Source organism: Phascolarctos cinereus, unplaced genomic scaffold (genome assembly GCF_003287225.1).
Source record: "Phascolarctos cinereus isolate Bilbo 61053 unplaced genomic scaffold, phaCin_HiC Scaffold_4;HRSCAF=312, whole genome shotgun sequence".
Taxonomy (NCBI): domain Eukaryota; kingdom Metazoa; phylum Chordata; class Mammalia; order Diprotodontia; family Phascolarctidae; genus Phascolarctos; species Phascolarctos cinereus.
The window spans coordinates 526267362-526339450 of NW_027555847.1; the positions used below are offsets into that span (position 1 = coordinate 526267362).

The 72089-nt window shown below is 34.9% G+C and overlaps 1 pseudogene; it reads right to left on the minus strand.

Annotated features, from left to right (window-relative positions):
- Nucleotides 1-7716: 7716 nt before the first annotated feature.
- On the minus strand, nucleotides 7717-19791 carry LOC144456571 (beta-1,4-galactosyltransferase 2 pseudogene; annotated as a pseudogene).
- Between the last annotated feature and the right edge of the window lie 52298 nt (nucleotides 19792-72089).

Genomic DNA, 72089 nt, shown 5'->3' on the forward strand with positions numbered 1-72089 from the left:
TTTAATATAGATAATTTGCTATGGAGCTTAAAGTGCTTTAGAGAACTTATATGTTGATTTTCACAAGTATTTTTAACCATAAAAATATATTTCCATAATAAAAATATTTACCATTTTCTCATTATCAAATAAAATCTGCATATTTCTCAGAGATTTGCATTTTGATTCTTTATAAACTCAATAGGCTGATCTAATTTTTCAATGACACAGAGGCAGCTAGCAGAGATTGCTAATGCATTGGGTGACAAAACTGAGATTCAAAAAAATTTCCAAGGGTTGGAACAATGGGGCTTAATCTGATAATATGAATCAAAATAGTATTAAAAAATATACTGAACAAATATGGGAAAAGGGATGTATGACCATATAGCAGTTCGTTTGTGTTTATGGGGAAGACCACAGGGGTTTAGTGGGCTGAAAGCTTAACAATGCAATGTTTGGAGGGAAAAAGGGACAAACTTAAAATGCATCGGTAGAGGTATAGCTTCCAAAGAGAGCATGATTTAGAAGGCAGAACATTGCTTTTGGTATAAGGAGACCTTACTTTCATAGCAATATAACATTCTGAATTTCTCTTTTCTATAAAACAGGAATACTCATAATATTTGTCTCAAACAGGCATGACAAAAAATTTTTATAACCTCAAAGTACAATGTGATAGTAAGTTATTATGAGGGAGATTTTTATCATCAATCAGTAATAGCCTAGAGTAAAATATTCAACTCTGGATGTCACATTTTAAGGACACTGATATGATGAAATGCATCAAAGATGATGAAGAGTCTTGAGATGATGGCATATGAAGATCAGGTGAAGAAACTAGAGATATTTGGCCTAAAGAATAGAAGATTTGGTATTCAAATACCTGAAGACTGTCACGGAGAAGAGTGGTGAAAATTGCTGTTCTTCAGAGAAGAAAACTAGGGTGACAGTATTTCAGTACAAAGAAACATTTTCTAATTAATCAGCCAATCATTCAATAAACATTTAAGAAATTGTTATATACCACATACTAGAAGGCTAGATGACCACTTACTTGTCAAGAAGGTTGTGGTGCAGATTCTTATTCACAGAGAGTTAGACTAGATGACTTCATTTATTCAATAAATGTTTATTAACCACCCACTGTGTACTGACTGCTGGTCTAGGTATTTGGCAGAAGTACAATATTTAGATAAGCCATGGCCTTCTTACAGTAAGACATAATGAAGTGAATTGAATGCAGCAAGCACAATGAACTTAAATTATGAGTAAATTAGGGAGTTATGAAACAAAGAGCTGTGTGAGAATAAAAGACAAAGGTCATTACCAAGTATGTCAGCAATGGCTTTATAAAGGAGGTCACATTTGAATTGTGCTTTAAAAGATAACACAGTTGGGGGCAGCTAGGTGGCACAGTGGGTAGAGCACTGGCCCTGAAGTCAGGAGTACCTGAGTTCAAACCTGGCCTCAGACCAAAACAATTGACACTTACTAGCTGTGTGACCCTGGGCAAGTCGCTTAACCCCAATTGCCTAAAAAAAAAAAAAAAGATAACAGTCACCAGTACTAGTAGTAGTAAGCACATACTTTTAGAGTGTTTAGAATTTTTACACATTTTATCTCATTAGGATTGCAAGGGGGGCAGTGTTGGAGCACTAACAACTAGGGAAGATGATGCTTGAACTCAATGTCGAAGGTACTTGGCCATTCCAAGAGGCAGAGAGAACATTCATTTGTGTTCTGTGATATTAGAGTTACAAGGTACACTAGAGGTCATCTAGTTTAACTCCATTGTTTTTATAAAGGTGAGAAAATTGAAGCCCAGAGATATTATGTTTTGTTCAGTGTCACATAGCCAGCTAGTGTCAGTTAGAGTCAGGACTGGCAGTCAGGTTCCCTGACTGCAAACATCTTACTTTTAACAATCCTATCAACAACAGTCTTTATTATAGGACATCAAAAACAAAAAGAGGCTTGACAGTCATAGAGAAAAATATCAATTTACCTGCTGTGATAGCAAAAAGCAAACTATTGTAGATCCTTAGAAATCATTCAGTCCTAATATTTTTCCACTCCTACTATCTACTACTCTCTCTTTCACTCAGTAGAGTAAATCAACAGTATCTTCATAAAATAAATAATTGCATTAAAGACAAAGATTTATTTAAAAAGTGAAATACAAAATAGTAAAAAGGGAAAAAGAGAATATAAACATTTATAAAGTACCATGTGCCAGCCACTGTGCTAAGTGCTTTTACAAATATTATCTCATTTGATCTTCACAAAATTCCAGTGAAGTATATTCTGTTATTATCCCTATTTTACAGTTGAGAAAATTGAGGCAAACAGAGGTGGAGTGACTTGTCCAGGAACACATAACTATTTAGTGTCTAAGGTGACGTTAGAACTCAAGTCTTCCTGGCTCCAGGCTTAGCACCCTACCCACTTTTACACAAGATACTTCTATCAGGATTAAAAGTAAATAATACTGTCTCTGAATTCATTGAGGCATTGATGATCTCAGCCAAATCTGGGTTTCTTTTACTCTTTGAATAGATATGAAGAACAGATTATCATTGTTGCTATAGCAGAAGGTCTCTTTCCATTTTTAATTATATCTTCATAGATACAACATCTCTTGGTTATTGAACTTGATCCAGCTGCCTAGTTTACCACTTAAAATACTAAATGCAACCAGCTAGAAATTAATAGCCACTAGGACACAAATGGATTCTGGGGTATTTTTCTTTTTAGATGTACCTCTTCAATAATATGTCCATTTATAGTTTCTGGGCTCATAGGACTGTGAATCTTTCATTGTGTTATAACGGAAAGAATATTATTCTTTAATTGAGGAAATTATTGCTTCTTACACTAGCTCCATGACCTTGGGCAAATCAATTAACTTCTCTGATTTTCACTTTCTACATTTTTAAAATAAGGATAATTACATTGTACTTGCTACCTTATGAAATCATTGGGATTCCTTACCTTAAAGGCTATATGAATTTGAGTTATGAGTCATTCTTTCATGAAGCATTTAGAACTTGCGAAGGTACAAACAATAAGAACGCTACATTTTAGGATATTATATTTTAATCTATAACGTGACAGAAGTTTGCTACTAAGATATCAATTTTTTTTAAGTATATACACATTGTATTCCCAAAAGTACTCAGGATTTACTTTCCTAGTTAGCAAGTGAGTGGCATATTTTTATGTACATGCAATAGGAAATATCATCATACTTTCAGATACCTTAAAGTTTTTGAAATCGAGAGGATTATTTTTCTTCTATTCTAATGACTCTATCTACTTCTTTTGGTAGAGCAGAAGAAGCAGGATATCTGGATTTCAAAACACCTGAGAGGCAATTCTGACTTTAATGCTAGCTACCTCTACTACCTTGGGTAAGTCTACCTTGGTTCCTCAGTTTCTGCAACTGTAAAATGAGGGGGTTGGATTACATGGCCTCTGAGGTTGATTCTGGTTCCAAATCTATGATTCTATGTGGTTTACTGAAAAAAAAATATATTTTTTGGAAGGCAGCATAGATGAGTGGAAAATGCACTGTACTTGGAAATGGGAATAGTTGATTGCAAAAACTGCTCTGCAATATTTACTAGCTCTTTTACCCTGAGTAGATCATTTAATATCTCTCTAAAGCTAAGATTTCTCATCTGCAAAATGCAGAACTCAATGACCTCTAAAGTCTCATCCCAGCTCTAAGTCTATGATGCCATGTTCCATTCACATGTCTGCCACTACTGCTTAAGTACTAAATAACTTACTTAAGATTATTATAAAATCTTTTTACTTGGGGTTTGTTTCTTGTATCTCCCTTCTGTACTCCACCTTTTAAACAATTGCTAAAATGAAATTCTTGGGACATGGATGTGAAAAGAAAAAAATCCCTTACCCAGGATTTAAGGTGCTTTGTAATCAGGCTCCAGCCTACTTTTCCAGTTTTGTTTACATTATTCCTTCCCATTGACTCTAGGTTCTATTCAAACCAGATTTTTAGTTGTTCGCCTCTTCCTTGCCTCTGTGCATATGTATAAGCTATACTTTATGCCGAATATATATTCTCTTTCCATTTTTCTCCCTCTAAATCTTCCCTGGGTGCCACCTCCTCTGAGAAGCTTTTCCTGACATCCTTTACCAGATGTCAATACTCTTTGTCTCCTTGAATTTCCCCAGAACACTTTGATCTTCTCTATGTCCTGGTTACTACAATCAGTCAATAAAAATTTATTAGGTGCCAAGTGCTGGGGATACAAAGAAATGTGAAAGACTTCCTGCTTGGATTTTACCCATTTGTGACTGTTTTGTATTCCCCCCAAACACATAAGCTCTTTGAAGGCAGTGACTGAAACCTAAATCACAGGAGAAAAGAAGACCCAAAAAAGAATCTTGGTGAATGTCTTCACGGGGCTCAGTGGCTGGGGTGTCCTCATAGGACATGGAGAAGAATAGCTAGAGAAGTAAGAGGAAAAATGTTTTGGTCTTAGTAAGTGAAATAATAACAACTCATATAGGAATGAGCACTGGATTTGGCATAAACAATATGAGTTTCAAATATTGGCTGGCTATATATATTACTTTAAGTCATTTTACCTGTCTGAGTCTTAGTTACTTAATTTGTAAAAGAGACTTTAAATCCTGTGGTCTTCTATAGTACTTTATGGTTTATAAAGAGGCAGAAAGATATACAACACAAACATATACAACCTATGAAGAAGATAGATAAAAATTATTATTATTTCAGAGCGGAGAAAAAAATGAAATTTAGAGAGGTGACTTACTATGGGAAAATGCAATCCTGATAGAGAAACAGACAAGCACCACTATTTTTACCTTAACTCCCCTCAGGTCTTAGTAGAGGTAGCCCAAGATCCTAATCCTTGGAACCTTGGAAGGGGCAATATTCCTATTCTCCACCTCAACACTGGCCCTGCTTCCAGCCCATTCCCCCAGATATTGTTGAATGGAGTTATCACTATAGAAAGCCTACTTTCCTCATCAGCATGAGCACCAGATAGTGATGGGCTGATGGGCTAATGGGCATAGGAGATCTAGGGATATCCACGTCCCACTAGACCATTGGTTCTAGCCATATAGACATTATTAGGGAGGCAACTCTTGTGGAGAAGGGCCGGCCATCCTAACCAATAACAGACCAAGTACCGCCTATGGAAAACATAGCTGGGCTAAGGCAGATCAGACCACCCCATTACCTCAACCACCCCATCTCCTTGGACTCAAGCGGAGGGGGAAAGGGAATATGCATTTATATAGCACCTACTATGTTCCAAGTACTATGTTACGTGAGAAGTCTTCCTGACTCCAGGTCTAGCACTTTACCCACTGTGCCACTAACATCTTTTGTGCTACCAGCTACTTCTCAATACAGTTTAGGAACCAGACTGCAAAGTGGCAATTCCTCCTCCTCTCAAATCACTAATCCTATTTTTAGCCCAGACCTTCCAGCACCAAGAAGCAAAACAATCATTGTGGACAGGGAATACCACTTACTTTGCCACCACCAAAATCAGCTGCCACAGAGAGAAAAATGGGCCAAGGAGTAGATATACTCTTCCAGCTATAGCTTCCACCATTCAAGGATGAAATCTCTTAGACACGTGGTCTGACAACTGCTTCTTTTGTTGTGACATCCCCAGCTACTGAATACCAAAAGAGAAAATTCTTAACACCAAAGTCCTTGACATTGTCAAAAATTCAACATTAGGAACAATATAATTTTATCAATGAAGATACCAGTAAAGAAGAAACATTCCCATGTGCTTAGCTGTAGCACCGTAAGGACCAGAGGATCATTCCATCTGACTTGCAACTGAAATCTCCAAATGCTATCTCCCCCATTAGAATGTAATCTAGAGATTTAGGAGTATCTCACTTCTCTATTTTTATCACTAGTTCTTAATATAGTGCTTTGTACATAGTAATAGTTTAATCAATGATTTTTCATTCATTCATTTGTTCATTCATTCACTGTCACTCGTGTATTAAAGAGGATCCAACCTCAAGTGTTCTGACAGTCCTTTCTCTGTTATACCAAACTCTGTAAAGAAACACAAACAAGCAAGCAAATAAAAATAATGAAAAACAATACTTTCATGTAAGCAGAAGTATGTTATAGTTATTAATAGTATGACTTTTTAAAATAGTAGCTGACATAAATATTGATAATTCCAGGTTCTTATTTATTTAGCAATAATCATAATTCACACTTCTAAAGTACTTTAATGTTTACAAAACAATTTCCTCACAACAACCCAGTGAAAGAAATACTTTGAATATTTGTACCTAGTACTGTGCAGCACAAAGAGTGCTGGAGTTGAAGTCAGAGGACCTAGATTTGAGTCCTGGTTCTCACAATGGCTAGCTTTTTGACCATGAAACAGCTGGTTCTCTCGGTCTTAACCTCCTCATTTACAGAGCATACAAAATATTACTTATGTTACCCACCTCAACCATCATGAGAAAATCATTTTGTATAACTAAAGATGCTAATTATCTATGCATCAAGGGTTATGTCAGAATATTTTTTTTTATTTTTGTTTCTGGAATTATTAGGTACAAGGTGACAGTAAATTTTGAGAGTCCTCCAGTTTTTCTTCAGCTATGTGAAGAATCTTCAGCTAGATGAATTTTAAGAACCAATTAACACACAAATTCAATTCAACATTAGGCACTAGGTTCTTCGATCAAGACTCTTTAGATAAGTAAGAGATATTCTCTGTCTTCCAAGAACTTAAAAAATATAATTGGAGGAATAAGAGAAGAAACAAATATAGTATATAACTGGAGAACATATGTGCAACAAATTATGTACAAAGTGCTATGAAAATTCAGAAGAAAGATCACTTCTGGTTGGAGTTATCAAGAAAGGTTTTGTGGCTGAGGGGACATTTGGGCTAGCCTTGAAGGATAGGCAAGGAATCAAAAAGCAGAGGAACATACATGTCTGGGTATGTGGGTATGAGTTTGCATGTGTGTGTGTGTGTGTGTGTGTGTGTGCCTGTGTATACATGCACATGCATACTAGAATATGAACTAAGGAATGCAGCTGCATTAAAATAAATAAATAAAAATCACTTAAAAGTATCTCCAACTTTAGTATCCATTACTGCTTGAAACCATACTTCTTTTTTTTAAATCATTTTCCATTGCAACCATTTCCTGGTCGCTGGGCCCCTCCAAAACACCAAATCATGATATGACACATACGTGTATATTTGATTTATTCCAGCTTATTTGAGATTTAAAGGACAGAATCATATCTCTCACTTAGGATATTCCTATAATCCATGAATCAAATTATGTTCAGTCTTATAAGTAAACATCCTTTAAATACCCAAGAGTTAGGAGTCAGAAAAATGGATGAGTCAAAAACAAAGACAAAACCCATTAATACCTTCCCACAGGGTAACAAGAAGCTAGAGAATCCCAGGAAACTGAAATTGTTGGGACAAGATACAGATAGCAACCCACAAGATGGTGCTGAGTGAGCTTGGACTCCTCTGGTCTTAATAATCTTAGAAAACTCCAGATCCCACCTTGGTAGGACCTGAGGCGCCGGAGGGAAGGCAGGGACAGCGGAAACAGGCAGTTCTTATGTAGTCAGGCAGTCACCATCACCCCTCCCTCCCCAGTCCGGTCCTCCAGGCCAATGTCCACAGCAATGTTGGTGAAGGGTGGCTGCTTGGATACCTAGAGCACATCGCTATGCACCAAGACAAGGTCATCCCACATCAGAGGCATTTTCGTGTTGATGAACCTCCACAAGTTAGGCTGGTTGTGCTCTTCCAGATCTTGCTTCATCATTAGATATCGGCCAGCGCAGATGTCTGGGCGTGAGACCTGCGTCCCTGAGAGGGAAATGGGTCTCTTCACCTTCAGCGCTAGTACTCACTGGGGAAACCATTGATATTCCGGAACTGGACCTTGCTCAGACCTGACCTTTCCCTCCTCCCTCTCCAAGCAACAGACATAAGGCAGTCGGAAATGAAACTTGTCAACTTAGGGATGGCCAAGTGGAGAGGCTGCTCCCCGCAAATGGTAGACAATCTGGTCGTCCGTGGGCACCAGGCCCAAGACGCTTAACAGGGAGCAGTCCTAAACAGGGTCTTCTTTCAGCGCTTGTAAGAGTGTCGGCACTGAGGAACTTGTTCCCCCCATGCTGGCTGACGTCAAAGATGCTGTAGCATAGCCCCTGCAGCCGCAGGATAGGGTGCATGCAGTGCAGCCAATAGCTAAGGGGGTGCTTTCGCGTACTGCAGAAAATGAAGATGACCACGGTTTGCCGCAGGATGCAGTCAGAGGGGATGCGGCACTCTCCCTCCTCCCCTGCAAGTCTGGGTTCTCCTGCTGGACCCGATGTATTGGCATGGGTGAACTAAAGTCAATTAGCAGCTAGCCCACTAACCCTGGCTGCATGTCAGCACAAGGTGTCAGGGGCAGGAGAGTCAGTGTGGACGTGTCCAGAGCCTCCATGCTAGGGGCTGGACAGTCTGAGCGGGAGCAGTTGGTGCCGCTTCCGGTGGTGGCAGCCAGGGATGGCAAGGGTGCAGTTGGAGTCCAGCAGCCTTGGGCACTGAAACAACCGAAGAAGTGAAGGTGGTGGGGGTAGACGTCGAAGTAGGGGATGACTGCCGTGAGGAAGTGCAGCAGACAGAGGAGCAGCACAGCTTTGCAGATCTTCAGGACTGCCTCCTCAGCAGCCCTCTCATCTTCTGACTGCTCTGCTCCATGTGCACATTGGTCCAGCTTGCCCCGCCGAGCTCGCTCAGGGCCCCGCGGGGCTAGTCTCTGGCTTGGGCCGCTGCCCCTCTGGTCCCTAAGGCAGCTCCCGATTCCACCGCCGGCGTTGGCAGAGAAGCCGTCAGTAGGCTTTCTATGAATGTCTGCCTCCCTCTTATTTTAGGAAAAATCATTTAACCTCCGTAAATTTTTGTTTTCTCATCTGCAAAATATGCATAATTAGATGAGATGATATCCTGTGTTCCATGGTTTGGAATTTTATCTTTTTATTTTATTTTATTTGGCTAGGCAATGGGGTTAAGTGACTTGCCCAGGGTCACACAGCTAGTAAGTGTTATGTGTCTGAGGACAGATTTGAACTCTTGTACTCCTGAATTCAGGGCCAGTGTTGTATCCACTGTGCCACCCAGCTGCCCCCTTGATCTTTTTATTAATATGATAACTTTCCACAAAAACAAAACAAAACAAGCAAAAAAAAAACCCCTGAATAATTGATTATTTATCGTCCTCTAGAAGACTTCTAGGAAAGGTAGTTTTGGAAGGAGCCTATTCCACTTGGGATTAAGAAACTGTTTTCTTAAATTAATCTGAACTATTCAGCTCAGCAGTTTCCAGCCATTGAAAGAAATAGTGTAGTAAAGTTGAGAGTGTAAGACTCAGTCAGGATGAGGAAAGATTGGACTTTCAAAGCTGGCTCTGACATTTAAGTGTGGGACCCTGGTCAAGTCATGTGATCAAGTATGTTATCTATCGTTAATGTGGATTTAGAAAGAACCTCGGAGGACATCTAGTCCAGGGCTTCTTAAACTTTTTCCACTCTGGACCCCTTTTCAGTGAGAAATTTTTATAAGACCCTGGGATATAGGTATATAAAAGAGGTATACAATTCAAACATTTGCTGATAATAAATCATAAAGAAGATTATTTTAAAAACAATTCTTTGGTATACATATAATCTCACCTTTTATTAAAGATGAAAGCAAATTTGCATACTAATGAGATGGATGTACTTGTTTATTTTTACATAAAGAATTAAATATTGGCAGAATATTTGATACTACAGGATGTAGAGCATCCTCAATGTTTTTCAGAGTTGATCGATATTTTGATTTATAATCATCAATGCTGAGATCACTGCTTAGCATAAATACATAGTACAAAATGGCAGCAGTATGTTTAGGGCCATTTCAGAAATTTTTGGAAATTCTGCCCTAATCCTAAGCCAAAATTCACTGAACAATTGTTTTAGGAAACACAAGTTTTAAACCTCTGTCACTTGATAACCAGGCAAATTCTTCTTGAACTTTTAATGGCAAATGACTAACTTTTTTTTTTAAATTTCAATTGACTATGGTTTATGAATCCAACTTAGATTTTTAGAATCAAAATTTTAAGGGAAGTATTTCTGAAACTGTCTCCAGGAGCTTCAGATGATCAGTTACAACTCTTACAATTAAAACTTTGGGAAGATTATTTTCAGTTATAAAATCATCTAGAGCTGTAAATATTTTTAAAGAACTATTTTCTACCCTATTCTTCCATATGTTAACTTTTTAAGTAAAACTTTCAATTTTACTTTTTAACATAAATGTTACATTTCTTCCTTTAAGTGGCATGTTTCAATCACTGAGTTTTTTGAAAATATCTGACAAATAACACAGTTTTGAAAATCGTATTTCATTATGAAAAAAAATAAAATGGGATTTCTGCTCAGTCAAAAATGCAACATCTTCATCTTTCAGTTTCAGTAATGTGTTCAAACTTTGCCCTCTTAACAGCCACCTGACCTTTGCAAGCAGTAATAACCTTTTGTAATCAGAGTCCATGTCTTTCCAAAGGTTTGAAAACAAATGACTGCTGAGGGCTCTGATTTTAATGAAGTCAATGATTTTGATAGTATGACATAGCAGAACATCTAACTCTGGTGATATATTTTATGGCTACCAGTGCCTCCTGATGGATCCAGCAGTGAGTAAAAATGTTCATTGCTACTAGCTTTAACTTTTGCTACAAATCCAACCTTTTTGCTCATCATTTTTCTAGCACTATCTGTACAAACTCCAACACAATTTCCCATTGTAAATCTTCATTTGTGAAAAATTCATCAACTTTAAGATATATATGTTTCCCTCTTGTCGGCCCTTCCAAAGTATGACAGAACAATAATTCCTCATGTATGCTTCCTTCATAAACATATCTTATATAAAGTAACAAATGTGCCATGAAATAGCAGTTGTTTCATCTAATTGAATTGCAAACTTTGGGCTGTCCTTAACCTTGGTAATAAGCTCCTGGAATTGGTCTTTACTAATTTCAGAAGTTCTTTTGGAAACAGTATCATTTGATAAAGGAATTTTATGAATTTCATCCCCATACACTTTCCCATGAACTATTTCTGACATTTTAATAGCAGCAGGTAGCATGAGATCTTCTATCATGTAGGGCTTTTTAGTTTTTGCAATTAAATGAGAAGTTTTGTAAGATGGAAGTAAATACTTTTCACTGACAGTAACAAATTTCTTAAAATATTGTCTTTCTTTATTTTAAAAGTCATTCAAATTTATCCTTTGGTTTATTGCAGTACACTGCATGCTTGGTGTTAAGATGTCATTTTAGTTTGGCTGATTTCATGCTCTCCACAGCCAAAACTTCATTACAAATTAGTCAAAAAGGTTTTCCTACACCATTATCATCATCATTAGAAGTAAATGCATATTATAAAACTGATTCAACATATTTTCCTTTTTTTGTCAATTTAGGTGTACTACCATGTGGTAGCAAAGACGCTACTTCACTGTCATCAGTGTTTTTACCTCTTCTGTCTAAATTTAGCCACTTATCCATAACAGAAAAATATTTTTTGTTGTAAGTATAAATAAATATTGCTAATAATTTCCCAAATAAACACTAGCTTTAGTTTATGAAATTGCATTTGTTTGTGCTTAATTTTAAAAAAAATTAATGTTCACACTTACATACACATACAGTAGTAATGATAGAGAAATATTATTAAAAGGCTTTTCTCTTCCCTAATTAAACACTTATGTTTCTGTAAAAGAAAGAGATGATAGCAATTTTTAAAATCAAACATTCTAGCACAATACAATCCAAAGTTATACTAATTTGATACTCACATGTTGAGGCATGATGGCAAGAAAATATTACAAGTCTTTATTTTCCATGCAGAATATTTTGTATGTACAGTAAAAACACTGAAATTCATAACATACAATAATCTTAAATCTTAGCCAAGGTGTTTCTAGCAGTGTTTGCTGGCAATGTGTGGCATGACACTGTGTGCAGTGCAAAGTGTGCATGTTACATGTTCAGAACCAAGGCTGCAGTGAAGTCATGCAATGTAACATAGGCAAAGCTCTTAGAAACACCTTGGATTCATTACTCTTAATTTTGAATTAGTTTTTGGTTGTTGCACTTTCAGAAACCTTTTACTGTCATCAAATTTTTTCATGATTCCACATTCAGTTATGTCACCTGATATGGGGTCACAATCCACAGTTTAAGAAACACTGATCTAGTTTCACCATTCACTTCACAACTAAGGAAACTAGAGTTCAAAAGGTTTAAGGGACTTGCCCATAGTCATGCAGAAGCAATCTGTAGACCTGAGAGTCAGACCCATGTCCTTCTGAGCCTAAATCTATATTCTTTCCATATGGCCTCACCTCATTTTTCTCTAGTTTCCTCACCTGTAAAATGGTAATAATACTTTTACTACATGCTGCACACAGATCTGTCTCTCTGTAAACTTAGAGAACTAAAAATGTTAGATTTTAATAGCATTTCTCCCTTTCAGCCCAAGAAAAATAAATCCAATTCCTTTTCCATAAGGCAGTAGTACTACAGTTACTTCATCATACGTCTTGTGCAACAAACACCAATTTCAATCAGCTAAATGTCCTAACATTTTAAAAATGTTATTTGTTTTCCAAATTGCTCAACATTAATAAACTTTAGATTCCAGAAGGATTTGTCACCCACCACCCAACTGCTTAGTAAAACATATCTTTGGATCTGTGGGTCTTTGTGTATGTGTGTGAACATGGACCTACATTCAGAGGGAGAGTTTATCTGGCTTATTTTGGAAGAGATATTTAAATTTAATTTCTCTAGTGAATCACTACAATGTTTTAACCACAGGAATCTTTGAATGTCTGAAATTTTTAGAAATAAGGATTTTGTGATATATTTGGTGGCTTATGAATTTAAATATAGCTGACATTTAATTAACTGCAATCTGCAGCTACAGGTCAGGGGTTGCTTTGAGGAATGGAGGGAGGAGAATGCTTGCATTATTTAATTTTTTTAAAAATTATGTCTTCCCTTGAAGGTAGACTTTACTCTTATATCAAATTTCCCCTAGGAAAGTCAGTCTGGGGGTGTATCTCATCAGGATAACATACGACATGGTGTGGTTTATAATAGACATAAAATTAATATACAGTACAAATCACTATCCTCTAGAGATTCTGAGGCTACAGTTCAAATACAGTTAATAAAGTATTGAGGGATTATTCAAACCAACTCTGGAGAGTTCTAAGTTTTACACAGCAAGAAACTGATATGATACTATTTTCAGATATATTTTTGATCTTATGTAGTTCAAGATTAGAAACAATATACTTCCGCAAGTGTTGAAAAATGGTACTCTCTCAATAACACTGAAAAAATTATCTTGCGAAGTTTTGGTTTTAAAAGTGTCATTATTTTATTTATAACAGAAATATTCAAAAATATTTTTTAATGTTGAACATAATTGAGGATTTAATTATTTTAACATCTAAACTACCACCAGCCTCTGTGGTATAATTCAAGGACAGAAAGCATACTTTTTACCTCATACCTAAAAATTTCTTTCAGGTGACGTACTGAAATTCAGTTTGGTCTATTTAGTATTACAATTGGTAGAAACATAATCAAGGACAGAGTTTCTACTTAATAATAGATACAATGCATCATCTTCAATTCGCTTTCTTTTAAATGTTTGACCCTTCCAAAAGTTGGAAGTGGATTTTTGTTAAGCTTTGAACAGAGTTTAAGAAGGAGAGTCGATCTTTATTGATTCATCCTGATCTCCTGGGCCATCCTCTTACTTACCTAACAGTTTCTGTTAAATTGGTAAAGGTTGGATTTAAACATTTTGTGAACCAGCTTTCTTTTTGAGGAATATTTAGAAAGGAAGCAAGCAAGAAAGAAACAAACACTCCATCTCATGCACAGGTGAAAAATAATTTCCTCCAATTATGGTTTAAATTTTTTACACTAATTGGATGCAATTAAAACTGTGTATGTCTCAGTCTCAGGCTGCAGTCCAGAGAAATATAGCCACACTAATTTTAGATCTGAGTAGCTCCTTCAGAGTGAGCTTTACATGGTAGAAAACAATGGCAACAGCAATAGTAACAACAAAAGTCTAGTGAAAACCTATTTATTTTGTTGTCATTTTTTAAAAAAGTGTTCTAGAATAGAGATGTGTCCCCACCACCCTCTATGAGTCAAGGGAAATTTTAGTATAAAATCTTTCATTTAATATCTTGTTTGTTCCTGAAGTGTGCAACTGATTCAAAATGCTTTAAGAAAACCAAAATCTTCCCAGTACAATGTATTAAATTGAAAATGCAGTGGAAAACCCGTCAGGATCCCTATGACAAGACCACTCCTCTCTTTTCACTCCTCTCTTTTTACTATTAGAAGATACCCTGTTTTCCAGAACTAAGGCCCAGCAAGTAAACTGTGCCTTGAGTTTGGCATAACAACAATGCTTTGTACTCACCCTCTGGATGAACTCCACTGTAGCAAAATCCTAGAATTGTTTCACACTAGCTCCAGGTAGTCCCTGAGCTAGGACAAGTACCTGCAGGAACCATGTTCCAGTGATGAAGCCCTTCTATGAATCAAACTTGCTTCATTGTTGCTATTACCCCTTCATTGCCACAGCTACAACTCACCACATATTTCTTTGTCTAGCCACCATTACATGTATCAAGGCTCAGCCACTCTGAAGTGGGCCTTCTCCCAGAGAAGACCCCAGCACGCATGTCTGGTTTCCTTCTTCCAATGGAATGCTTTTTGCTTATAACCACTGTTAGCTCTTTTGCTTCGTTTTGTTTTTTTTTCACAATTAAGTAAGGATATCATCTCTGTGAGCTCTTTGGAATTTTTCAGTTAACAGAGGTTGCATAACTTCTGCGACTCTTTGATCATATATTTTCAGGGTTTGACAAATTGCATAGAGGATATTGGGTCAACAGATCTCATTTCCAAAGTAGCTAAAAGATACTACCTTGAAGTCCTCTATATGATCAGTCACTCTTTTTTAGGGGGAGGGTGTGAGTAGGGGTAGTAGTAGTAGGAAAGTGAAGAATCATTGAATCCATTTCATTTAATCTGGGAATCTTTGGTTTGCAATTCAGTAACAGAATGGTTGTGGAAGCCTGAAAGCTGTCCTATATCTCTACACTGAACATGAGTAGAGTTCCTTGTCTGCCAATAGTTATACCACTGAAATTTGTGTTTTAAAGACTTAGTACTCCATCATACATGTAGTTCAGTTATGGGGATGCCTGAAAATTCTAAGTTGTTCCTGGGTATTTTTTTCAATTCTTCAGTTTGTAATTCCTAAAACTGACTCTCAAGAGCCAATTTACCTATAGAGAATAACATAGTGTGAGACATCTGGGGGAAGCCCTGGGACTTCTGGACCTCTCCATATTTTTTGACTCAATATGACACTGTGAGTAAATATCCCTGAGAGTGCTGAGTACAGTTTCTTACACATGATCATTTAAATGTGATGTTGGTATTAATCCTGGGCTTTCCTCAGTGTATTTGGAGAACCTGAAAGCACTAAAACTATTCGTGCTTCAGGATATGAAGCAGGGAACCCTGTCATCCAGAAACCAAAGGTAGCAAAAATGTTCAATACTGAAATACCTTCATGGATCAGTCTTTCCTTTCATAGGACCATAGTTTTAGAACTGGGAGAGAATACAAAAAATAACCATTCCAGTCTTCCAATACAGGCCCTTATCACCTCACCTGGATTATTGCAATAACCTGCTGGTGGATCAGTGGATCTGCCTGTCTCAAACTCTTCCCACTCTAATCTATCCTCCATTCAGCCACTAATTCATGCCCACCCCCAACCCTGCCCTAATAAACTCCATAGGCTTCCCATTTCCTTGAGGAACAAATACAAAATGCTCTGTTTGGCATTCAAAGGCTTTCATAACTTAGTCCCATCCTACCTTTCCAGTCATCTTCTCTCCTACACATACAGTTTGATGTGGTGAGACTGGCCTCCTGGCTGTAAACAAAACACTCCATTTCTAGGCTCTGGGTATTTTTTCTGGTTGTCTCCCATGCCTGGAATACTCTCCCTTATCCATTATGACTAATAATCTACCTGGCTTCCTTTCTCAACTAAAATTCCACCTTCTACAGGGAACCTTCCCTAACATCTCTTAATTCCAGTGATTTATCTCTGTTAAATATTTCCTATTTGTTCTGTATATAGCTTATTTTGTTTATATTTGTTTACATACTGTCTCCCCCATTGGGTGATTAGTTCCTTCTGTGCAGCAACTGTCTTTTATCTCTTTTTGTATCCCCAGAATTTAGTAGAGTGCTTGGCATATAGTATAAGTAAATTGAGGCACAGAAATGCTAAATGACTCATCCAAGGTCACACATCTAATACATTTCTGAGGTGAGACTTAAATCTATGTCTTCTTGACTCCAAGTCCAGTGCCCTATTATACCTCCTCCCAATATAAATTATCTTATTTTTAAGGATCGTACAACTTGCATTTTAAATCAACAAAATACAAAATTATCATTATTGAAATAGCTTCAAGATATTTTGAGATATTTAATTATCTTGTTAATATTTGCACAAAAGAAATTATTAAATAAAATATACATTCTAAATGTTTTCTATCTCAGTAAAATATCTCAGACTGAAATAGTTCATGGCAGAGTTCAAAAAATATTATTAGAAATTCATATATCATGTATTCTTGAGTTTCAGAGTCATTATGGAAAGACAACGGAGTGGTTACCTACCTTGTACTTTCTACAAATACTGAAAAAATCTGGTTGTGAACTTTTTCTTTCTGATTGGAAAGAGGGAAAAAAATTTTTTTTAAATCCTTAAATTACAATTGATGGTAAGTCAAAGAGCTAGGATATCATTAAGTAAATCTGGATTCTAAATCAGTACATCAGCTAGGCTACATCTGGCCCATGTTCTATGTATAGCATACTTCAATTATTCTAAAAGTACTTTATGTGGGCTGGGAAAAGGGAATTCCTTAGCAACACAGGTGATCAGTTTCTTTCTCAAAGCACTAAACTTGTTTAATTTCATATCATTTTCATTAGAGCTTTATATGTAAGAATGCTGTTAATGAACATAAAAATTGCCCTGGCTTAAATAATCTAATTGTAGGGCTGTAGTCATTGTAATATTTTACTTTATATAAGGCATGGTAAGAGAATTAAAGAGAGAGAGAGAAAGAGGTAGAGAGAGAGAGGAAAGGAGAAGGAGGTAGAGGGAGGGAGAAAGAGAGAGACAGATACAGATACAGAGAGAGATAGGGAGAAAGAGATACAGAGAGAAGTAAAGGAAGAAAGGAGGGAGGAAGGAAAGGGAAAAAAGAATAAAAGTACTTGTCTTTTCTAGTCATGAAATATAGTTACTTCACAATGTTCTGTCAAATAGGTTTGCAAAAGACTGCCCTTGCCTCTAAATTTGAGTGACAAAGTTAACTTGTTTCTTTTAATGATAATAATGAATTAATTTTAGAAAAGACTGAACATTAAAAATATGGACTTACATAAATATTAGGATTATTCACAGTAACACTTGAAAATTTACTCAACTTTTTTGAATGTTCCAAAGTATAATGTATATCCTGAATAAATATAGAATATTTTAAAATTTAAATAATTGATCCATTTATGGTTAAGCACTACTTTAATATTATTAACTTTAGGGATATGAATAGCATAAAGAACTTGATGCATATTAACTCCTTTTATTCTCAGATCATAGGGGTAATGCATAAATTATTATTGAACCAATTTTATAGATGAGGAAACTGAGGCTCAGATATTAAGTCTTTTCTAAGGTCACATGCCTACTTACTTCCAGGTAGGACTCAATCACAGAATATGAGTTTGAATTGGAAATGACTTTAGAAGCCATCTAATCAAGCCCAAACATGAATATGAAGCATATGGACACGTTAAGGTTATGGGCAAGTTAAGTGGTATAGTGGGTAGAGCACTGGAACTTGAGTCAGTAAGACTTGAATTCAAATCAGCTTTCAAGCACTTCCTAGCTGTGTGACTCTGGGAAAGTCACTTAACATCTGTTTGCCTGAGTTTCCTCATCTTTAAAATGGGGATAATAATAGCACCTATCTCCCAGAGCTATTGTGAGAGTTGAATGAGACTAATTTTAAAGCACTTAACACAGTGCCTCACATATTTAGCATTTTATAAATGTTAGCCACTATTATTTGAAGCCCCTCTACATCATACCTCACAAGAAGTTGCTCAAATGTTTTTGAAGACCTCTTGACATTGAATTAGAACTCATTGCCTCCTGAGATAGTTTGTCATACTTTGACACAAATCTAATTATTAGGAAGCTTTTCCTTACATCAGATCTTTTCCTTGCATCTATCTCTTTATACCTTCTACCCATTACTGCTAATTCCATTTTTTGGAGCTCAGCAGAATAAAGTTAATCCATGTTCCATGTGAGAGTCTTTCAAATATTTGATATTTCCCCCTATCTCTTCTCCTAGCCAAAAAGTCCATGTTCCTTCAACCCCTCCTCATATAACATGTATTCAACCAAGACTTTGGTAACTAGGGTTGCCTTCCTTAGTGATAACCTCCAACTTGTCAAAGTCTTTCCCTAAATTTGGTTCTCAGAACTGACCATAATATTCCTGTTCTATTTGAATAAGAAAATATCCATTTATTAATCTGAGAAATTTCACCTCTTTTCACATAGCCTAAAATTGCATTAGCTTTCTTGTCTACAATTATCATGCTACAGAATCATATTGAGCTTACAAGTATGATAAAACTCCATCATGTGACTGTTGTTTAGCCATACTTCCTCATCATTTATTTAACATGGTTTAAAAAAACCTCAAAGACTTTACTTTTATTCTTCATAATTTTGTCTCATTAAATTTGATCCAATATTCTAGACTGTCAAGATCTTCTTGAACTTTTAATCTGCCATTCAGTGATAACTATTCCTCTCAACTCTATGTCATTTGCACTTTTTTATAAGTATGCCATCTACTCCTTTATCTAAGTCAGGGATAAAAATCTTTTTAAATCACATGGGGACTAGCTTGTTGAATGCTTCCTTTAAGATGATCTTCTAAGCTAGCATCAAACTATTAACCAATTCTGACTCCACACCATCATACCACTCTTTATTCCATACTGCTCTATCTTTTCCAAAAAATAGCATGAAAGAATCTGTCAAATACATTACTAAAATATCTCTGAACTATACCTATAGTAAACTCAAGTCTTCTGACAAATCCAGCACTCTTTCCACTGAACACACTTTTCTCATTTATAGATGTTGGCTCATCTGTAAAGCTGAATTACTTGTTTTGGTAGATTGGTGGGTCTATGATGGAAATTACAGCTGTTGTCTTCCTGTTCAATTGTCTATGTTTTTCTATGCGTCTCTCATTTCCCACCTTGTTAGTACATATATCCTTATTATCTTTGCAGCCATTTATGCTCGACAGGTCATTGTTGGCTATATGCTGCATCCTACTTAATGATTGCTATGTTTCTTTCCATTTCCCACTGGTATATTTTTCATTTTAGCACTTTTGAGATTATAATATTAATGATGAACAATCTTACAGGACCGTTAAGGATATATTTTGTTGAAGATGTAACTTTAAGTCCAAGTCCAGGAATCTTTGAATGTGTTGCAGTTTTCCAACAGAAATCCGGCATCGTCTTTTTCAACTCTATGTTGGGAACCCCCCCCCTTAGGTTTTTGTTGTTGTTTTTTATTTTTGTTTTTCAGTGCCCATCTTATATCGCTCTGACTTTTTTTAGTCCAACCACCTGAAGAAAACTAAAAAGTATTGTCAATAATTACGAAATCATGCACAAGAAATTGAAGATCATAGGAGCACAGGCTCTGTTTTATTATATATTGATTATTGAAGTCAAGAGATGGAAAAGACATAGTTTGAGAAATGCACAATTAGATAAAAATGCAGTGTCTGAGTTTGGGATATGGGTTCTGTACCAAGGCATAAAAATGGAACAGTGACAGATTCCTGGATAAAGATGTGCATACCTAACAAAGGCTAGGTAAGAATTTATTTGATCAAATGAGATAAGATTTCCAAAGAGCTTAGCATAGGACTTGGAATAATGGGCACTATATATGCTTATTCCTTCCTTCCCTTCCTCCCATTTGCCATGTGTCTTGCAAATCTAGTTACAAGAACTTGACACTGAAAAGAATGGATAAGGGAGAAGACTAGAAAAAAACAGATTTCTCATAAATTAAATACCATTTAAAAGTAGCTAAAAAGAATGAGGAATAAGAAAATAGGAATCAAGATACTCAGAAGTTCACAGGAGGAAAAAAACCTCTAAAAATGGGGGAAAATAGTTAAAGCCCATAGCCTCAAATATCCATATGCAAATTTTCAAAGTTTAGGCAACAAATAAGAGGAAATAGATGTCCTAATATGAGGAAGCTAATTTATTATCTCAGGTATCATTGAGACTGTGTGGGATAAAAATCATGATAAGACAATTCCTTTGGATGTGAGTGAGGTGGCATTATATTATCTATTAAGACAGTACGTTCATATGAGGAGATTGAGGAATCAGAAGGCAAATAATGATGGACAGCATTTAAGTGAAGGTCAAAGAAGGTAGAAACAGGAGTGATTTTATTATTGGAATATACCACAAACAATCTGAACAGAAATAGATGAACAGTTTGGGAAACATCACAGTCTTGGCACGAAAATGCAATATATTAGTGATGGGGAACTTCAATTATTTAGCCATCTGCTGGAACTTAATCTCTCTCCCTCTCTCTGCTTTCATCTCTCAACTGAACTCAGGTTGCACATCACCAATTGTTTATTGGACATTTCCAGTGAAATATCCCACAGGCATCTCAGACTTATAGGTCTAGAACATAATTAATTGTATCCTTCCCTAAATCTACACCTCCCCTTAAGTTTCCTATTTCAGCTAAGAACACCATTATTCCAATCACCGAAATTTACAACCCAAGAGTCACAACGAACTATTCACTTTGACTTACCCCACCCCCAACCCCACGTCCAATATATTACCAAGTTTTGTTGATTTTTACTTCCATTACATCTGTTACATTCTCTCAACTCATAGATACTACCCTACTTTAGGCTTTAAGATCTCTCACTTCTCATATTGCAATTGCCTCTTAACTAGCCTCTCTTCTACACATATTTAATAAATTTGTATTCTCTTTTTTTTTTTTGGCTAGGCAATGGGGGTTAAGTGACTTGCCCAGGGTCACACAGCTAGTAAGTGTTATGTGTCTGAGGCCGGATTTGAACTCAGGTCCTCCTGAATCCAGGGCAGGTGCTCTATCCACTGCGCCATCTAGCTGCCCTAATAAATTTATATTCTTAAAGTATATGTCAGACCATATAATTTCAATGACCAAAAATACTCAGTGGCTCCCAATGATCTCTATGGAAAAACACAATGTGATTAATTTAGTGTTTAAAGTACTTCACTTTTTGGCTCCAGCCTATCTTTCAAGGTGGATTTCACATTATGACCTTCTCTGTGTTCTGCATTGCAGTCAACTGGCATACATGTTGTACCTTGTAAATGACGTCATATCTCCCACATCTGTACATTTGTACAGGTTGTCTACATGCTTGAAATGTTCAACATCCTCCACCTTGCCTCCTTTAAAACCCCTAGCTCCCCTTAAGGCTTAGCTCAAGTGACACAAGAATTTTCCTAATTTCCCTAGGTGTTACTGCTCCATACCCCAAAATTAGTTTGTACATATTTAGTATTAATTTACCTATGACCATATGTTTTTGTTTGTTTGTTTGTTTTTGCTTTTTTACTCAGAGTGGAACTGAAACTCAAGTTAAATATCGTAAGAACCTACTTGGATGCATATCTCTGCTCTCATAAAGTTTATCCTCTAATGTTTAAAAAAATTTTCATGACTCTTCTGTCCAGTATAATAATGCTTACGTGTAGCCTATTTTTATTAAATTATCTCAGGAAGATAATGTATCATTCTATCTTTAAATACTTCCAAAATGCTACTTCACAGGCTAACTCAGAGGTATATTTTTTCCTGTTTCCAAGGTTTTCACGTGTGCTATAGTTTAAGCTCTTTACTTTTATTTTTAATTTAAAAGCAGTTTATTACCTTTCTGTTTTACATCCTCCAAATAAATGAAGACCGTCATTAAGTTTTCTCCAGCCTTTTTCTATAGAGGCTGACTCAGTAAAGCTACAAGGATGACTTTTTGATATTTTTTTTCCCTTTGTATTCTGAGCACTGGACATAGTTCTTGGTACCTAGGAGGCCTTTAATAAATGCATGATAAATGAATGTTGAACCTATTGTACCTAAATGCTATATGTTATATGTTAAATTAGTACATCACTATACAAAGAAATCTTATTTATTCCTTAGGAAAACAGCTTACTTTTATGTTGACTATCAAAGTCAGAATCTTCTCTTTTAATTATGGGGAGTATAAAAATGGAACATATTTCTCTACATGTAGGATCTTTCTTTTCAAAAACTAAGACAAAGATTCTATTTTTTCTCCACATTACAACACATATAAACAAAAACTGAGAAGGGTTTTTTTTTTGCACATTATTTTTTCTTTACACAAGATCATTGAAATGTCAAAAACAAAACAAAAACACCCTTTGCTTATCAAGAGTTATTGCCAGGAGAAATTATTAGAGATATACAACTCACCTTATTAATAAAAACACATTTTAATTCAATAAATATTAAGCATCTACTATGGCTAGGACTGTGCTAAGTGCTGGTGATACAAGTAAGAAAAAGACATTTCCTGCCTTCAAGGAGCTTAACACAAAAGGAATCTGAAAAGCAGAAATAGAGGAGTAAAAGAGAGGGCATCACTGACCCAATGGGCCTGTTGTTCCCTGCAGCAAAAGCCAAATGGAGTTAATCAAGAAGCTTTTGTGCCCTCTATAAATGAAGAATTTGAGAGGATTTTAGTACTCCGCCCTCCAGCCCTTCAATCATATGTCGTCTTCAATTTTTCTTAAAGAATCCCTACAATTACATTCTGTAATATCTGGTTACTAGGATTACTAGTTTTTTGACCATGCTGAGCTAAAATGTTTGAGCAATCATTGCCCACAATTAGTTTTATTTTAAAAAGTTTTTGTTTATTCATAAATGAAGTGATATCTTAAAGATAGAGTCTCTATAGAAACATACTATAAAATGCTATGTGTTTCTTTTGTTTTAAAAAGATAAATTGTTTATATATGTATACATACATATACATATGTGTATATCTATATACATATATATGTGTATGTTATGTGTGTGTGTATATACATTATATACATATGTTTGTATATGTGTACATATATACTGACCCAGTTGCTCTTCATATCTAATGAAGAGTAACCAAAAGGAATGAACTTATTCTGTAGCTCATGGACAACTAAGGATATAAGGAATAATGTACTATTGAAGTTGTCTTTGGAGTATAATTTTGGGACATGTTTAAAAATAGGATGACATGATCTGTCTGAAATTGTTGAAGGAATGAAGAAAGTGAAGATAATCTCCAGATCTAAGTTCTATGATATTAGACAAAGGTTTTATAATAATAAAAAAGAAACTAGGAAAGTATATTTTCTGTTCAGTAGATACATGCATTCAAATAGGATATTATGTGGTTTCCACTACTCTTTAGAAAATGTGGGGAAATCTTTTCTTTTTTTAATTTTTTTTTGGGGGAAATCCTTTCAAGAGATTAATAAAACCTGAATATTGCTTTGGCTCTCAGTTTTCTTATCCATAAAATGAGGATGATAATAATACCTGTAATACATATTCCACAAGGTTCTTCCAAGGATCAAATGAGGTAATACATACAAAATACTTTGCAAGATGTAAACTGCTATAGAAAGAGCAGATATTCTAATTTATCCATTCAGAAAGACCTGATAGGTACAAGAGTTATTATTAAGGTCTCTAAATTGTATTACAAGCTTCCTGTATTTAGTAGGTATAAGAACCTATTAAAAAAGAAAGAAAAAAAATAATAAAGGAAGAAAATAGGGGCAGGTGGATATACAGTAGATAGAGCACCCGCGTGGAGTCAGGAGGACCTGAATTCAAATCAAATCTCAGCCACTTGACACTTATTGGCTGTGTGACGCTGGGAAAGACATTTAACCCTGACTGCCTTTCAAAAACAAATAAAAAAAAAGGAAAGTAAAACAGTTAATAACCATTATTATGAGTGAAAATTTTAAAAAATAAACATTGTAGATGTGATAATACAAAGACTACAATACTTAGGATTAGGAAAAAAGATAATTCTAAGTTTTGAATTTAGTTTTTCACTGAAGACTATTGCAAAATCATTGTCAGAAGATGTTCAAGCAATCATGTAAAATTAGGCCATCTTTATCAGATTGTACAATATTCACACATACCAAAAAAAAATGAGAGACAGGTACTTCAAGTATGAATGGAAGTGTTTTCTTCATTTAGGGAACAATGAAATCTGATAAATATATTTATACACTGAGAAGCAAAATTGTTATAAGATTATAGAAATCACAAATGCATATGGAATACTGCAACATGGTCATGTTCCATGGCACTTGTCACAAAAAGGAAAGAAATATATCCAAGAAGAAAACACAAACATGCTCCAGTGGCCTGGGAACTCATTTGAATTAAATCTTATTTAAAATCTATGAATTATCATTGAGGCTGGATTTAGAAAAATGTAATGTTTGTCAGAGGTACACTTAATATTCAATGTGATGTATGACTTTTTAATGAAGAACTGAGGAATATGTGTATTAGCATCAGGCTGCTTGACAGCAATTGTTTATCAGTTATTGGTGCTTACCTCCCTTCCTTCCACCATAATTTTCTGTTCCATTGTTGGCTTGAATGATCTTTGAAAGGCTTGACTTCCTCACACCCAAGGCATTTATAAACAGACACGAAAGGGTTCATTAAGAGGTAGAACTTTTGCATCTTTCCTTGGAGTAATGTCCATTAAAAAAAAAGAAAAATTAAAAAGACAGTAAAAGACAGTAATAAAGCATCTATGTATACAAATTTGACAGCTTAACTGACAGAAATCTAAGATGGAGAAATGAGACTATTCTGATTTCATTAGGTGAATGTCAAATATATCCATTGCTTTGACAAAATTAAAAGCAGTAAGTAATGCCATGAGCATTTAAGTGTCTGCTATGGGCCAGGCATTGTGCTAAGTGCTGGGAATACAAAATGAAACAAAATCAAAAAGATATCAAAATTACTGTTTGTCCTAAGTACTATGCACACCACAGAAGCTAATACATGATATGGTAATAGAAATATACAGAACAGTGAGGTTCTGCTTTGTAAGGTTTGATAGATAATATATTAATGAATGATTAGGTAAAAAAAAATCCTTTAGGTAGGGTGTGGCATTGAGTGGGAGCTAAAGAATATTTAGAAATTATACAGATAAAAACGTGGAAGGAGTATATTCCAGATTTGGGGAAAAAAAGTATGAAGAAAGGAAATCAAAAGGCATGAGAGGAAAAGTCTGAACATAGAATTATCCAATTTAATTGGAGTACATAGAGGGGAATAATATGCCATGACAAATTTGGGTGGCGCCAAAATTATATAAGGTCTTCAGTGAAAAAGTAGTGATATTTAAGTTACCTCTAGTGCTAAAATTTTATGTTGAGCCTCACAAACTGGAATGGAGTCAACATTTTGAGCACTTGGCTACCTTAACAGAAAACATGAAGATGGGAACAAGATTGAAAAGCAATTTTCCTCTGAAAAATGAATTTTATCAATTTAGAAAAAAGAAAAGTAAGACAGGATCTGTTTTTGTATTACTAAATATCAAATTTTCTTCATTTAAAATTCCTAAAATCTCAAACCCAAACAACTTTAAACAAAACTTTATAATGATAACATAGTCTCTTACTGTTGAAAATGAAAACTTTTCAGCCAAAAATTATTTTTAAGATAAATGACATTAGTATTTTCCATTTTCTGAAAAAGTCAAGGAGGCAGTTTAGAGTACAGATCTTAGACAGAACCAAATTTTACCACTGGCATTTATGTTGCAAATAACCCCAGTTGACATTCACTTTTCCAAAATTACTGAGTAGTATTTTCACATGAATAAATTATTCTTCAGAAAATTTTTAATGCACTATTCACAACAATAAATAGACATGTTATTTTCAAATGCTATATGCATCAAAAATGTTTTCTATTTCTATATGCCAAAGGGAAAAACTCAATCATGAAATATTTATTTCTGTTTGATTAGTGTTGCTTTTTTAAGCCAAAAAAGGGGTAGAAATCTTGAAGGTCATAGAATCTTGAGCTGTAAGGGACATTAGAAATTATACAGTTCAACCTTTTCATTTTACATAGAGATATGACCTTCCCTCACCCTGGATATTAAGAAATCTGACCCAGTTCTAAGTACATAGTGTGTCCAACTGAATGCTTTCTAACTCACAGTTTAGGAGACTCCATTAATTCACACAACCAGAGTAGAAATACATAAGAATCAGATACAGTGTATGCACATGTAGAAAACACATGGTAATAGGTATCATGCATGGAGAAATATGCACCTAATGAATGAAAGTGTTTAAGGTACATTTATAGAGGGAGAATCCATGCCTCTGATGCTATAAAACCAATAATATTTTCTGGAAATATATGTGCATACTATCTCTCCCAAAGAATTGAAGTTCATTGAGAGCAGTGATGGTTTCATTTTGTTACTGTTTTCTGGCATCTAGCATCCATCCACTAGGAACAACTGAATGAAAGAATGAATGAATGAAAATTGTTAAGCACTTACTATTTGCAAAACACTATACTAAGCAATATGAAATTAATGACTTTCCCTGCCTTCAAGTAGCTTATATGCTAATGAAAAAGACAATGCAAATGAGGAAGAGGGTGCCAGAGGGGGCATTTTTGTTTGGAAAGATCCAGGGAGGTTAAATAGGCCATAGGCAATTAGATATAGCCATTCCTTCCATGATGAATAATATAGTATATATGATAATGGTCCCAGAACTAGAGAGGTTTGTACCACTTCTCCCAACAAGATATTATATTCTGATATCTATATTATTGTTCTATGTATAAATGACTTGCCCAGAATCATACAGCTTTTAAGTGCCTGAAATGGACTTTCCTTGTCTTCCTGATGTAAAGTTCAGTACTCCATCCACTATGCCTGTTTCTCCAAAAAAGAAAAAGTACAATAGGCTCTATGGAAGATTAGTGGCAAGACACATATAGATGTAATACATGGGCTAGGACTCAAACCTGGCCCACAAGAATTCTGTCACTGAATACCCTTTCCAGAATTATTTGTTAATCACTTCTGTACAATGCAAAGTTCTGAGAAATAAAAATACAGAGAAAGAGATAGATATATAGACAAGAGCGACACAGACACAGTCAGAGAAAGAGAGAGAGAGAGAGAGAGAGAGAGAGAGAGAGAGAGAGAGAGAGAGAGAGAGAGGTGGGAGGAGGGAGGAGAGGAAGAAAACGAGAGCTTTTCTGGACTCGGTTTAAATTCTTCTGGCCTCCATGCAACTTTTCCTGATGCCCCCAGCTAAAAGAGATGTCTTCTTGCTCACGCTTATTCAGAATGCTCAGCTTTTTTTGTCCTGTCATGTCTCCTTTTAATCATTTATATTTCATTTATGCAGTTTATATGTACCTCCTTGTATACTGTAAGTTACTTGAAGACAGAGACTGTATTTTTGGTATCTTTATATTCCTACTGCATATCATAGCTCACTATACAAATTGAGATATTAATAAATGCATTTTGAAGAATTTATCTTTTTTTTTTTAGGCAATTGGGGTTAAGTGACTTGCCCAGAGTCACACAGCTAGTAGGTGTTAAGTGTTTGGTCTGAGGCCAGATTTGAACTCAGGTCCTCTTGACTTCAGGGCCAATGCTCTCTCCACTGTGCCACCTAGCTGTCCCCAGAATTTATCATTTTTGTTCAAAAAAAATAGATCCATAATCTCTTCACTACTACTCTCCCTGTAGGACTATTTAATTTTTACAATTAAAAAATCCTTCCCCAACATCCTTTTAGTGACAAATTATTATCTGTTAACATAGAATAGATTTTGGAATTGGAGGAAAAGAGAATTTACCGATTTCCAATAAATTTAAGATTTGGTGCTGATATTTTAGAATGATGTTCTCTGCTGCTAATTAGTTGTTCTTTCAACCATTAACCCTTTGCTTAAAGACATTTGCTTAGCATACTATTTTTTCCTAGCTTTGTTTCACAGCCTCTTGTTTTTCAGTTTGTTACCTCCTCAAATCATCTGTGGTTTATTTTCCTTTATCCTTTAAAATTACATTCATTGCAATTACACTTTTTAAATCAGTAAATTGGCTTTTAATTTAAGTTAATGTTTTTTTTTTCTATGGCTTCATAATTATCATTCCCTCAATCCTCCCTGACTCTTCACTGAGTTATCTAAATCTTCTATAATGGATAAAATGCCACAATTTGGTACAAGCTTGCTTGAGGTGTTCTCTGCAAGGTTGTAAAATATCTTATGTTAAATGGCCATTGATTTCATGGCACATTATGTAATCTGCATGAATTTCTTGTGGTTATGTTGGGATGGAGAGAAAGAGGGCAAGATTTTGGAAGGGATGAGAGAACAGCTTTGAACTGACGTCTCTGCAGACAATTTCCAGGAGTCAGTCACATAAGTATTTGCTGGATTTGTTGAACACATAATGGCTAGGGATCTTTCTGATCTATTCTGTAATTGAGATATGGCTCATCATCATTTGTGATGGTAAAACTGCAGAAACTTGGAACCAGAGGTTGGAAGTTTCCGTGATAAAGATCTTGTCAAAATGTAGTCCAGCCATCTACAAACTTACGATCACAATACTCTCAAGATTTGAAAGTAATATAACTCAAATAATTTAAGTTTTGTATCATGTCAAATACATTATTTTGCTCTGTCATTTGAATTGTGTCCAACTCTTTGTGACTCTACCAGGATTTTCTTGGCAAAGATATTAGAGTGGGTTTGCCATTTCATTCTTCATCTCATTTCACAGATGAGAACCTGAGGCAAACAGGGTTGTGACTTGTTCAGGGTCACATGCTAGTAAGTGTCTGAGACCAGATTTGTTCTCAGGAAGATGAGTCTTCCTGACTCCAGGCCTGTCACTCTATTCAAAACCAATGGTTTCAATTGTAAATGTTGTAGAATATGAAATTGTACATAGAGATGTGCCTCTTTTTTTTGCCACTTTCAAGTGAAAGATATACTGAGACTGTTAGTGTTAGCCTACTGTCTTACTGATTTACAAGTTGACACTTGTAATAGCAAGAAAAATAAATATGTAATACATATGTGTATAACTACTGTCTCATTTGTCTACCTTCCCACATCAATAAACTTTTCATGATCATAATAAGCATATAAATCAAGGGTATTCTTAAAAAAGATATGAGAAGGAAATATTTATGTTTTCTAAAATGACATTTTATAGAAGACCACATCTCTATAGTGAGAAAATTGACTGAAAGGTCCCAGGAATCAAAGATTTTAGTGTGTAATTGTTTTTTGACTATTTTTCCTTTGTTTTAGTAGAGCAAAATGTAACACAAAAGGCTTTCCTTCAATAAGGTGTCATTCATGCATGTGTTAAAATAATACATTGATATTTGACACATTTAACAACACAGATGACTGCTTGATTTTACACTAATAATTAACATTAAGGAAGACAGAACACAGAGAAATGCATACTCAACAAAGAGATTTCACTTCCTTATGGAGGATATCAAGTACAGAGTCTAAATCAGTAGACATTCTTCACAGAGAAGAGGTTCTTTGCTCCCATTTCTGAATGAAATTATTCTGTTTTCACTAAATCCCAGATAACCTTGTAAAACCATCTAAATGAAATCTACAATGACAAAAAAACTGAGCTAATTATCCACAATAGGAAAAAAGTGTGAAGGATGACTTTTGTCTAGATCAATAGTCTACAAACATTTTTAACCCTACAAACTATCTGTAACAACAGCAACAAGAAAAACAAGCAAAACCCCCAATAAATATTGCTTTATTTATAAATTATATACTAATCATAAAAATTATAAAATAAATACATTTTAAAGAATGAGATAAAGGTGAAATAACTAATATTAAATTTTACTTTATTAATTAAAATTCAAAATGTATTCCCTTACTATTTTAGTGTCCATAATAACATAAATTAAGTTGAATTATTTCATAATCTCTGTGTAAATCCTAGGGAATTAAAATATCTGTAATCTTTTAAAATAGTTAATTATTTAGTTAATATCATCAATGAAGTTTGTCAAGTATGCCATTTTTTTAAACAATACTGTTTAATTTAATAATATGCAATGTAACATTCAAACAATAGGTTATAACAGTGGATAATACAGCTTTCTAGAGTTTTATTTCTACATGTACAGATTTTAGTTTTAAATAAAGAGGAGGAGGAGAATATGTGTGTTGGTATGTGTTTGTTTGTATATGTAATGTTTCTTAGAAAAAATTAACATATTAAGAAATGTGGTTTTGCTCAGGCAATTAAGGAATGCAATTTTTCATATTCTTCTGATTTGTCTAGCGAAAGAAAGACAAAAAGAAGTGGGTCTTCACCTTTCCAATAGTAAAGTACAGATCGCATACGGCAATTTTATATTTCTTTGCTATAATCTTGTTGAATAAAGCATGTAGGAGCCATACTACACAAGTTTGTAGGAAATTACCATTTAATCCTAGTTTGTTTATGTGTGGGTTCATGTGCATTTTTTTTTTAATGTTGGTTTTTCTATCAGGAATGTGATTCTTCTCTCTCTCTCTCTCTCTCTCTCTCTCTCTCTCTCTCTCTCTCTCTCCAGACTGATTTTTATTTTTACTTGTCCTTGGTCCTCTTTCTTGCTTTGAGTGTTATTTCCTTGCTATCTCTCTGTGTGCCTTTATCTGCTTCAGTGTGTCTCTGTCTATGTGGTATGTGGGGGGTGGGAGGGTTGGGGAGGGGTGACTGTCTCTGTGTCTATTCCTATCTGGACACGCTGTATAGATCTTTCCTGACCTAGAATGACAGTGCGTTCTGTCAAAATTTAAAATATGATTTCAAGGTTTGGGCATATGGGTTAATTCACACTTGGCAAAGTAGATCTTATTGTTCCTTAAGATTTTGAAGGAAATATCTTAAAGATTTCAAATCAGGAATTAGGTATAAATGAGCCAGCGAAAAAAAAATGCGTTTTCCCAGGGTAGCCTCAGGAACCCAGATTTTAAAAAATTGAGAAACTTCTGAATAAAATTCCAGCATTCCTTCTTATTTACTGAACTAACTTTCCTCTGGATTCTTTTAATCTCATTTCCAGGTTAATATTTACATAATTGGGGCCTCACGGATTACTTAACTTTTCTAAGCCATAACAATGCAATTGTCTCAGACACTCAGTGATTTCCGGTGAGATGGTCACGTCCAGAGAAAGTGAATCATAAATTTAGAACTTAAGGAATCATCCAAGTCCAAACCTTTCATTCTACAGATGAGAAAACTGAGGCCCCTGGATATCAAATGACTTTTAGTGCCCATTAAAGGTGGTACCCAGGCTTCTGACCTCAAAGCTAGTGCTTTTTTTCTACTTTTCCCCAGTGCATGTTACAGAAAACATAAAAAGCCTAGCTAACATTTTAATGAGAAACAGACCAAACTAATGTGAAATTATCTTGTGATTTTCGTGGATAAAATACCCAAGAGTAAACTGTCCCTTGGCAGGCCTGCTGACAAGAAGGTTATTAGTAGTGCCCACCCAGTGAGATTTATTTCAAGCTAGCTACCTGATACTAAATTGTCTATGACTGATCAGTGCACTACTGCCGAGCCAGCAGGAATGGGATTTGAGAGGGTAGGCTAAGGGCCAGTGGAGCCCCATGAGTCAGCAAGAAAAGAGGGCAAGAATTGAATGAGAAAGAATGTCCATATCTTTAGTGCAAACTCCTGTCCAAAGAATCCCCAAATGGATTTGGCTGCCTGGGTGAATCAACTCACATATTTTAAAAGGGCCAGCACTAGATATTGATCCCAACCTCAAAGAAAGTTTCCTTAGTCCCAAGGGATTTAAAGCATTACACAGAGAGTCAGGCTTCACACTGGTGCTACTCATAAATATAGCCAGTTAAGCCTCTCTCATCTCTGCCATTTCTATACAGTAAAAGGCAAAAGATCCCTAGCTGATATAATGCATTTTTTTTAGTAGTACAGACAGAACCTGTACTTACCAAAAACAACACAAATAGCAGGAGGTGAAGCTCTACTCAAGGTAATGCATGCCATAGTTCTCTTAAACTAGTTTCTTTGTTTAAGGCTTAAATAAATGTTAAGGAGTGAAATTGGTTAGATGAAAATGTCTGCCTCTTTCCTATAAGATTGTAAGTTTTTTGAGGGCAGGAAAGTATATTTTAGCTTTATCATAATTCTACAAGCTTTTCTTCCCTCTTTTCTTAGCCTTAAATGTTGTCATAAAATCATTAGACAGTACAGATAACTTTTTATTTTTGTAGGAGAACTTAAATTCCAAACATTCAAAACTGGAATCCTTTCAAAAGGTTTTTAAAAGTTTTAAAAAATGCAATTTGGCATTCTTATATAACAGAATAATTTGTAATGTAGAATGGAAATTAGTTTTTCTTGCCAACTAGACTTTCTTGAAATGCTTAGCCCTCTTACCAAGGAAAGATTTCAAGTTACAAACTAAAAAAATGGGAATTTCCAGACCAATATGGAAAATATTTTTAAAAGTGAGACATTGAAAAATAATGCCTAAACTATAAATTGTAAATATAAATAGCAAGCTCTCCATATTCATAAATGATAAATCATGCAGAAATGAATAGACACATTCTATTTATATATCTATATCTAAATTCTTAACAAATAAAATTATTTATTGGTATTAATGAAAACATATTGATATAATAATCATTTCATTGTTTTGATTCATCATAAGATCCACAACCTGTTTTCCACTCAAAGTGCATTTTAATGACCTGGCAAACCAACTCAAGGCTCTTTTGGTTTTTTTTTTTTTACCTTTAGTGAGCATGTTTAAAAACCCTTCCAACATGAAATGGAAGAATCCGTCATCTAAGATTTCTGTGCTATCCTGAAACCTATTTACAATTACCAGACCATTACATTGTTCAAGATCTAGACATGATACAAAAATCTGTTAGTTATTCAGTCTGGCAATGTATAATTTGAATAATGAATAGGACTGCTTTGAAAGGAAAGTTTTATTTTTATTCTTTTCACTGGCAGAGCTGGGGAGTTGAGGAAGAGAAAGAAACTAACAATAGTATTACAAAAAAGAGAGAATAAAAGGGGATCATTAAAAGATTAAAAAATGCACAGAAAAGAACAGAAATTCAAAAGGAAAAATATGATTGTTATTATATAAATTGTTCTTATGGTTCTGCTTAGGTTGCTCTGTATTAGTTGATATGTTTCTGAAACAGTTGCTTTCATCATTTGTAGCATAATGATATTTTATTACCTTCATATACTGCAATTTGGCCATCTGTTGCTCAAATGATGGGCACTTTCTTTGTTTCCAATTGTTTGCTACAAGGGAAAAAAGTGACATAATTATTTTTTGCACATAATGGATTTTTTTCCTCATCCAGGGGTGGGGAGGGGAATTATAGGAAGGTAGTAAACAAGCACTTATTAAATGCTTACAATGTACTAGTAACTGTGCTAAGCACTGGGAACACAAATACCAATACCAAAAAAAAATAAAGGCAGTCCCTGACCTCAAGGAGATGACATTCTAAGGGGGGAAAATAATTTACAAAAGAAATGGCATGGGCCAGCTAAGTGGCACAGTGGATAGAGCACCAATCCTGGAGTCAGGAGGACCTGAGTTCAAATCCAGACTCAGACACATAACACTCATTAGCTGTGTGACTCTGGGCAAGTCACATAACCCCAATTGCCTCACTTAAAAAAAAAGAAAGAAAGAAAGAAATGGCAAAGTAAGAAAGAGATCCAGTAGGTGAATGCAGCACACTCATCCTGCAACCTTTCCCAAAATGGAGACCCTAGGAGGAGCTCATCAATGGCAAAAAGGGACCTGAGAGGTGGAGGGATGTTCTCATGTGAGAAGGCCCCAGGCACTGAGGGAAGTTCCAGGATAGCAAAACATAGGAGGTGTGGTGGTAGAGTCTAGAGCATCAGAAAAAGGCTAAGAGGAGAAGAAGTCATAGCTGACTACATCCTCCCCTTCCCGCCAGTTAACTTGGCCACAAGTGTTTCTTATATAGCTATCGTTCTATCTTTCTTCCCACTGATGCTGTGTATATCTTGGAAGAGTTAGCCCTTGCATGGAAGAGGTTGCCACCGTTCTTTCTAAGCTGTTTTAGTAAATATCTTTGCTTCAAGATAATTACATCTGTGGCATTTAAAAAAGGTTCACAAGACATAATTTCTGGGTATTTCATACTTTTATTAATAATACCAACATTTTAATAAAAAGATGATCATTTGGCTGTCTCTTTCTTAGACTAAAGACAGGCATGGCACCACATACCCTTTGAAGACTAAATGTTCCACAGGGTGGGAATCAACCCTGATTGGTTAATAATTAATGACAGAATGAATATTACAATGAGGAGGTAGCCTTGAACTTTGATTATGTTATTTAGTTCATAAGTTTTCCTCAGCCTGGGCAATCTGTTCAAAGATTTTATGACCCACCCAAACCTGAGCAATAGCTACACTACTCGGGTGGGGTCCAAACAAGAAAGTTAGTCCAACTCATTATTTGCAATGTGCTTCAAGAAATTGAACTTTTAAAATCAAGACTTTAGAAAAGGGGTGGGGGAAGGACTCTGGATCTCCCCAAAACATTTTTCTCACATCCTTTGGCCAACTAGGGAAGAATTAAACACACAAGTGCAGACCCATAGAATATCTTCAATCTGGGTTATTCATTCTCCAGAGGAATGAACCTGTGATTGTGAGTTGACTGTAATAGGGAACTCAGAGTGGTACTAAATTGAGAATTGTATTGTCTTCGTACCATGGCTTATGTCTAATTTAATGTAGACATTGGTACATGTAGTTCACAAGCGTTTAGGAAGATCGTTCTATCTACAGATGGAAATTTATGTCCACAGACTATTCTCATTGACTATATGGTAACTCCTTTATATAAACCTATTGGCCTAGCAGAGGCTAAAGTAGATTCTTCAATAATTAGCAAGGGTTCAGGGACATTTGGCACAATATAAAATTGCAAAACAGTGAGCTGGTTAAATATACATGTAGGCTTCTAACAATTGATCGACAAGTATAATTTACATAGAAGTGGTGAAACATTCTGAACTGAACACAACACAGTTTATGAAGCAATCTCTCTGCCATATATGATGTCTAATAATAGTAACTAACCTTTATATTGCACTTTAAGTTCTGCAAAGATCTTTTACACATATTGTTTGATACTCCCAACAACTGTATTAGATACGCAGTATTATGATTCACATTTTACAGATGAAGAAACTGGGGCCATGAGAGCTTAAATCATCTACTCAAGGTTATATTTAATATCTCAGATAAGATTTAAGCTGAGTCTATCCCACCACCCAGCCCAGAACTCTTTTCACTATGCCACATAGCTGCCCATACATGAAGAATAATTTTATTCAACATATACTGGATGTGTTGTTACAGTCTGGTTCATGCATGAAAAAAAAGGAAATGAAACTGATGAGCCATTAATTCAGAGGCAGACTGTGAGAAAATATAGTAGCATAATATGCCTTCACTAAAATAAGAAGGGGAAAACCTGAAGAGAGTAGATTTCACTTTTGTGGTATGAGTGGTGTGTGTGTGTGTGTGTGTGTGTGTGTGTGTGTGTGTGTGTATATGTGTGTGTACGGGTGCGTGGTGTAAATTTCTAAATTTATCTGGTCTACATATTTTTTCTTTTGTCTCTCACTTTCCTTGACTTGGAAGCAACCTATTCTCTTTATTTCAATCTGGAGAATTGATGGGAATAAGGAAGAGAATAACCAATACTACCTGCAGCAATGCAGATGGGGCAACTCTTCTGTAACTTACGGTCTTATAGAATTACCCCAAACATATATAAACTAAAAAAAAAAACTTGCCAATGGCCCCACAACAAGTATTTGTCAAAGGCAGAATTTGACCCCATGTATTCTTAAGATCAGTCTTCTATCTACCATATCATGCTACCTCTTAGATAAGAGGGAAAGTGGCTACAACCCCAACCCCCCCCACCCCAACACCACCATTGTTCTCTTCTTCATACCCAGCTGTCCTCCAAAGGGAGTGAACCAAAGAGTTTCCAAGGCAAGAAATCTCTGAGGGAACAAAGAAAAAAATGTAAACCAGATAAATTTAGTATAACTGGTTGAACACACTGGTCCTCAGAAACAAAGTTATATTTTGCTGTTGTTTAGTTGTTTGAAAAAGAAGGCACTACTAATCACTCTGTAGATACCAGGAACAAAAGTATGGCCTAGAAGCCCTAAATATTGTTAGAACCCACCACAAAAATCCAGGATATGAAGGAAATTTTCAACATTTTACCTATCATCCTCATATCTTATGCTAATGAGTTTGGTAGAAGTCTGTGCTGACATTGTTAGAAAAAAGACCCTAGAGAAATAAAGCCTTCTAGTTAAAAATGAAACTAATCTCAAAGTGAATGAAAAATCATTTATTTTACAGTTCTTGGAAGAATCAGGCAAAATCTCTCAGAAGAGATCACACCCATTACAGAGGCGAGAAAGAGTCTTATGCTGTTAAACTGCAACTCCTCCCTTCCAGGCCCAGATTGGTCTGTTCCTTTAAAGGTTATATTCTTACAAGTCTACCCATCTCATATCCCCTCGACATGCCCCCTCCATCCCTCGTCATTCCAAAGCCCAGGCCCTTTGTCCTATTTAGGGTTAGTTAAAACCAGCTCTGCCCTCTAGAACTTTGGGGTCCTTCTCATTGGCTTTCCCTTTCAAGGTATTGCAAGCTTGTTAAAACAATGTAACTTGTTTTTACCAAATTCTTTGCTGATGTAATAAGATGTCAAAGGTTATCTTAAATTGTGTGGCGTGATAACTTGTCCCTTACGTTTAATGTTAAATAAACAGATCAAAACTCTAAACAAGGCGCTATAAAACTTAAAATGATAAAATAGTTCCAAGAAAGAAAAGTAATAAGGGTAGGGGGGCAATAACTGGAAATTTATTGTTTGTTTATAAAAATTCTTGCCACATGATCTATAACAGATGTGTGATAATGAATGTGATTCGAGAGTAAGATACTTAAATGCCATGAGGTTACACACAGGCTTAATACAGTTAAACCATATAATTAGATTTTTGAAAAACAAAGCTAAAGCAGCAAAAATCAAGCAACATAAGCATTTAATAGGTATTATTTGAGTCTCCATAGCATGACATCAATGAAATAACTTAAGGTGAGAAAGCCTTCTCATCAAAGTTAGCTGAAATAGTACAATTTTAAATATAACATAGTTTTGGTATATTCCCAGATCACCTAACATTAGAGATGGGAAAGCAAGGTTGTGTTTGAAAATATTTAATAATTGGCTTTCCAAAAAAAAAAGTGTACCTGGTATACTTTTAAGCTCATTTTGCATTATTAACACTTTCTCTATCACTTTCGTAAGTCTGTAAGATCAACAAAACAATAAATTAATCTTGGATTTGTAGCATTTTGGGATTTCTAAGTTATGAATGATTTAACATTTGGCTCTCAAAAGCCAACATACCACCACGCTTGGAACCTGATTCTGTGAGGAGACATTCTTCATTGGCCTACCATGTGGTTGGGAACAGTCTCTCTTCCCATTGGTTTTGTAGCTTGAACTGCTTTCATCCTTAAATCTATCTAACTGAGACACAGTTGCTCTTCTTCTGCTAGCATACAGGGGTGAAAAGCTCATTCACTCACATTAGGAGCCCCATACAGCAAGCTGGCCAGGAACAGCAATAGTCTCCTTCATTTTGCTCTCTGTGACACTGAGAAATAAGCTTAGAGTTGTGGTCTTTTTTTGTTTGCCTTTTTTTCATTTCTAGGTTCGGGGAGTGGAGTACAGGTCTGGGAGCTTGAGCCATGGGGACATTGCAGTCCAGTTTTCTAGACTGAGTGTTGCTATCCATGAAAATGGTGACTGAAAAGCCAGGGCCCCATGATATAAGCCCAGGGGTCTTTGGAATTGGAATTTAATGGGGCTAAATGCTATGTAGGAGCTGAGCTAAACTGTGATACTAATCCCCCTTTCCTGCCCAGGTGCTGGGGGAAAAAATGTTTGTAAGTTTGCTCTTCTTATGCCTTTTAAAGTAGATGTTTTGTTCATAAAAACCACTGATTTTTCAGTGGTTAAATGTAACTGGGGCACAGGGACCTCTATAACTGGAAGAACATAATTGGTAGGGGCTTAAACAAGTAGCAGACATGAGAGACCTCTTAAAGATAACGGAGAATTGTGGAGGAAAGGTGGAAATGTAACACACCTAATCTTTAGTCATGGAGTGGTGAAGAGTAATCACTGTTATACTAGGAAAGAATTACAATAAGGCATTGGAGCAGCTAGGTGGCACAATGGATAAAATGCCAGACCTGAAGTCAGAAAGACTCATCTTCTTGAGTTCAAATCTGGCTTTAGACTAGTGGCGTGACCTTGTTTGCCTCAGTTCCTCTTATGTAAAATGAACTGGAGAAAGAAATGGCAAATTGCTCTAGTATCTTTGCCAAGAAAACCCCAAATGAGGCCACAGAGAGTTGAATACGACTCAACAATAAAAAATAAGAGGTTTCCCTGGTACGTATTGTAATTATTGACTTGTCTTGATTATACTTAGAAAATAATTTTGAATCCAAGAGATTTTTTTTTTTGTGAATTTGAATCCTTCCCCTCTTCACTATATGACACTTAATGGTCTTTTTCACATTAGCCTTTTTTTTTTTTTTGGTATGGAGCTCTTGTAAGTTTCAATAGAATTCTTACAAAAAAGCTCAGAATTTGGGGCTGTTTTTACCGACATGACAGTATCATATTGGAGCTACTATCTGGATTTCTTTCACTAGGGAAGTAAAACCCAGGGTGTTGAAATTGATTAACAGCAGAAATAAGATTCAGGTATTTAATCAAATTCTAAAATTGTTTTTGGCAGCTGCCCTAAGAGGAAAGAGATGAAAGCCCTATTTCATCAATCAGGTCCAAAATGAGCATGAAAAATAATCTTCCCTTTTTTAGAGCTAAGGGAAACTCTACTTTCTTTTTTCCCCCATTACATTTCCCAATGGTATCCTCCACTCCCACCACAACCCAAGGGACTTGATAGAGGAAGGAGCTGGTGGAGTGGGAAATTCAGAAGAAGAGAGAGCCTTATATAATATGATAAGCTTACCAGTTTTTCATATTTGAATGACCCTTTTAGCTATATTTGGGAAGAAAGGACTAATAAATATGTGTAATAAAATCTATAAAGAAGATCTTCAGTGAATGATAATTGTGTATATTGTATGGAGAATTCTTTGTTAAACATTTTTATAATCATGGTATGTGTGTGTATGTGTACATTACTAAAGAATTTAATTTTAGGATAGAGATATGGTTTTTGCTGACTATTAGTTAAAATGATTATTTGTTAGCATGTAGCTAATGGAGAATTTTTTTGTCTTGGCAAGATAAAGAATGACTGCTGTTTAATACATTATTGATTAAAAGTTTCAGGTCATTGTCAATGGGCAAGTATTGATCAAAGACTTTTCATCAGACTCTGGAAAAGGACTATCTTTTGTCATCATAAACTGAGAGTTTCTGTGGGAAATCTTTTGTCAAAAGCATAAATGTACAGCTTAAGTGATCCCTTTTAACTGAAAAAAACTGACCTTAAAATATGACAGGAGTGAGAATTTATAAAGTCTCACAGAATCAGAAAATCTCAGAGCTGAAATGCACCTCAAGTCCTCAAGGTCACTCCCCACCTGAATTGTAATACCCCTACAGCCACCTTGATAAATTTGGTGCCTATCAGATATAATTTAATTGCTATGAATAAATTACTCTGTTTGAATTGTCTTGGCATGAAGTCAGCATAATTTAAGATTTTTATATTTATTTTCTTTTTATTACAGATCTTATTCTCCTCCTGTATTGTAGGCTCCTTAAATTTGAAGACTATTCATTTTCATATCCTTGGCTTAACACAGTGCTTTACTTAAAATAAGATCTCAACAAAAGAATTCATTGAATTCTTTAATACAATGACTTCTTCTGCAGAAGTCATCCTTGGTCATCCTGGAAGATATAACAACAAACAGGACCCTAACTTCAATAGATTAGTGCTTTCATCAATGCAGGTATTTACAGGTCTATGACCTCCATAAATTTCTGGGGCCAAATATATGTGCGTGTATATGCACACACATACACAAACACACACACACACACACACACACACACACACACACACACACACGCATGCTCCCGCTCAGAAAGAGAGTAAGAGAGACAGAGAGAGAGAGAGAGAGAGAAAGAGAGAGGGAGAGGGAGAATGAGAGGAAAAGGGAGGAGGGGAGAGCGAGAGAAAGATACATAGATACATATACATATATATCTCCAACACTTTGTGTTTATACTTGTAATAATAAATCTTTGCAAACTGAGAAAGGGACATATCTTCCAAGTACAAGCAAATACATTATTCCTGGGTGCCTGAAATGTTTTAAATTAGTTCTGACCTAAACCTTTACCACTGTTATTGAGAAATGAAGTTTGCTTCAACAATAAAATTAAGCATCAAAGTAGAACTGTAGCAGAGGAAACAGGATATAAGTTTCACCCAATTTAGTCATTCGATTACAGAAATACTTTGCTCTAAAGTTATTTTATTGTCATCAATATAAAGTTTGCTTTGACTACATTTTCCTTTACCTGGTTTCTTTTCAGTTGGATGGAGATATAAATAATTGTTCAAAGACAGCAAATAAGTAATATTACTGATATTTTTTTTATCTAACAGAGTAGTTATGTATAGTAGTGCCTTAAATCTATGTTATTAATTTGTTTTCCATAAGAATAATTTTCCATCCTCTTTTAATTCATCTCTATTGATCAAGACTTACGAGTATCATATCATAGAGATCAATCAATTGCCAAGGACTTATTAAGTACTTACTCTGTGCCAGGAACTATGTTTAGTGATAGAGACTAAAAAAAAAAAAAAGGAACCACCCCTGCCCTTAAGAAGCTTACATTCTGTAGTGGAAAACACATATACAATATAAGAACACATACACATACATGTATATACACATATATGAAATGATAATGTTGATTCGGAAAGAGGCAACAGGAAGAACCTCATGAAGAAGGTGGTTGTTGAGATGATATTGAAATTAGCTAGGAATTCTAAGATTCAATAGTGAAAGAGGAAGTACATAAGTACATTCCAGGGATAGGGGACAGGCTGTACAAAGTCTTAGAATTAGGATGTAGAGAGTCACGTATAAAAAGCAACATACTGATAGCTTAAATGAATTGTATGTAATAAGCCTGGAAAGGTATAGATTGGAGTCAGGTTGTAAAGAGCTTTAAGTATTTTTTTTAATCTTATAATTTGTATTAAATTTGAAAAGATCTAAAATTTAAAAAAATCTCTCTGAAAAGAAGTTTCCTTTGTCCTAGTGAGAAAAATAAGATATATATCTAAATATCTCAATGATAATCTTCAAATCTCAAAATCAGATTCCTAGTGTTACTACATTCCACAACAAAACACACCAGTTAAGCTCAGCATATCCTGACACATCAGTTTCTAAATGAAAACATAAGTGTTGCTAATGAATTTTCCACTCAGAAGGCTTTTACTGTATCTGTGCTTCTGAGATATAACATCTCATACAACCTGTAATTCTTAACAAAATGTGTCATACTGTAGCTATTTAAGAAAAAAAGTTAGAACTACTTATGAAAAAGGATGACAGGTTAAAGTATAAAGAAAGTGTCTTATAAATATAGTTATGAGTGTGTGTAAATATATCTATAGGTATCGATATCTATAAACATATATATAAATAATTTTTATTTCTATCTTCCAGTACATCCTCTTCAACGTTTCCCTGAAAAATGTCATTTAACATCCATTTAAATAGGTTATTATGTAGTTACTTAATTAAAGTGTTTTCAATGGTAGTAATTAAAATGTAAATAAACCATGTGTTATGGTAATTTTAATAAGATTAACCCATTTATAAAACAAAAGTGGAGAGTCATTTACATATCTCAAAGCCTTATTATTTTATACAGTGAAACAGAATTTCTTGGTAAGTGAGTTCTATAGGGTTCTATCTTTTAATATTGTGATTACAAAATGAGCTATTAACTAAATTTCCTCCAGAAGGTATTTTGATTCATGCCTGAGGTTATCCATTTAAATATATGTGTGCTAATTTTGAACTCCAAATGTTCATATTTGAACTCTAATTTGAACTCCAAACAATATATTTCATCAAGTTGGATAAACCTCCTTCCTACATTTGAAAAAGTCACATTTTCAATAGGTATTTGGAAATTTATGTTTTGGAGTAAAATACAAACTAGCTAGTTCCCCCTTGCTTCCATGACCCAAATATGCATTTTGGTATTGAATCATACTGATTTAAAAAATTAATATTGCCATAGTGGTGTTAAGATCACTTCCTTTTCAAGGGGAAAATAAAAGATGTATGGTCATTTCATCCTGTAAACAAAAATTCTGTTAGAGAAATCTGAAGGGTAAGGAACTCCCAGCAATGAAATTCTGAAGCCTTTCCCCTAAAAAAATCAAGTCAAATGAAGAGTAAAAGGAGGAATTATTAAAACTTTTAGTTCTTTCTATAGCTACTTTTGGATGATTTTTTAACATTGTAAGATTTTTTGTTTGTTTTTGATTTGTTTTTATACTTAGTTCTTCATAAGGTCATAGATTTAGCGCTGAAAGTGGCCTTAGAAGACATCTAGTCCAATCCTTTCACTTTATATTATAGTTGAGAAATTCAGGAAGCTAAGTAAGCTGCCAAGTATAACTTTACTGGTAAGTGTAAGTAGTCCTTCTCACTCAAAATCCAATGATCTAGGATGGAGGCAGAGCCAAGATTGTGGAGTGAAAGCAGTGACTCACCAGAGCTCTCCCCAAATGCTTTCAAATACCTTTAAAAAGTGACTCTAAACAAATTCTAGAGCAGTAGAACCCACAAAGAGACAGAGTGAGTCAGATTTTCCATCTGAGACAACATGGAAGGTCAGCAGGAAGCATATGTTGTTGCACTGGGCTGAGAGAGGAGCACAGTCCAGCGCAGGCCACACCAGCTCAGACCCTGCCCCAACAAAGCAGGAGCAGGCCTTGGGGGATTAAATTACTGGCAGCAGCAGCAGTTTCCAGACTTCTCAGCCCACAGACACTAGAAACAACGTAGGTCAGAAGGAAGGGTCTGTTGGAACTGGGTAAGAAAGAAGCATAGTCCAATACAGCCCCAGCAACCCAGCAACCCAGGAGCAGGCTTTAGGAATGACTGAACTGGCAGCAGCAGCAGAGGCAACTGCTGCTCCTGGATCTATCAGCGCATGGACAGAATGCTTGAAAGTCATCTATTTCGACTTTTGGGAGCCAAGATGGCAGAGTAAGTCGTAAATCACTCTCACCCTCCCTTAGTGACCTTGCAAAACCCAGAGAATAGTGCCCCAGGAAAAATAGGCAAAAAAAGAGTCCTACCAAATTCTTTTTATGATACAAATATGGTACTGATATCTAAATGGGGAAGAGTCAGAACAGAGAAAGAAAATTATAGCCTGATTTCCCTAATCAATACGCATGCAAAAATTTTAGATAAAAATTATCAAAAAGATTATAGCAACTTATCACAAGAATAATGCACTATAACCAGATAGCAGTTATACCAGGAATGCAGGGCTTATTCAGTATTAGGAAAACTATCAGTATAATTGACCATATCAACAACAAAACTAGCAGAAATTATATGATTATCTCAATAGATACAGAAAAAGCTTTTTGACAATTCCTATTAAAAACACTAGAGAACATAGGAATAAATGAAGTCTTCCTTAAAATGATAACTAACATCTACCTAATACCATCAGCAAGCATTATATGTAATGGGGATAAGCTAGAAGCATTTCCCATAAGATCAGGGTGAAACAAAGATGTCCATTGTCACCACTGTCATTAAATATTGTACTAGAAATAAGAGAAGAGAAGGAATTAGAATAGGCAAAGAAGAAACAAAGCTATCACTCTTTGCAGATGATATGATGATATATGTAGAAAATCCTAGAGAATCAAGTAAAAGAAATACTTGAAATAATAAACAAATTTAGTAAACTTGCAGGATACAAAATAAACCTACACAAAACATTAGCATTTCTAAATATTACTAACAAAGCCCAACATCAAAAGATAGAAAGAGAAATTCCATTTAAAGTTATTGTAGACATCACAAAATATTTGGGAGTTTACCTGCCAAAACACACCCAGGAACTATATGAACACAATTGTAAAACACTTTTCACACAAATAAAGTCAGATCTAAATAATTGGGGGGGGGGAACATCAGATGCTCATGGGTAGGCTGAGCTAATGTAATAAAAATGATAATTCTACCTAAATTATTTTACTTATTCAGTGCCATACCAATCAAACTGCCAAAAATTTATTTTATAGCGCTAGAAAAAATAATAAAAAAAATTTATCTGGAAAAAGAAAAGGTTCAGAATTTTAAGGGAATTAATGAAAAGAAATGCTAAGGAAGGTGGCCTTGCCATACCAGATCTTAAATTGTATTATAAAACAGCAATCATCAAAACTACTTGATACTGGCTGAGAAATAGAGTGGTAGATCAGTGGGATAGATTAGGTACACAAGATACAGTAGTCGATGACTATAGGAGTCTATTGTTTGATAAACCCAAAGATTCCAGCTTCTGTGATAAGAACTCACTATTTGACAAAAACTGCTAGGAAACTAGAAAATAGTATGGCAGAAACTAGGAATAGACCAATATCTTACACAAAAATAAAGTCTTTATCCCAAAATAATGTCAAAATGGGTACATTATTTAGATATAAAAGCTGATACTATAAGCAAACTGGGAGAGCAAGGAATGGTTTACATATCAAATTTATAGAGAATAGAAGAATTTATGACCAAATAAGAGATAGAGAACATTATGAAAAGCAAAAAAGATAATTTTTATTACATTAAATTGAAACATGTTTTGCACAAAGTCAATGCATTTAAGATTAGGAGGGAAGCAGAAAACTGGGAAAGAATTTTTACAACCAGTATCTCTGATAAAGGCCTCATTTCTAAAATATATAGAGGACTGAGTCAAATGTATAAGAATGCAAGTCATTCCCCAACTGATAAATGATCAAAGGATATGAACTAGCAGTTTTCAGGTGAAGAAATTAAGGCTATCTACAGCCATATGAGAAAAAAATTCTCTAAATCACTATTGATCAGAGAAATGCAAATCAAAACAACTCTGAGGTACCACATCACACCTATCAGATTGGCTAACATGACAAAACAGGAAAATGATAAATGCTGGAGAAGCTGTGGGAAAATTAGAACACTAATGCATTGTTGGTGGAGTTGTAAACTGATCCAACCATTCTGGAGAGCAATTGGAACTATGCCAGAAAGGCTATCAAACTATTGATAAACTTGAGCCAGCAATACTGCTTTTAGGTTTATATCCCAAAGAGATCATAAAAATTGGAAAAGGACCCACATGTACAAAAATATTTATAGCACTTCTTTTTGTGGTGGCAAAGAATTGGAGATTGAGGGGATGTCCGTCAGTTGGGGAATGGCTGAACAAGTTGTGGTATATGAATGTAGTGGAATATTATTGTGCTATAAGAAATGACGAGCAGGCAGGCTTCAGAAAAACCTGGAGAAACTTATATGAACTGATGCTGAGTGAAGTGAGCAGAACTAAGAGATTGTACATAGTAACAGCCACAATATGAGATGATTAACTTTGATAGATTTATCTCTTCTCAACAATGCAAGGATCCAAGATAACCCCAAAAGACTCATGATGGAAAATGCTGTCCACATCCAGAAAAAGTGCTACAGAGTCTGATTGCAGATTGAAGCATATTATTTGTGCTCTCTCTCTCTCTCTCTCTCTCTCTCTCTCTCTCTCTCTCTCTCTCTCTTTCTCTTTTTTCTTTTTTTGATTCTTCTTTCTCATGGTTTCTCCCATTGGCTTTAATTCTTCTTTACGTCATGACTAATGTGAATATAGATTTAATAAGAATGTATATGTTGAGCCTATATCAACTTACATGCCCTCTTGGGGTGGGGGAAAGAGAAGAGATGGGGAGAAAATTTGGAACTCAAAATCTTATGGAAGTGAATGTTGAAAATTAAAAATAAAATAATTAATTAAAAAAATCCAATGATCTATCTGTTACTCCATGCTTTTTAATCTATGGCTATAAATTTTATTATGTCAAAAGTATTCTTCCCATTAAACTTTGATTTTAAGATACTCCTCAGTCCCCTAACACACTCATCTTCAGATTTCTTTTGTGATTAATGCTTCTTGCTTGGAAGAGATGAAGATATTTGTAAGTATCACCTTCATCTATTGGTTCAATCTGACTTCCTAATTTAATCTCAGAGCCTTTAGTCTTTGTTCTTCTTTGGTGCACATTACAAATTTCACTCTTATCAAATCCAAAAGTTATTTTATTAATTTGGAAGAGAATGTGCACAGAATGATGTAAGTGCTTAAAGTGTTTCAGTGGAACCGTATGACATGATGTTATTGATGTACATCAAAGTGATTTATGTGATGCTATGCTAAGCAGCAACCGCAACTACTACAACTACGACTACTATTATTACCACTATCACCTAATGTTTATATGGTGCTTAGTATATATTAGGAGCTGTGCTAAGGACTTTATAAATATTTCTTTTGATACTCATTTACCGCCCTGCAAGTTAGGTAATATTCTTTTTCTTTTGCTTTCTTTTTTTAGGCAGTTGGGATTAAGTGACTTGCCCAGGGTCACATAGCTAGTAAGTGTCAAGTGTTTTATCTGAGTTCAAATTTGAACTCCGATCCTCATGACTTCAAGGTCGGTGCTGTATCCACTGCACCACATAGCTGCCCCCAGGTAATATTCTTATTACCTGTTTTAGAGATGAGGAAATTTCTATTAAATGATTTGCCCAAGGTTTCACAACTAGTATCTGAGCTTGATTTGAACTCAGCTCCTGCCTCCAAGTAATAATAATAATAAGCTAGATGTTATATAGCCTATGAAGTTTGCGAAGTGAATTACAAATATTTACCTACAATAATCCTGGGAGATAGGTGCTATTATCACCATTTTACAGATGAAGAAACGGAGGCAAATTAGTTAGATGATTTGTCCAGGTCACAGCTAGCATCAGAGGCTGAATTTGAAATCAAATCTTCCCTGAGTCTATGTACAGCATGCCAGTCACCTGCCATCTAGGTATCATATTTGATTCTATTTAGGACTGATCATGCATGTAGACATGGGACTTAAACTATGAAATGTACTTAGTTTATATCACTTACCTTTGTGTTGGTGGTTTTTTAAAAATAGAAAACAATTTTATACGTGGAAATATACTCTATCATTGTCATTATGATTTTTTAGTGTTTGCAGTACATGACTAAGCCACGAGTCGAACTGGCTTTGTGACAATCAATGAACATGATGTAAATATTTTAATTCTTTTGTGTGAATTCAATAATCACCAAATTGATGATGGCTTGTATCCTTACCCCAACAATTTTGGGAACATCTCTTTTGCCCCACAATAAACATATTGTTTTGATTTCATTTTGTAAGACTGTAGATTTTTATTACTAGACACTTTAAATGCTTTATAAAAAGGAATATAAACATATCATTTTCTTTATGAGAGATTGCTGACATTCTGATATTTTGTTCATAAATATGTCATAACTTTTATTTAAAAAGATGCGATTAAACTTGTGTCAGAAAAAAACTTAAAAGAATTTGATAGAAATTCAGACACACTTATAAAATGTTTCGAATAATTTAAAATCTTATCTGGATGCATCATTTTATAGTTTTTAAGAGAACCTGGAGCTTTAATACCTTATCTTTACAAAACAACTATTTTGTCATCCATATGAGTAGTACTCTGCTGTTGCCACTTGACAAAATTCAGGGAAGTTCTTTGGCTTACTGTAATGATCACAAGAATAATCATAACTTATATTTATGTAATTCCATATAGTTTACAAAGCAATTTTCTTACAGTGACCTGAGAAGTGGATAGGATATATTTTTATTGTAGCTGTTTAATACTAGTAGTAGTACCAGCAGCAGCAGTATAGTAGTGTTTAACAAATGTGGAAACTTAAACTCAATGAGTTCAAGTCACTTTACTATGTTGACAGAGTTATTAAAAGGCAGAGCTGGGATTCAAACCTTGGTCTCCAAGCTAAACACTCCATACTTTTCACTGATTGAAATTTCATCTTCCTTGACATTTCCAATAACAGACTTTTCTGTACCCTAGTCTTGAAACTCCCCTGCCATTGTCACTCTGCTAACCTCACTCTCTTCCTCCAATCATTGAAGTCCTTTCCATGATTCTTTTGTTATCATTTTGACACAAAATATACTAATTTCCAATTCCAAAATCTTTTTTTTCTATTTTGTTCAATGTATTTCTAGAATTTTAAAATACTTATTTGCCTCTTAAACATCTTTTTAAAATCCATAAAACATAATGTTAAACATTGTCACTCTGTTTCATGCAAAACAGGCACCTGGGGACAATCTTTAGCTTGAAGAGCAAAGAAGTCAGATAGCTTCTGTTAAGAATGAAAACATACTTTTTCATTTTCTAGGAAAGATACGACCTTTTTTTCTCTCTTGTATTATTTCTTTTAGAAAAAAAAAGGATAAGTGATGGAGATATAGGAGTAACTATGAAATCCACTGGGAAATTACCTCATAAACAGACTATGAAAGGAGAAGTGCCAAATATTATTCCTGAAGTACCTGTAATCAGAGATGAGAGTTGTGTTCACAAGAGGGGTTTTGATGGAAAAGTTAAGTGGGTAAATGAAAGAGGAGAAGCACTCTTTGCCTCAGAGGACAGGGTTAAAAGAGGGAAAGGACTAAGAATGACAACGGTTAAGGGTAAGGAAAGAAAGATCTAAATATATTATAGGACTTCCATTTGGTTTAAAGCTATTCTAAAGGACTATCATGATGTTTGTGTAAATTATTAAGAGTCAGTAAGATGTATTGCCTGGACTGTTTGGCTTATGGTAAAAAAACAAACAAACCAAAAACTCAGTTGTTTTTTTTTAATCTGGCCACTGATACTAGGTGTATGGCTTTGGTTAAAATATTTAATTCTTCTGGGTCTCAATTTTTTCATCTATAAAATGTGCCTAATGAAAGCTAGGGTCATTAAGAGGATCAACTATGATATTATATGTATGGTGGAATCTACATAAATGTCATAGAAGGACTAGATCTAAACCTTCAAAAGAGGGACCTCAGAAGCCTTCAAGCCCAACCTTTTAATTTTTATGGATGGGAAAACTAAAGGCCAGGGATTTGAAGTGTTTTGACTAACGTGCAAAGGTAGTAAAGTATAAGAGGCAAGATTTGAACCCAGATCCTTCTACAAGGCAGCCAATTCTATTTTCACTTCCTGATACTATTTTAAGAGATTTTGATCTTGGGTATCTTTGAAATCTGTGGTTTTAAATCTGCATGAGGTGAGCCTATAGCAAAGATCTACTGTCTTGAATCTCAAGAAAAAATGTCTTCAAAAATTTTGCACTCATGTTTACTTGTTGAAAGTTTTTGCAAATTACAAGGGTAATTGTTAAGAGGTGAACAGAAGAAATAAACCCTTTGAGGAATGGAACTGAAAATCAAATAATATTAATTAAGAGTTTTGTGAGAATTAAACTATCTCTGTGTATGGTACTAAGCCCAAGTCTGGGTTGGTATATAGATCAATAAACTAGAGGTTTATCTATCTATCTGCATATCTATTTAAAATATGGAGAACCCTATACCTTTGAAAAATGAACATTTGCATATAAAAATAAAACAAGATTATATGTAAAACTGTGAATCTCTACTATGTTTAAGTCAGATTTTCAAAAAGTGTATGATAAATTGAACAGGTTACTTTCAGAACTTTCCTGATTGTGTGTCTCCTTCTAAAGTTAATTCTGTTATTTTCTATGAATATTTAAAAATACTTCCATGTATCTGTCTTCCCTTCTTTTTTTTTATTGACATTACTATTGCTAGCTAGTTTTCTGACCCTCTCTAAAAAACAAAATATGATTCTAAGCACATTGTTGGTGCTTCATAAACGTTTGCTGAAAAAACAGCTGAACTATTTGCTACAATCCATTCCACAAAGGTCTAAAAACACACTAGCAAAAGTCCTGACTCGGAAGTTCATGGGGAAAAAATGAAAAACATAGTGAGTCATTTTATTAGACCAGGTCAGCATAGCTAGACAGAGTGCCTGTCTGAGCACAAGGGGAAAGGGGTTTAGCCTGGAATTCACTGTGCAGAGCTTCACAGCATGGGGACTGAATGAGGCCTAACTCAGAGACATAAAACAAGGAAATAAATCACAGATCTATATAGGGAACCTTGTTTAGGGAATAGCAACAAGTGACAACTGGCAGCTCTGTTGCTTACCACCCAGTTCTGGGTTAAAAATTCTGTATGGACTGAGGAGTGGAGCTGCACTTAGAGCAGTGCTCTAGTCCAGAACAAGTTGTGGTCACATACCCTGGGATGAATACTGATCAATGAACAAGTGTAAAACAATAAGCAATTAGCTGTTTGGTACTGACCTGAAAAGCAGAGCTATGCAAAGTCTCTGTTGCATCCCAAGCTCAGTATGAAGCCAGCAATGGAATAGGGCAAGAAACTCAAATCAAAAAGAAGCCTACACTTCTGCTTTTCTGAAATTTCAATTCTTTCTACCCGGCTGAAAGTGACTGAGATCAGCAGCAAGCTACTGGAACTCCAACTTGGAACAAGGCCACAATTCTATTGCAGAGACTCAAACCCAGATCAAGAACTTACAGAGCTCACACTAACAGGGCAGCTCTCAGACTTCATCGTGGATCAGACTGCTTTGGGGGAACTTAAAGGTTGTAGCTCCCTAACCTGAGATATCCTTGAAATCCTAGACCTAGAATAACATAGTTAAATATTCCCAAGAAAATAGTAATAAAGCCCCTTAGGCCACAAGTACTGCCCAAATTTTCCCTTCAAAAGTGCACAGAAACTGACCTAAATGAGTTATAAAGTCCAAAATGAAGAAGTAACCTCTAAGAATGAACAAACGAAAATCCTTTGATAAACAGCAATTATGGTGACAAGGACATTAAAGACACAAAACCAGAAGAAGAGAATGGCTCTAAAGCATCTAAAACAAAAACAAATCTTGAACACAAAGCCAATTAAAATTTCTAAAAGAGATTGAATAAGAACTTTAAAAATGAATTTAATAGTAATTAAAAAAAGAAATAAAAGTGTTAGAAGAAAAAAAATCTGATAAAATAAAGAAAGTTATAGAAGAAAGCACGGCAAAAAGTAAATTGTAGTCTAACAAAATAGTTAAAAACCTTACCCAAGCAACAGACTTCTTAAAAATTAGAATGAGCAAAAGAGAAACTAATGGCTCCATGAAACAAAAAGGGATATTAAAACAAAGTCCCAAAGACTGGAAAAAAAAAAGATGTAAGATATACTATAGCAAATATAGTTAACTGATCTAGAAAACAGATCAAAGAGAGATCATTTAGAAACATTGCACTACCCTGAAATCCATAAGCCCTCAACCCCTCCCCTGAAAAAAAAAAGTGCTTATAAATTATTTAGGACCACAGGGCAAAATAAGAATAGAAAGAATCCATTGGTACTCTGCTGAAAGATTCCCCCAAATGGAAACTCACAGGTATATTATAGACAACATCCAAAGCTTCCAAGTCAAAGGAAACACACACACACACACACACACACACACACACACACACACATACACACACACACACACATTTCAAGTATTCAGAAAAAATAAATACAAGTAACAAAGATCAACAGTTATGGTTGCAAAAGATTTGTTAGCTACCTAATAAAGAAAGAGAGACTTTGATATATGATATTTCAGAAGACAAAAGATCTAGTATTAAAACCAAGAATAATTTATCTTGATAAATTGAATGTAATCCTACAGGAAAAAAAGTGGACCTTAATAAAAAAAAAAAGAGGACTTTCAAATATTCCTGATGAAAAGAGAGGAACTTAAAGGGAACTTTAAAATACAAACCTGAGAGTCAAGTGAAGCTTTAAAAAAAGAAGATATGAGCAAGCAATCATAATACATTAAATAAGGATAAATTGTTTATGTTCTGGTATGAAAAGATGATAAGCATGTCTTCTCAGAAACCTATCATCATAATGGACCATGAATGAAATCAAGGCCTGGATGTACTTTCATTATATTTTGATGATCATAAAAGAAGAAAGTCAAGACATGGGGAAAAATAATATACTAGGACTGGAAAGAGAGAGGAAGGCTGGGAAAATTACACTTATGTAAAGTGTGTAAATGGAAGATCCTTCTCCCAGTGTCAATTGTTTTGTGACATCCTTCTCTCATAAGAGAGTCCCTTCAGGGAGGATGTAAGCTTCCTCTATTGATCCTTCCTTTCTATAACTGGATTTACAGTGTCTTACTTCCTAGTATTGGTATGGCTATCAATAAGTTAAGCCCTTGTCCATGTAAACAGTTTATATCCTAGTAAAGGCCTGTGGGCCAGCCAGAAATGTAGGGGAAAGCAACCTCTTAATGAGTTCAGGTCCTGAGAATAACATAAATCAATGAAGTCAATTCAATGCAAAGATTTATTGTAAGCAAGGATAGATAGGAAAGAAAGCAGAGAGGAAAAGGGAACCCAACATACAACTCAGGGGAGAGCTCCAATGTGAAGGGGTATTGCTGCTGTAGCAGAGGGTATGCTCTAAAGTACCTTTCTGAGAGTGAGGTTTTTACACAATGATTTTGGATGACTTTCCTGGCCAACTTGTACACAGGGCTCAGGCAAAATACTATTTTTGGTGGGTTTGTTATTAGGGAGAAAGATAATCTGGTGGTAGACAAAATATTATTTGGTAGATACAGCTGTGTCAGCCTCCAAAAGTGTTATTATCAGTATATTTTTAGGAGTATGTTTTATAAACTTACAGATTCCATTAAGGGGATACTGTCATGATGGCTTCAAAACTATCAGTTCTACTCATATAAAGATAGTTTCCGTGTTTCCATGCATAGATTCTATAAGCTACAGCCTCTTTTAAGGGGACATTGTCATGGTTGTCTCAAGACCACAAGGCCCAATATTGCAACAACTATACAGTCATGAAGGAAAGGGTGTGGAGGCAGGACAATATTTGAAACTCAATCTTATTTGAACTGGTCAAAAGAGGTAAGAACACAACCACATGCAGCTGGGGGGGGTTCAGCAAAAACACATTTTAGTCAACATAAAAGAAAAGAGAGAAGGTAGATTAACAGGTGAATTAAGAAAATGAGAAATCTTAAAAAAAATAACTACATAGGGTAGGAATCAAATTGAAGGGAAAATGGGACAGAAAGATAAAAATCTGTGATTGGGATCTAAGTGAGAAAACGAGAAGAGGCTCAGGGTATTAGAAGCAAATTGCATCAAGCATAGAAAACAAGTTTGAATATATTCACTCCTTTTACTTGTAGAAAGGGGTTAGGATTCAAGGAAACAGAAGGAAAAATATCAGAGAATAAAATGAAAAGAAAACAACATCAATATCCATAACTGTGAATATGAATGGGATGAAATCACCTATAAATTGTAAAACAATAACAAAATGAATTATAAACCAGAATCTAATAATGGGTTTTTATAAGAAACAGAAAGCTTCAACTAATATTAAAAAAGTTCATAATTATGATCTAAGGCAAGGCAATGTTAAAAAAAAAAACCACCTTAATTGGAAGAAATGAACAAGAAAACCATGCTTTAGTGAAAGGTACCATAGACAAGGAATTAATAATAATACTAAACACATATGCATTGAATAGTGTGGTACCTAATACTTAAAGAAAATTAATAATTGTGTTAGGTGGAGTAATCGTAAAAGTGTAATTATGGGGGATAATGCTCCCCTTTCATAGCTATAAAAATCTTGCAAAAAAGGGAAGGACTTAAGGACTAGAATAGAAAATTAAAAAAAAAACACATACATGATGGACTTCTGGATGTCATTAAATGGGAATAGAAAGGAATATGTATGTTTCTCTGTAGTTCATGGCAACTTTATAAAAAATGATCAATTAGTAAAAGATAAATATTCAATAAAAGGCTCCTGGAGAAATGATTAAAATTAGTTCAAATTTAAATAATTTAGTCCTAAATAATAGATGGTTCAAAGACAAACATAGAAAATATATTTCATTTAAGATGTCTACAATGCTACAATACGCCATTTGGCTAGTTCCCCACCCCCACAAAAAAAGAAAAGAAAAACAAACTCCTTTAGTTCTGTTTGATACTTTAATGTTTTATATTTTCTTTAAATTATATTAGTCCAAGTCTACCAAAACTTTGGAAATGCAGTCAAAGCATTTTTCGAAAGAAAATTATATCTATATTAAAACATTAAATTGACAAACAAAACTAAAAGAGCTTTTTTTTGGGGGGGGGCTAACCTATAAGATAGATGAACTGTTAGCTAATTTTATTTTTTAAAAGAGAAGAAAAAGTAAACCACTAGTATTAAAGTGAAAAAGATGAATTTACATGAAATGAAGAAATAAAGGAATTTATTTTAAAAGTATTTTATTCAAATACATGCCAAGGCAACTGACAATCTTAGGGAAATTGTTAGATATTTAAATTATATAAAATGCTTAAATTTATAGAAGAAATAGATGACTACTCATTCTGAGAAAGAGAAATAGAACAAATTATGAATGAGCTCTCAAAGCAAAATTAAACCACTACCAATAACAACAAAAAATAGACATATTTGTTGAAAAAGGACCTGATGTATTTTAATGTGAATTCTACTGCGATGTAAGGAATAATTATTCCAATATTACTGAAGCTTCTTGCAAAAATTTTTAAAAAAACAAGTACTTTGAGCATATTCTTTCTATGATAAAAGCTTTGGTACTTAAACCATGCAGTCAAAACAGAGAATGAAAACTACTATAGAACAAAATTTCTAATTTATAAAGATGCAAAAATTTTAAATAAAACATTAGGAAAGAGACTAGAGCAACATATAATGTACATTGTCCACCATGACTAGCTTGAATTTCTACCAGCCTTATGGGATTTTTCAACACTAAGAAAACCATAAATAAAATTGACAACATTAATAACATGAATAACAAAAATCATGTAACTATATCAATAGATGCAGAAAAATCTTTTAAAAAGACATATCCATTCATATTAAAACATTAAAAGCATGTGAATAAATTAATATACACTGAAAATGATAAGTAGTATCTATCAAAAACCAAGAGCCAGCATTATCTTCAATGGGAACTACCTAGAATCTTTTCTTCTAGTGTTAAAGCAAAGATGTCCATTGGCATCATTAGTATTCAATATAGTGCTGAAAAGTCTAGCTATAGCTAGAGAGAGATAGGCATAGGTAAAGATGAAACAAACTCTTGCTTTTTTGAGATGATGTGATAGTTTACTTAAAGAACCCTAGGTAAATAAAAAAAAGTGAATTGAAACATTTAATAACTTCAGCAAAGTAGTAAGGTATAAATCAAACAAATAAAACATCAACTATTTCCAATAAAACTCAATAGGAAGAGATACAGAAATTCCCTTTAAAATTACTACATGAAGTAGAAAATACTTAAATGCCTATCTTCCAAGACTCCCAGGAACCATGTGAATATAACTGCAAAACAGTCTTTTTACAGACAGATATAAATAATTGGAGTTATTAATTGCTTGTGGGTAGATTGAGCCAATATAATAAAAAGAGCAATACTAACTAAATTAATCTACGTTTTAAGTGTTATACCAATAAAAGTTATATTTTTATCCATGGTACCAACAATGCCTCTCCCAGGTGAAAGAATAAAATTAATATATATGTGAATCCGAAGCAATTATTGCTTGAATTAACTGACTGATTTATGATGGCATAAATCTAATTTTATCATACTACAGGCACTATATTCTCACCTCTAATTTTGCAATTGTGAAGGGCCTATTTTGTGCCCAGCATTTTACTAAGCATTGAAAATACAAAGTAAGCCAAAAAACAATACATGCTCTGAAAGAGTTTAGAGTCTAGTGGGGAAGACAACATTCAATCAACTATGTACAAACAAGATATATACAAGATAAATTATGAGACACCTAGTTCATGCCCTGGATCTGGAATCAGGAAGATCTGAATTCAAATACAGCCACAAACACTTACTAGCTTTATGATTCTAAACATATCACTTAAACCTTTGTTTAACTCAGTTCCTCATGGGGGGGGGGGAAGATAATAATAGAACCTACCTCCTGGAGTGATTGTGAGGGTAAAATGAGATATTTGTAAAGTGCTTTGTAAACTCAAAAGCTCATCATAAATTCTATTAGTTTTAAATTAAGGATAATCTTAGAAGACATTAAATGCAAGAAAAATGAGGAAGGCTTTTTGCAGAAGGTGAGACTTCAGCTGAGACATCAAAGGAAATCAGAGAATGTGGTCAGAGATTTCCTACTGGAAGGCACATTCAGTAACATTTAGTCTAACTACCCGATTTTATAATTAAAGAGACTGAGCCCCGAAAATGCTAATTTACTTCCTCAAGGTTACACAGATAACCACAGTAGCCAAGTTCACATTCAAACCCAGGTTTTTAATTTTAAAACTCAGTATTCTTTTCCCTGTGACAGAAAGGTCTACTTTCTCTACTGAACAATTCAATATTTGATTATATTGTATATTTGGATTAGTTTATCTCCTGAGAGACAGTGGGCCATCATGGTTTGAGAAATGGCCACTGAGTAAGAAAAATGTTGCCTGAAACTAAGTGGAGCACCTCACGGGAGAGTGTGAAATGAAGAGATGTGGGCCAGGTGGGTCAGTGAAGACTGAGCCATTTATTCATCTGAGGGTTACAGCATATATAGAAAAACCTAACATAACTTCAAACAGTCATTCCCGTGAGACACTCCCCATACATCTTCTGTATATGTGACAACACATGTTTCCTTGTTATCAGGGTTCCTAGATAGGGCAGTATATTCCAAGATCTTCCCTGGCACCACCTTATCAGAAGGATGGTATATAAATCTAAGGGTTCAAAGAGCAGGAAGAAATGTTTCAAGAGCCTCCCTTGCAAGGGATATTGGAGAGCCAATTTCCTAAGAATATGAGCCCTAAGGATTAAGACTGGGCAAGAGTCAAGCTCTGTCCTGGATCTTCAATCCAGATCAGACTCTTTAGGGCTGGCCCTCAACAGAAAAACGTGGATTCAAATACTGCCTCTGATGTACACAATCTATATGACCTTCAAGAAATCACTTCTCAGTTCCCTAGGCAGGTCTAAGACTAGATGTTGCAGACAAGGTGCCAATTTATATTGGCAAGAGAGTTTCTTCCTTCTGTAGGAATTTTCCATATCAGTGAAATCACAAGTCTAGAAACAAAACAAAAGAAACAACTCTTTATTTTGTCAAAGGTGTTGGTGTTTTTTTTTTCTTTACTTAGCTCTCAATGTAAATAAGTTAGAAGATCCTTGCATGCCCCTGCCTGCATATGAGTAACTATGTGTCTTGGAGCTAAGGTTAAATTCTGAGTTAATTCTGTCTAGTATTTGAAGATGTAAAATCTTTGACATGGCTGCTTATGTCTTTGAATGATAGTGAGGACTGCTCAGGATAAAAGAAAGCAAGACTCACTAGGACTGACAATTATTGGATTTTTTTTTTAGATTTTAATAATATCTTATTTTAGATTTTTGAGCTGCATATGACCTTAAAAATCATCTAGACTAATCCCCAAGGTGAAGAGGTGAAATTATTCTCTTAGGGTTACATAGCTAGTAAGTGGTAATTCAGGGCCTAAACCTCACATCTTTCAAATCCAACATGCTAAGGTTATTGATATCATTTATATCAGATAAAATTGTACTACAGTTTTGTGAATTGCCTTATATACACAGATATTAGCAATACTAACTAGCTTTTTCCCACTCTTACTCCTCCTTCAACTTTGCGCTAATAACAAGTTTCAATCAGTTGGGAATTATTTAGAATGCCCTTGATTTAATGATGTAATATGATATTTTCAGTCAATAATAGCAAAACACAGTGCTTACTCTGTGCCAGGCATTGTACTAAATACTTTACAATTATTATTTCATATGATTAGCAAATGATCCTAGGAGGGAGGTGCTATTTTTATCCCTTTTACATATGAGGAAACTGAGGCAAACAGGTTAAGTAACTAGCTCAGGGTTATATAACTAATAAATAAATGAGGCCAAATTTGAACTCAGGTCTTCCTGACTCCAGGCCCAGTGCTCTATCTACTGTGTTACTAAACCGTATTGACCCATTGTTGTTGTTGTTCAGCCTTCATTCTTAAAAATGACCAATGACATCAGGAGAGTAACGTCTTGACTTGCAAGTGAATTGTATTTAAGTGAGGCAGGGCTGTGCAAAGTTATCAGCCTGCTTCCCTCTTCTAGAGTCATTTGACTGCAGTGCCAAGACAGGTCAGAATGACTGGCGATGGCCTCTCCACATCCTACATATAGTTTGTGAATACTTCCCCATTGTGGAATATTGATAACACAATGAAAAAAAATAGGGTTAAAAAAAGTCCAACACATTAACCTCTGAGTATTGGAAGCATGTTATCAGTAGAATAGAAATGAATATCTGTAACGCTAAAGTAAAAAAAAATTGTCTCTTCTATTTTTAGTGCCACAAAAGTAGAATTCAAAATATAACTGAATCTTCATATTTGTATTAAAGTAATCTGTATCATCTTAGAATGGCCCCATAGTACCACAGCTTTATTATTACTGGCAGGATTCTCTACTCTGCTGAGGCCGCATCATCCAACATAATTATTGATATTGTGCATCAGCGCAGTATATATCACTAGGTCCAATTGCTTTTTTGATTGTCATGCACTTATCCCTAACTCTTACATTATCTGTCTACCCATCTATCCATCATATATATGTGTATATTCACATGGAATAGGTAGGTAGTCTATGCATGTGTACAAAAGTGTAGTAAATGATGTTATCAAGGCCATCAATGGCCACAAACATACACACAAATATATTCACATATACATGCATATATATATACATATATGTAGGCATGCATGTCCTTGATAACATAATTTAATAAATTTTATGAACACATACATGAGCTCTCTACCTATTCCAATGGGGATTCTCTATCAGAAAGAACCAGGAAGAGCTGACTCTTAACTGTTTGTTTTTGTTCATTCCTAAAAGTATTGATTATATAGATAACAGAAAAGTCTTGGATTGGTCTTTAACTTCATTTGAATTTCCAGCTCCATGAATAATTGCAACTTTGGATTAGTCAGCTTAGCCGTTGTAAGATTCATTTTTCTGGGGCAGCTAGACAGCGCAGTGGATAGAACACTGGCCCTGAAGTCAGGAGGACCTGAGTTCAAATCTGGCTTCAGACCAAGCAGTTGACACTTACTGGCCGTGTGACCCTGGGCAAGTCACTTAACTGCAATTGCCTAAAAAAATAAAAGATTCATTTTTCTTTTTAATTTGGAAAATCAGGAGGTAAGGCTAAGTGATGTTTTCCCCCTGACTTTCTATTTCTATAATTTGTATATAGCATGTATAACATTATTTCTGTATTTTTTCACCCATTCATTATAGCCACCTTTTGTTCAGCAAGGAGAAAATGATATCTGTGATGAATATGTCATTATTTAAGATAATCATCCATCTGAGTTGTTATTAATGACATCTTTTAAAAGCTATTTAAATCAATGACACATTAAAGTTAAACCTTAAAGAACTTAAAGCTGCCTAAATATCCTCAAGATTTTATTTAAATTAAGGAAAGAATCTTTTCTCTCTCAGTAGGAAAACAATTGCTTCACACACAAACATATACATATATGCACATACATATTTACACACGCATACATGTGTATGCGTATATATGTATGGGTATGTGTATGAAGACTATCCAAAAGAACAAAGAAGAGTTGACTCTATATGTATATGTAAATATATGTATATGCATGTGTAACTTTAGACTTTAGGATTCCTTCTTTAGTCATGGAATTATACTGATCAATAGACCAAATCAGTAGGGGGACTCTAATTGCCAAATAAAATTACTAGAAGTAATTAACTTAGAAACATTATAGAGGTGGAAAATATTTTTACTTTTAGTCGCTTTATAACAACATAACATTCCTTTCCCCTTTAACTATCACTATCTCCATTTTCATCCTTTCTAGAAGAGGAACAGGCTTTAATAAAATCAATAGTTTTGAGAATCTTTAGGGTCAAAATATTTCCTCTCCCCAAGGCTGAGATGAAAATAGTGGAAATTACTAGTGGAAATACCAGTAAATAGTAGTTTAATAGTTTCTTATAGGTTAAAAATTTCTTTCTCCCTCCTTCCCTCATACACACACACACACACACACACACACACACACACCACACACGGATGTAGATATAGATATAGACTGATATCTATATCTATATAAATTCTGTGTGAACTCAAATAACAAAAGACAGATTTGGAGCATGACTTATTGCACACCCTGATGTACAGGGATTAGCTCTGTACCAGCGGCCATGATCTTTTTACATGATGGCAACAGCTGCATAAGTGTTTTATACTTCCGCCATTCATCACATCGTAGTCTGGAAGCATTGAGTTCTAGGCTTCTCACTGACAGATACTGGCCGTGTAAAACTGAGGTTAATCTGTCAAATCCTTGAGAAATTACTGAACACTATGTATCGCAGAATGATTGTTGTGCATCAGTAAAAGGAGTTTTCCTAGGAAGTTACCAGGCACCATCAAATTCATAGATGGGGACAAAAACAAAACAAAAACATATAAAAAAGGAAAATACACACATACACATATAACTCTACACAGTACGATTAGTATAAAACTGTTACTCACCACTTTTTGAAAAAAAAATATGCAAAGTATTTGTCCAAATGTGCTTCTTGCCATTGTGTTAATAGAAGAATGGGACCATTTGGCTGACTTAGTCCAATCACTTTATTTTGCATAAGAAGGAATTCAGTTCCTGAGAGGAAAAATGACTTGCCCGATGTCATGCAGAATAAATAGAGAAAGACAGATTAGTTGTACCATGCTGCAACATTAATTCTGGCTAGGTACTCTGTTACCAGGAGGCCTTAAATAGCGATGTATTTCTTTTCAGCTAGCAAAAGACAAAGCCATTGTGGGATTAGAAAAGGAAACTGGAGTTTTCAGGTATGGTGGATTTTTGAAAGTATCTTTGGAGTGACCAAGGGAAAATCAGCGATAGCATTATATGATAAAGGATGCTTTCCTGGAGATTGGCTCTAAGTCCAGTAATAGCTAGAGCCTTTTCATTTTCTTGGTTGTGTTGTTCTCCATGTAAAGAGAATCCCAAATGGAGTGGTTAAATTATAACTGCTAGAAGATTTATCACTCTTTCTTCTTTCTTTCTTTCTTTCTTTCTTTCTTTCTTTCTTTCTTTCTTTCTTTCTTTCTTTCTTTCTTTCTTTCTTTCTTTCTTTCTTTTTTTTCTTTCTCTTCCTTCCTTCCTTCCTTCCTTCCTTCCTTCCTTCCTTCCTTCCTTCCTTCCTTCCTTCCTTCCTTCCTTCCTTCCTTCCTTCTTTCTTTCTTTCTTTCTTCTTTCTTTCTTTCTTTCTTTCTTTCTTTCTTTCTTTCCTTTCTTTTTTTATACTATTGCTACATGCAATGGGCAGACAGCTTGGTTCATTACTAAGTATTCCTTTGCTATTTAAATTTTTCTTGCCTGTTATTTGCATTTTGACAAGAGTTATCTCAAAGATAAAACAAAGTTAAATCCGTCTTGTAGCTTTTCTGGTGGTTTTTTTTTGCTTTGTTTTGTTGTTATTTTGGGTTTTGTTTGCTTGTTTGTTTTTGCTATAGAGTATGTATGGAAGAGGATGGGGATGTGGATAATTTATTTCACCAAATTCAGTGGGCTGACTCTTCTAGCTTGTCAATCAGTAATTTGCTGGGGGGCTAGATCATTTTGTGAATTTTATGTACAATTAATTTTTTAGGCTTTCTAGCTGTGCAGAAAAAGGAAACCAAGAGAAACTGGCACCCTTGCCCTAAACTGAAAACCTTATGAACTGATCTTATTATCTATAGTTCACAAGCCATTTTTTCCTAGAGACATTTGGGTTTTTATTTATACCTCAGAGATAGGGGAAGGAGAATTAGAGACTTCAAGAGAAAGTCATATCCACTGGGAGGAGATAGTCCTGGTCAAGAAAAACCAGTTTTTCCTATTATCCCCAAAGACACAGGGAGGGGGCAAAATATCCTTTTCCTTTAACTTACCCACTACAGTGATTACTGTTAGACATCAACAGAATCTTGAGTCCTCCATCTAGCAGCTACATAGCAAAGACAAGATTCAAACAGGAATTCTGATTCTAAAAGTCATGTCCTTTGCATTTAACACCACCTACAAATTATATTGGTGAAAAAGAATTGATGCAAAAGTGTTTTGTTTCTTCTGTCCTTCTTTTTTCAAAGAAAATAGTGCCTCCAATCCTTACCAAAGCTGACCTCTCTAATTTTGTTCTTCCTACTGTCATTTTCTATCTCCTCCAATAGCCTGTTCATTTAATCATTTCATCTCTTTCTTATGTTGGCACATAATATTTAAAAATTCTTGTTGAATTAACAAAAAATTTTTTTCAAACTTCTCAATATGATCATGTTATATATTATGTTATTTGAGCCTCACAACAATCTTGTGATGCAAGTACTATAGTTATTATTAGTATCATTATTATTTCCCACTTCACAATAGTGTAGTATAGTATTTATAGGGCTAGCCTTGTACTTTGGAAGACATAAAGTCTTGCCTCTAGGTAAGTCATTTAGCTTTTCAATATTCAAATTATGATTATAAATTATAGACAAATGGCTGACTTTCCTAGGAACAAGGAAGTTCTACTCCATGAGTTTCCTGAACCAACGAAATCGCAGATATGGGCCAAAGATATAGACAGATAGCTGATACTATGGGTGGAATGTCAAGTCTGAAGTTAGGTAGACCTGAGTTCAAATTCAGCCTCAGACATTTATTAGCTGTGTGGCCTTGGGAAAGTCACTTAATGTGTTTGCCTCAGTTTCCTCCACTGTTTTCCCATTTCCAAAATACTTCCCAGGATTGTTGTGAAGATTAAATGACATAATATTTGTAAAACATTTAGCACAGTGTTGGCTTACAGTAAGCACTATATAAAGGCTGGCTATTAATTATCATAATAGAACAAACATAAAACAAAAACAGATAAACTGAATTTTAGAAAGAGTTCTCAATTAGAACTGAATTGTAGTACTCTCTGGGCTCAAATGAGGTACAATAAGGTTAAGTGACCTATAAAGGTCACACAGATAATCAGTTAACAAGTTATTATTAAATACCATATATTATTTTGTTTTACTTGTTCCTATGGTGAAATATGCTTATGAATAGTGCTAATATGGTGATAATGTCATAATTTTTTTTGTCTGCATGATTCTATTCATAGTTGAAGGACAAAAAAATTCTATGAGACTTTCCCTTAAAAGAAAAGTTTATAGCTAGCTAAAAACCAGCATAAAACTATTGTGCACAAAAAACTGAACATGTGGTAGAAGAAACGCAAATCTATCTGGTGAATATATGTGTGTGTGCGTATGTAGACACACATATATATATATATATATGTATACTTTACACATATATATGCACACATAGATATATTCACTTATATGTATACATATATGTATATGTATGTGCACACATATAAATGTATGCAAATATACACATATATATTGATTTATAGATACCTATATACACATCTACCTATCTATCTATCTGTCTATCTATCTATCTATCTATCTATCTATCTATCTATCTGTCTGTCTGTCTGTCTGTCTATCTGTGTTTTCATTCTTGAATTCAGTCCAACAACATTACTAAGCTCTATATGCCAGTCAGCATGCTCAGGATTGTCAGGTAATCAAAAACTAAGAACCTTTTCCTTGCCTTCAAGGATCTGACTATCTAGTGCAACTCACTGAGGAAGCAGATGGAAACTATATATCATATTTAAATGGAATTTTATGTTTCGTTTATGTTTGTTACACAAGAAAAAAGGTCTTTCGAATGACTGAGTACACTCCCTCCGTTGCTCCCCCTCCCACCAGTGCATGAAAAAAAATTGGAGCTGCACCATCTGCTCTCTTCACAGTAGCCAAATCCCCAGTTATCCTGCTCCCAGCAGGAAATGTCAGGGGAGAAGGGCTGTGGGTGTGGGAAAAAATGCATCCAACTTGTGACAAAAAAACAAAACAAAACAAAAAACATGAAAACGAAAATCTCCGCATTCCCTGGGCACAAAGGGCTAAGTTTTCACTTTTGTGTCCATTCATCTCCAGTGTACCTGATCAAATATTATTATATTTACAGATATCAATACAATTTTTATTACTTTTTTTTTCTCTTCAGCTTAGACAAACAATAAGGCTTCTAGTTTCAAATCATTTTCACAGCTCAAGATTCCCTCAGTGAGAGGAAGCTGGAAACCTACCTTCAGCAACTCTATAATTCATAAAATAAATATGCCAAAAAATTTTCTATTCTTGGAATAGATGCATTTCTTTTTTAATGAGTAAACTAAAACATCACTGCTCTTCCCTCCCCTTACTCCCACATGACTACATGATATTTCACAAGAACAAGGTAATTATCTAACCTACACCTGTGAATAGAGGAGAGAAGATCCATAGCAACCAAATCCTTGATCTTCTTCACAAAGTGTGTTTTTAATTTTGATAAATGTTTCTATAGTCACCGTTTCTACATATCTATATATATGCACACACACAACACTGAGTAAATCTTTTTGTCATTTTATTTTTCAATGCCACAGGCAACTCAATCATACCATAACTTTCAGAGAAGATCCAATCTGCCTTGCTAGAGGTAGGTTTTCACTGAGGCTTTCTTAGAAAGACTTGCACAGGGTCACACAGCTAATATGTAACAAAGACAGAAGTTAGATTCACACTTTCATGACTTCAGGACCAGCTATCTAACCCAAAATATTTAACATAGTTTTAATTATCTTTCTTGGAACTAAGATATCCAAATACATTAGAGGCATCATAGGGAAATGATGTATTGAGATTATGAATTACTTTGTGTATATGAAGATTCAGATTGAAAAGATATTTATTAAATACATAATATATAGACATTTATTTACATATAATAAAATATATATTATAAAAATATAAATATTAAATAAATATAAATAAAGACATAATATATAAATAAAGACATTTATTAAATTTCTATATGTAGGGAACTATACTAGCACTGGAGCTACAAAGTCAAAAACATCTTAGTTCCCACCCACAAGGATCTTACTTCCTTTCATTGAGGAAACAACAGATACTCAAAGTATAGTACAAAGTATTAGCATATTAAGTGAGCAAAGGTCTATCAGAGTTGGCATCTATTTAGGCACATTTTACAAGTGCTATTAAATTTTATCATTTGTTGCAATTTAAGTAATATATATGTCACATCAAACTCTAATATTCTACATATTCTCCACATTCTTTGATAAATGTATTTTGCATAGATATTGCAAATGAGTGAGGAACTGGGGTCCTGAACTGATGAACAAGAAAAGCAGAGCAGGCTGGATTGTGTTCGAGAAATCTAACAATGATGAAATGTTATCTTTTCTAGCAGAATGCAAATATCGAGGTACAAAGATTTTTAACTTTGTAGAGGCACAATGGATAAAATGCTGAGTCTGGAATCAGGAAAAACTGAACTGAAATTTGGTCTTGGATATTTATTAACTGAGTAATCTTTGTCAAGTTGCTTAACCTCTCCATTCACCTCAGTTTTCTTACTGTAAGATAAGGAAAAAATAATACTTATTTTCCAGAGTTTTTGTGAGGATCAAAGGAGATAATACTTACAAAGTGCTTAGGATACTATCTGACACATAGTGGGTACTGTATAAATGCTAACCATTATTATTAGCTATTATTTGTATCCCTAGAACCTATCATAGGATATATCCTGTATTTATTTGTCTGTGAACACGCTGTCTAACTTAGTATAATGTAAGCTCATTGAGCACAAGTGTTATTTTACTTTCCTTTGCATATCCCCAGCACTTATCACAGTACTTGGCACAGAGTAGGCACTTAAGGTGTATTCTGGGCTTCTCCATCATGCTCCAGAAATCTCTTCAGCCTGAAAGATTACTTTAGACCTTTCCATTCATGGGCCCCCTCCTTCTGATCAGCTTCTCCCAGAAACTCCATTTAAGAAGGGTACCCAGGCCAGTCATCTCTTTCTTTTCTACCTCCTCTGGACTTCTCCAGAATTCTCCTGAGAACTGTACCTTTTCTCCACCTTTCCCAACCCTCACCCACCTCTCCCTTTCTAGGTTCCATTAGAATGTAGGTTCCTTGAGGGCAGTTCCTAAGTGAACACAGACAGACAGACAGACAGACAGACACACACACACACACACACACACACACACACACACACACACACTAAATTTTGTGAGAAAAACATTCAGCCATTTTTCCCCTTCTTCCATCACTGGCACACTGGTTATACTCAGACAGAAACTTTACTATAACTGACCAGTACTGTCATTCAGTTCATCTGAAAACGTATTAGCGAAGGGTAAGTTTAAATAGGAAAACAGCCTAAATATTACAATGAAACAGAGTATGTGTGTTGTTGTTGCTTTCCTCCTCCTCCTCCTCCTCCTTCTTCCTGCAGAATAATTATGATGACCTGTGATTGCTTCAAGAGAGGTTATTATACACATGCCTAGCAATCATAGTTTTCAAACACTCATATCTACAGAACATATTAATCACATTGTTACAAAGCTGATGAAATAAGATAACAGAGGAACAGAGGACAAGAAGAGAGCTACTTTGATTCAGTGTACAGAATTTAAATGAATGTATGTGCATGTGTCTTACTGTGTGTTGAAAATTTATTTGCTCTTAAATGTCAAAGCCTATTATCGGTTTGGAAATGATTTGATGAAAGATTGAGAAACTGCAAGAATACCTTGAGCTTAGTTAGAAGTGGTCAGAGTTTGATATAATTGCTGTAAGAACATCATTATGACAGTTTCAGATTTTTACAGTAACAAACCTATAATGCTTTAAACATATGCATACTTATTGTAGTGGAAGGAAAAAATGTGTGTGTATATGTATGTATATGTACATGTATACATACACACATATACACATACACACATATGTTATATATGTATACACATGCATGTGTGTGTGTATACACACATACACAACACACACATATTTGAGCTCCTTGGGCCATCATTGCAAATGCTCAATGGGAAGCACTGGCTTAAGGGATGGACACTTATTCTCTGTGTAGATCATGTACAGAACATTTATGGGAGGAAATACTAAGAAACACTTGGGACAAGAGGCCACAATTGGGTTTCAATCTATACCATTGGAATGCACATTCATATAAATGAAGTCTCTAATTCATTAAAATGTGGACTCTATACTGAATTAGAAGTAATATGTTTTTAAAACCTTGGAGAAAAAGAGATGTGTTCCCTGACATATCACTTAAGAGGAGTGGGAGGGGGTCACTGAATTTCTTGGGTATTCTGTCTTTAAAATGATTGTTGTCAGAGCATAAAAAGGGGCTGTTATCTGGCAACTGCTTTTCACTTTCTTGGTAGGGGTTTCAGTGCTTTAGATTAGAAAGATCTGTTGGTGATCATGGTATCAGAATAATAATTGATCCTCATTTCCCCATCCCTTTGACAAGAAAATGAATGATATCAACATGTCTTTCAAGTCAACACAGTCTGTATATCTTTATAATTGAAACATTCAATTAGAACTGATTCCCCTAAATGGCTTTCAGGGATAGTGCTTCCCTGTTGAGATGCAGATGAATGGCAAGAACATAAAAATGACACTACCACCTAAAATTAGTTTACTAACTTAGTTCCATAATGAAAATAAAAGTCCAAAGGCTTACTTTATATAGATCAAAAAATAACAAAATTCATTTGCATGAATACTTCTTCCACTGTGATCTCTAGAATATGTATTCCATAAATAAGAGACTTAATTTCATTTTAAATAATTTCCTTTCCCAATCTTTTCATCCTCTGGTTTTCATTAAAATGTGATTCCTTCAAGATGATTATTGTTGTTGTTGTTCAGACATTTGGGGTTTTCTTGGCAAAGATATTAGAATCATTTGCCACTTCCTTCTCCAGCTCATTTTGTAGATGAGGAAACTGAGCCGTTAAAAGACTTGCCCAGGGTCACACAGCTAGGAAGTACCCGATTCCTGGGCAGCTAAGTGGTGCAGTGGAGAGTGTCAGTCCTGGAATCAAGAAGACCTGAGTTCAAATCCAGTCTCAGACATTAATTAGCTATGTAAGCAAGTCACTTAACACTGTTTGCCTCAGTTACTTCATCTGTAAAATGAGATGGAGAAAGAAATGACAAACCACTCCACTATCTTTGCCAAGAAAATCCCAAGTGGGGTCACAAAGAGTTAGACATGACTAAAACAACTAAACAACAACTTCCTGACTCCAGTTCCAGTGCTCTATTTACTGTACCTAATAACTGCATTCTCCACAGAACTATTTTTTCTAGCACTTGCTCCACCCAGCTGTCTGGTAGAGGTTGAGATTTCATAATACTACTTGCTCTCCATCACTATTTCCAATGTCTCCTACTACCGTCATTCAATAGCATCTCTTCCTTTGAGGCTCACTCAAACCATATCTACCACAAAATTGAAATTATGTTTGATGTTATCTATTGATCTTCCTTCTTCCCTCAATGAGTTCAGCGCTTGGTTCAGTATTTCTCCCTTCCTCAACACTTTTTCTCATACAAAGAGACTTCAATATGCATTCTGATACTTCTTCAAACATCATAGCTTCTAAGTTCTATAATATCCTCATTTCTTATGACTTCTTCCATCTCACCTTAGCTATACACAGAGATAGTCATATCCTAAAACACCCTGATCCTACCCTAAAACACTAGCTGACACTTCTATGTTCATTACCTTTGAAACTGTCTTATGTGATCATAATCTGTTGCCATTCCTCCTCTTTTTCTGTCTTGCAATGCAAAAACCCTGTTCTTGATCCACATCATGACCTCCAATCCCTCAATATCTCTTTCCTAGGTTATCATTCGTGCACTAGCTTCATTCTCCTACCTCTCCCATATTAACCCCTTAATGGAACAGTTCAACTCTCCATTGTCCTCTTCTCTCAAATCTTTTACCCCTCTTATCCAACCCCTTACCATGTCCTGTCAAGCCTTAGTCTTGAATGACTCCCATTATCCTCTGCTTTTGCTCTTACTCATTAGGTACTGAAATAACCTACAGAAAATCATAAATCCATGCTAAGTCCTCTACAAATGTATTCCTTAATCTAAACTGTATCAGGACAATCTTTTTACACTTCTTTAATTAACTCACTATCCTTCTCACAATAGTACCTTTCCAAACCTTTTTATCTTTCCTCAAATCTCCCAAAGGTCCTTTTCCCATTACTCTTTCAGCTTAGAATCTTGCTTCACATTTCACTGACAAAAATTGAATCTATTCACTGAGATCTCCTTTTTCTTATAGCATTCAGATGCCTTCTGCTACTACCATTTCCTTTACTTCTGTCTCAAATGAAGAGAGGACCCTTCTCCTTGCCAAGGCAGACCTCTTTAAATGCACAAGTGATCCCATTCTATCCCACTACTCCTCAACTGATGTCCTGGGTAGGTAACCAAAAACATCAGAAGATATCTGAGGCCTCTTTGTTGTGGCCATGGTCCTATATAATCAAATGGCTAGGAGGGTGCTGGCCAAAATCCTCATGGTGTCTTACAGGCAGGGGATTTTGTGTATGGCATTGGAACTGACAAGTTTCAGTCTTTGTGGTTGGGGCATCACAGTCATCATGGATGTTGTGGAGGCTTCTCTTATGGGCTCTCTGCTGCATGGTTTTCTCATTACCATAGACCAATATTCAATATACATTCAACAAGCAAAAAAAAATTTAAAAATCCCCCTCCAGCATTCTCACTCTTACTTACCTTTCACTTATCTTTGGTCTTTCCTTGGTACAGGCTGTTTCCCTATTGGAGACAACTTAGAGAAGACTGAATTCAAATCCAGTATCAGACACTGATTAACTATGTGACCTTGTTTAAATCATTATCTCTCTGCCTCAGGTTCCTAAAATGGAAAATGGTGATGATAATAATAGCACCTACCTTTCAGGGTTGTTGTGAAGATCAAATGAGACAAGACATGTACAGCATTTAGCCTGGAATATAGTAGGCACTTAATAAATGCTACATTTTTCCTTCCTTACATTCTTCCTACCACCTACAAATATGCTCATGTTTCCTTTCTTTAAAAAGGCCCTTACTTGATTCATCCATTTCCACTAGCTACCATCCCATATGTCTTCTTCCTTTAGATCTGGGGCATTTTAGCTGGCTGTCCTCTGTAATTGGAATTTTTTTTCTCCTCATAGTCTCTATTTCCTAAATTATCTAACTTCTTTCTATAAGAAACTTTAAGGCTTCAGTCTCCTTAAGACTAGTGCCTTCCCTTTTTTGGTTGTCTTTATTTTTTATTGGGTATTTTTTGTTTGCATATACCTATTTGCATGTTGTTTACCCCATTAGAATGTTAGATCCTCGAAAGGAGGACTTTTTTTTTCTTTCTTTATATCCTGATGATCTAGCACAGTGCCTGGAACATAGTACGTGCTTAATAAATGTTTGTTGATTGAATGACAAATGTCAAGAATCTCAAAGAAAAAAAAAGGAAAAAATAAGAAAATTATTTAAGAACTACCATAACTCAACACTATACCAAAAAAAAGTAAACATTACTCAGTCAATTATCATTTTATAGTACCAACATTCTGCTAAGCACTGGAATATATAGAAAAAAAACAAACAAAAACAAACAAATTAATTTTTAAAATTCCATACCCTCAAGGAACTCATAATGATTCAGAAAAAGGTCAAGTCAACTATATTGAAACAAGTTATATTCAGGATATATTTGGGGTAGTCTCAAAGGGAAGGCATTAAGTTTAAGAATTATTTTAAAAAGGCTTTTTGTAGAAGGTGTAACTTTAGTTTAGACTTGAAGGAAACCAGGAAACCTAGGAAACAGTGATGGAGAGGAAAAATATTCTAAGCTTATTAATGAGTAAAAACCAAAGCAATTTGTCAATAGTGTTAGGTACACACTATCCAGAAAGAAATTATCATGTCTGCATAATCCTATAAAACCAAAGACCCCAACTCAGTAAGTAGTAGTAGTAGCAAGGCTTCAACAAAATCCACTGAAAACCAGAAAGTAATATCTCTGAATATAAATTTAGACAAAAATCTCA